This window comes from Sitophilus oryzae, unplaced genomic scaffold (assembly GCF_002938485.1).
Source record: "Sitophilus oryzae breed Bouriz unplaced genomic scaffold, Soryzae_2.0 scaffold_815_pilon_pilon, whole genome shotgun sequence".
Taxonomy (NCBI): domain Eukaryota; kingdom Metazoa; phylum Arthropoda; class Insecta; order Coleoptera; family Curculionidae; genus Sitophilus; species Sitophilus oryzae.
The window spans coordinates 389,140-458,047 of NW_022147434.1; the positions used below are offsets into that span (position 1 = coordinate 389,140).

At 33.0% G+C, this 68,908-nt stretch overlaps 2 protein-coding genes and 1 long non-coding RNA gene across 4 annotated transcripts in view; all 3 read right to left on the bottom strand.

The window, feature by feature from the left end:
- Positions 1-37,753: 37,753 nt before the first annotated feature.
- LOC115889572 (lipase 3-like) lies at positions 37,754-45,931 on the bottom strand. Its single transcript, XM_030909625.1, has 4 exons — positions 45,785-45,931; positions 43,926-44,007; positions 41,054-41,196; positions 37,754-38,776 (listed from the first exon to the last, which is right to left on the bottom strand). Exons 1-4 carry the CDS (start codon positions 45,929-45,931, stop codon positions 38,579-38,581), a joined length of 570 nt encoding a protein of 189 aa, XP_030765485.1. The 3' UTR covers positions 37,754-38,578.
- Positions 45,932-48,022: 2,091 nt separating this feature from the next.
- On the bottom strand, positions 48,023-59,726 carry LOC115889490. 2 transcript variants are annotated; one of them, XR_004051459.1, is made up of 3 exons: positions 59,602-59,726; positions 50,934-51,051; positions 48,023-48,342 (listed from the first exon to the last, which is right to left on the bottom strand). It is a non-coding gene; the product is annotated as an uncharacterized LOC115889490 (long non-coding RNA). The 2 variants fall into 2 exon arrangements; XR_004051460.1 differs by lacking the exon at positions 59,602-59,726 and adding an exon at positions 56,251-56,349.
- A 6,322-nt stretch (positions 59,727-66,048) lies between these two features.
- The window catches only part of LOC115889489 (lipase 3-like), a 37,280-nt gene continuing 34,420 nt past the window's right edge, over positions 66,049-68,908 (bottom strand). Inside the window, exon 7 of the mRNA XM_030909495.1 lies at positions 66,049-66,268. Coding sequence (XP_030765355.1) covers positions 66,077-66,268 — 192 coding nt within the window. The 3' untranslated portion in view covers positions 66,049-66,076. The remainder of the gene's footprint in view (positions 66,269-68,908) is intronic.

Here is a 68,908-nt window from a genome sequence, read left to right on the forward strand (position 1 = left end):
GGAGCCTACCTCCTACCTCTAAACCCAACAGGCGACACAAGCTACCGTTTCGTCTACCCGGCCTGGGTCGTAGCTCCTCGACTGTGAGGGACATGGGTCTGCGTAGGAAGTCCTGGGACTGTATGATGAGTTATAACTCAAGAAAAGGGGACACAATAGATCTCTAAGGTCGCAGAGATTAACCCCCCTCCCACTTATTCTAAATTCTAATTCTACTTCAGAAATTATTTGGCAAAAATCGAAATAAAAATGAAACTTCTACACCCTGTATCTCCGAAACTAAGCATTTTAGGACATACATTTATACGAACATTTTTACTTATAATCATCAAACGTAAATAAAAATTTCGTTATTTTTTATTAAAATATTACCTATAAAAAATGACATTATGTAAAAAAATGCAAGACCGAAAAAATCTTGCCTTGCATGCTGGTCTTCATCATGTTGATAAAAGGTAGTCTTGCCTTGGTTTTGCTTTATGTCCAAAACTATAAGACCAAGACCAGTCTCGGTCATCACTATCTGTGGTGCCTTTATAACTTCTCACCCTCAATTTTTTATTTTGAAAGTTGGCAACCCTAGAGAAAGACGACGATATTTTAATGAATTTATCTAAATCTTCAACAAACCAAGAAAAATCCATTCTCTTCCCCTCTATTTTTTATGTTGTTTTCATCATCGTCGCAGACTTATTTACGCAAACATCGCATTGTTTTAGCCAAACTAAACAAATAAGTGCTTAAAAACACTAACCATACTTTATCTTGTTTACAACTACAACAAAGTACTAGTTATCTCGCGAAATGTTATTCGAAACTACAAAACAAATAGTAAACACCTATTCGGAGAAATAAACAACTTTGATGAAATCACCTGCAATAAATACAGGTTAATTAGTAATCTATACAAACACACACTTGGACCCGTGCAATAATAAAGTATGATTAAAAATATATAGCAAGCAATCAAACAGAATCTTGACCTTTGTCACAGCGAAATACCCTCCGCTATCATCGCTCTCCGTTCTTTCTCAATTGAATCTCGGCTCGTGCAGACGATATTTCAATGATTTGAACAAATATCGAATGGAATACGTCGTTTGGGAAAAGTCAAACAAGTTGTCTGTCGTCCCGACATCGAATGGTTACCGAAAAAAAAACATGTAAAAACTCACCTAGGCAGTTATAATCGGCCCACGTGGATCAATCGAAACGCCACAGTCCTTCGCCGCCTCGCGCTGGATTTGGTCGAGGTCACGGTGCGGAGCTTTTCTCTTTCTCAATATGCGACGTTGCCAGATCGGATCAGTTTTCCTATTCTCTTACGAATTCTGTTCTTTCTCAACTTTTTTTAATTTAATCTTGAAATATTCATTTTTTTTCAATACTGGAATTATTATAATTTTTAGCAAAGAAAACCTTTAATATTACTAACAATATCGTTGGCATTCATATTTTACACCTATCGCGAGACCTATCGTTACAATTTTTTTTTTGAATTTGAACAAATAGTTGACATATACTTACAAAGCTAAAAAAACATTATGATAAACATAAAAATTTAGAAACTTTTGATATTTTTTTATTGTAATCAATTAAAGTAGTTAAGGACTTGAAATAGGTCAAGATCTGATGTCAGTGACAATAATAATATTGAATATATTGACAGCCTGTCGATATATTCAATGCACTGTCAATATATTCAATCATAGATATTAGAAAAGCTGGAACTGAAGTTATATTCCTACGTATTATGTTTTTTATTCGAGATAGATATCGTATGTTCGAATAAAAACGGCGTCAGCGATGGCTCTGAAATGAACATCGATGACATTTCCCATATAAATTTACATATAAAATGACAGCGTTCTTCATTTCACAGCCATCGCTGACGCCGTTTTTATTCGATCATACGATATTTTTTGATGGTTCAGATCAAATCATTTAGTTGATATGATCATGGGCGTAGCTACAATGGAGCAGGGAGGGGTTCTTGCTCAATACCTCAAGAGGAAAATATGTATGTAGAGAGAGAAAATATGTATGTAGAGCCTCGGTTGATTATACTGTTGCGGACCCGTGTGGACTCGACCTAACCGAACTATATGTCCCGCCCTCAGATGTCCTTAACATCGCATTAAAGAATAGACACCGTAATAATTCATTCGAAGTTTCGAGAAGAATCGAGTTCCACTGGAATGGAGTAGTACATACGAGAACGATCGAAACCTTCTTTATGCACCTAACGGTCTATGGACTATTCGAGAAATCTTTAGCTGTGGGTATAAAAGCCGGCGGCTGGGGTCTACAGAGGGCAGACATAAATAGACGAGTACAGTTGGCGCGCTAAAATTCAAAATTAATTCTTTGTAGATAAATATTTATAAATCGTTTGTAAATAGTTCTTTAAGTCTTTTATTGTTATTGTTTTTGTTAATTAGTGTTAAATAAATTGTGTTTAAATAAATTGTGACTTTCTATCCACACGGAACCGGAGTAAAAACGTAACAATACGAAAACTGAAAGATACAGAAACAAAATGTTTTTATGGGGAGGCAATGTGCACAATTTAAAGTTATTTTGAAATATACAGATACAGGATATTTCAGAACTAATATCAATACCAAAGTTATATTTTTTCTCATGGAACACCCGTTATTTTATTTCATTTTTGGATTCTTGGGCCCAAAATGGGGCATTTAATATAAGGGTTAAATATGTTTGAAATCTTTGGTTTTTGGTATATTTAAAGATATTTAAATAGTGCATGGCTACAATAAAATAGATTATTAACACCCTGTACATTACTTTTCGGAATTAATTCTTGTGCTGAGAAATAAACTTTACTGAAAATGTTATTGCATCCTTAAATTTATACAGGGGTACCATAAATTGCTGATCTATTTTAAAGATTTATTTTATATAAAAACTTTGTTATTTTAAATGAAACACGCTGTATTAAACCAAACTCAAAGTCTCTTTCAAACTATATTAGGGTTTTCTATACAGTGCCGGTTTAAGCAACTTTTCCGCCCAGTGCTAACTGTAACGAGCGCCCCATCCCCTATTAACTTATAAAAACAAAATATTGTTGTTTCTATATTTGTACCTAAAAAATTGCTTTAAGAAAATCATAAATTCAAAATTATGATGTTTTTTATTTTACAACATAATAAACAGTAAAAGTGTCAAACATGGAAAAAACTGATGAAATTAAACCATACAAAAATATTAAAAAGTTAACTAACACTGAAGAATAATACTGCCTGATAATACTATATTATCATCTATATATCTATATTATATTGATACTGATTAAAATAAAAATAGCAGCATGTTTGGTAATTTCTACATAAAAACAAAAAAGAGGCATAACGAAGAAACATAACTTATTGTATAAAAACAACATATAAATAAACAATAAATGTGTTAAAAATAGACAAATCTAACGAAAAACAAATGATATACAAAAATAACAAATAGTTAACTATGACTGAACAATAATACTGCCAGTACCAATAATATTGCAAATAGTTACATGTTTGGTAATTCCTAAGTAAAAACTAAAAATTAAAGCATAAAGAAGAAATACAACACATAAAAACATATAAAACTGTAAAAATAGACAAAACTAATGAAAATAAACTATACAATCATATTATATCGTTTATTTTCATTAGTTTTGTCTATTTTTAACATAAACAAAATAACAAAAAGTTATACTGAAAAATAATAGGTACTGCAAATGCCCATAATACTGGAAAATACTCACATGTCATATGTTTAGCAATTCTTATACAGGGTGTCCCAGAAATAAGTGCAAGTATTTTAACTGGTAGTATAGTTCAACCCGAGAAACACGCCTATGAGGTTTTTTTTGCGAAAAAGAAACATTTTTTTTAAATTTTTTTTTAGTTTTTAGTTAAAAACCATCATTTCTTAATAATATGGCAACATAGGTATTAAATTTACAAGAAAGAAAATCCAGAAAAGATCCAGTGGGTCTCATGATTTTAGCAAAAATTTATTTCTTTGGAAGTGTTCAAAGTAAAATAACTCCGTTATTTTGGACTTATTTGAAAAACGATAAAGAGAAAATATGTTTCTTTTATCGAGATCTACCACCCCTTAAAATACTTGCACTTATTTCTGGGACATCCTGTATATAAATAATTTACGCATAACGAAAAAACGTACCTTTTGGTATAAAGATTAAAGATGCAAAAAGAAAGAAAGAAAGAAAGAGAATAATATAGAGTTCTATAAAAGTCGTTTTCTAGCTTTTAAATTTGCAAACGTTAGTATTACCTGATTAGTATCTCTATGGTTTTTAAAAGATCTGAATTAATGGATAAAATAGCTAAAGAATTTAGTTTTTCTTGCGCAATTGAATTGCGAAGATAGGTTTTTACTCGTTTCAGAGTAGGAAAATGAACGCTCTCGAATCCGTCGTAAGTTCGTAATTCCGACTCAGCATTTTCAATTTAGTTGAAATACATACCTGTCTTTAAAATCCGTCAAAAGCAAAAGGCTAGTAAAAAAAATTCCCTAGAAAAGCTTGCGAAAACAAGCAAATTCAAAATTAATCGCTGGAAAAACTGTACACATAACCTTAAATTTTTTTAATGCAACAGGTATGTCTAAAGTCCACATTTTTATATTATACGTTTACGACTTAACCAGAAGCCAGAAGTTTTTTAAAAGAAGACATGACACTCATGACAGGTGCTAAAGGATTTAGGATTAAGGCAAATTTTATTGGTTAAGAATTTGGCGCCATATTTTAAATATATTTTATTATTTCGAAAAAAAATTAAGTAAATACATACTAACATAATTCCCATTACCACAGCTCTTTCAACGTGACACCGCCCTCCTAGGGTTCCCAACTTGAGCATCGGCGATTCCGGGACAATTATTTTTAAGCTTTTAAATAATTGAAACAAAACATTAAATATTAGAAATTAAGATATATTATGTGTGTAGTACACACTTTTTCAGTTTTCAGGTCCCGGCCAAGGCAAAACTTTCGTCGGGACAAACTTTCTGATTCCTGGTTAATCCCGGCTAAACCGGGACGGTTGGGAACCCTACGCCCCACGGTGGGGTATTAGCATGAAAAAGGTGATCGAAATTCGAAAAAGGAAATTGTGTTTAAAATTTCCCAAAAAAAGATAAATGATAAGTTATGTCTGCCATGAATGGCGTTGCTATTGGTGTGTTTAGTTGCATTCATTTGTTTCAACGAAACGTCAAAGTTGTTAAACGTAAATTAAACAAAAGTAAACTGATATAAATTTAAATAAGTCCACAAACTATTTCGATTTTGAAAATAGCTACCAACTATCACTATAAACTTGCCATGGCGAAACTAGCCCTCTTGGTTGCCATTTTATTGAAAAATTACTCTTTATTCAAAATCTGAGCTAGGTAGGTATAAGAAACCCTAATATAGTTTCAAAGAGCATTTGAATTTGCTTCGATTTCGTCAACGAAAAAGACAGTGTGTTGTATTCGAAATAACAAAGTTTTTAATATTTTTTTTCTCTTTTTTTAATAGGACACATTGTATATATTTTTTTTTGTTAGACAAAGTTAAAAAATGAACATTTTATGTATAAAGTATTTTAAAATATTTAACTTTTTTTATAGGAGCTGCAGGTGCCCGAAGGACTGTTGCAGAACTCTATAGGACCCTCTCTATCACATTTCAATTGATATGAATTTCTATATCATGTGATTGTTATAATTTTGGCGATCTAAAGAGAATTCTAAAATTAAAAAAAATTAACTGAGTATATATTTTTAAAATATTTACAGAAATAATACTGGTACAATAAAATAATAAATAAATACGGAATTTCGCAAATTGACGTCATAGTGTATAATACGATAGTTAACTTATTTTTATATAAAAAAAACGACGTGTGTCAGCGGTTAATTATAATAGTTGAATATTTACATATTCAATTTTTTTTGGTTTAATAATTAAAACGTACGAATATTTCTATATCTCAGGTAACAATTTAGGAGCCACTTTTTGACCACAGCTTATTTAGTACCAGCTAGGTCATTTTCGCTTTATATTTTTTATGCGCGTTTTTTAAACGAAGTTTTAATGGTTTGGTTCGAATACAATTTGGACCACCCTGTATTGTAATAGTAAATTATTTATCTTTAATTTGTAAAATCTTCGTAAATTTGGTAAGTTAAAAAAATGCATACATCTAAACTTCAAAAAGTTGAAAATACAGAGGATTTTAATATGTACATAAAAAACGATAACAACTCAACTGGACTTGTTTTGCCATATTCATAATCGTAATCTGCATATTTTCTTCCCGATATCAGCTACACGTGCCTCGTCTTTTTTACTTAAAATAGCTCAAAATTACTTAATTTGGCATAAATTTTACGTGACTGAAAATATCAGCAGTCGCATGCTTTAATGGGATAAACGTGGGTCGTAAATGTCAACGAGTTCTCGAAATGAATACGTTTGTAGAGAGCTGGGTTGGGTATAGGTAGAAAATTTTAAGCAAATGTCACATATAATTTTTGAAACAATTTTTAAAGTTGCAAATAATATAAAAAAATAAAAGTAATGCCGTGTAAGTAATTATATATCGAGAAATATGATGGTTACACTCGTTGAATTTGACACTTTATGTCAGTTTAATGATATTCTTTCGGACTTTTGTGCCTATGTGTTAAAATGCTTTACTTTTATACCTATAGGCGTTAAAAGGACTTTTTCTATATTGCAATCACGTCGCAATAATTAATACTTTTGTAACGTCTGAAAAAAAAAACATTTATTTATAAGTTTTATAACATGTCTAATTAAATTTGATGAAAGGAATATTGCTGATTGTTGTAGATAATTTTCTCAAGGAAAATACGTAAATAAAAAGGACTTTTTAGGTCAAAAAAAGTCAAAAGGACAATTTGTTCCAAAAAAGGACTGTCCTTTTTAAAAAAAGACAGGTGGCAACCCTAGACCTACTGACTATGACTATACTATGGAGGGCTTAAAAAAGGAGGTTTATCGGTAATGTGCATATTTGAAATTTCTGTCCCCACTTTTAAGCAGGTTCCTCGGTTTGACAGCAGAGGCACTGCGATCGATAGGGATACTATATTTTCATTATTATACGGTTTAAGTTTGTTTTTGCTAAAATTATAGTTAATTTGTTGAATTTTTAGCAGTATAACAATGAGCATTGTGAAAAAAAAACTATACAGTAGAAATAGCTCGGTATCTGGCTGTAGAAGTGGATATTTCAATGAAAAAAGAAAATAGCTACCAACTATCACTATAAATTTGCCATGGCGAAACTAGCCTTCTTGGTTGCCATTTTATTGAAAAATTACTCTTTATTCAAAATCTGAGCTAGATAGGTATAAGAAACCCTAATACAGTTTCAAACAGCATTTGAATTTGCTTCGATTTATTTAAAAAAAGACAATGTGTTGTATTCGAAATAACAAAGTTTTTAATATTTTTTTTCTCTTTTTTTAATGGAACACATTGTATATATATTTTTTTGTTAGACAAAGTTAAAAAATGAGCATTTTATGTATAAAGTATTTTAAAATATTTAACTTTTTTTTATAGGAGCTACAGGTGCCCGAAGGACTGTTGCAGAACTCTGTAGGACCCTCTCTATCACATTTCAATTGATATAAATTTCTATATCATGTGGTTGTTATAATTTTGGAGACCTAAAGAAAATTCTAAAATTAAAAAAATAAATTAACTGAATATATATTTTTAAAATATTTACAGAAATAACACTGGTACAATAAAACAATAAATAAATACGGAATTTCGCAAATTGACGTCATAGTGTATAATACGATAGTTAACTTATTTTTATATAAAAAAACGACGTGTGTTAGCGGTTAATTATAATAGTTGAATATTTACATATTCAATTTTTTTACGAATATTTCTATATCTCAGGTAACAATTTAGGATCCACTTTTTGACCACAGCTTATTTAGTACCAGCTAGGTCATTTTCGCTTTATATTTTTTATGCGCGTTTTTTAAACGAAGTTTTAATGGTTTGGTTCGAATACAATTTGGACCACCCTGTATAGTAATAGTAAATTATTTATTTATCTTTAATTTGTAAAATATTCGTAAATTTGGTAAGTTAGAAAAATACGTACATCTAAACTTCAAAAAGTTGAAAATACAGAGGATTTTAATATGTACATAAAAAACGATAACAACTCAACTGGACTTGTTTTGCCATATTCATAATCGTAATCTGCATATTTTCTTCCCGATATCAGCTACACGTGCCTCGTCTTTTTTACTTAAAATAGCTCAAAATTACTTAATTTGACATAAATTTTACGTGACTGAAAATATCAGCAGTCGCATGCTTTAATGGGATAAACATTAAGGTGGTAAATGTCAACAAGTTCTCGAAATGAATACGTTTGTAGAGAGCTGGGTTGGGTATAGGTAGAAAATTTTAAGCAAATGTCACATATAATTTTTGAAACAATTTTGAAAGTTGCAAATAATATAAAAAAAATAAAAGTAAGTAGCCGTGTAAGTAATTATATATCGAGAAATATGATGGTTACACTCTTTGAATTTGACACTTTATGTCAGTTTAATGATATTCTTTCGGATTTTGTGCCTATGTGTTAAAATGCTTTACTTTTATACCTATAGGCGTTAAAGGACTTTTTCTATATTGCAATCACGTCGCAATAAATAATACTTTTGTAACGTTTGAAAAAAAAAAAAAACGTAAAAGTTTTTATAACATGTCTAATTAAATTTGATGAAAGGAATATTGCTGGTTGTAGATAATTTTCTCAAGGAAAATAAGTAAATAAAAAGGACTTTTAGGTCAAAAAGTAAAAAGGACAATTTGTTCCAAAAGGACTGTCCTTTTCAAAAAGGACAGGAGGCAACCCTAGACCTACTGACTATGACTATACTATGGAGGGCTTAAAAAGGAGGGTTTATCGGCAATGGGCATATTTGAAATTTCTGTCCCCACTTTTAAGCAGGTTCCTCGGTTTGACAGCAGAGGCACTGCGATCGATAGAGATACTATATTTTCATTATTATACAGTTTAAGTTTGTTTTTGCTAAAATTATAGTTAATTTGTTAAATTTTTAGCAGTATAACAATGAGCATTGTGAAAAAAAAAAACTATACAGTAAAAATAGCTCGGTATCTGGCTGTAGAAGTGGATATTTCAATGAAAAAAAAAAAGCGAAGAAAGAAAAAGTAACCCAAAAACTTTTCAAAGCTCTTAATGTAAGTAATATGATTATTGATTTAAAAAAATTATGATAGATGTTAAGAAAAACATTAAAATTATATATAAGCAGTGTACAGATTTACTTAAAAATCATATTAATAGAGAATATAGCCCAAAATCGAACATCTGCATGACATAACCTAGAGAGCCTAAAATAATAATAATTTAATACTTTAATACCTACTAACATGTTATTATATATGTGCTACTAAGTGTTTAAATTACCTGTTATTAAATAAGTAGGTATTAATAATATATATTAACAACCATTGCTATTAAATATTATTTGAATATTATAGAAAGTGAATATTAAACATTATTTACACTTCAAAAATGTAGTTTCAAAATAACAGCTACCTCGAATAGTGAAAAAATATTTTTTTAAATTTATTTAATAATTAGGTATATATCTTTTACTAGGATGACTAGGATCCTAGCATCGACAAGAAGAAAGACATCCTAACTTGCTACAGCATTGGCAAAGGGCAGTTCCCCAGACAAAATACTTCGCAGTAATGATGTGTTTTATGCACTTATTTAGACAAAATTAGTTGACGGAACCAAAACGGAACTATCAGTAGATAAGGGTAGATAATTTATTTTACTATTAGTAGATAATTTCTTTATTGTATATTCAGGTTTATATTACATTTATTAAATTTAGCTATTTGGAGTTAGTCAATTAATCAAAATAAAAGTTATGTATTTATATTCCTAAATAAATAAATTTAATGTTTCAATGCTTTCAATGTTTCCTGTAACCCTATTTTTTAATGTAGTTTTTAGAGAAGGTTTTTTTACCACGTTGAGTAAGTTCTTGCTACTTGACGACTTTTATAGCCTTTTTTCTGTAACATATATTTCCATTTCAGTGTCCTGAGGATGGAATAAATAAATTCCGAAAGATTGATCATTAACAAAGTGTATTAATTCTAGTCCAAACCCTTCCGACTGCAACCTCACTAGTTCTTATATTTTCTTTCTCACTAGTCAGTCGATAGTACTCATAGATACTACTGTCTGCCTAAATAAATATATGAAGGAATACATACAATATGATCGAAAAAACGGCGTCAGCGATCATTTTATATATAAAATTATATGGGGAATGTCAAAGATGTTCATTTCCCAGCCAACTGGACGCCGTTTTCTTCGATCATACGTTAGTCATTATTATTTTATTTACAAACCTACCTCATACTTGTATTAATAGTAAAGTGGATATCAACAGAAGGAACTTTAATTACAGATCAAATCAAATGTATACATATGTATTTATAACACCATTGTTAGGTGACATTGAAATAATACATCTTCAATTTAAATGTCTGTGAAACAGTCATAATTGGCAAAACTTTGCTGATGACATTAAAACTTACAATTTTGAAAAGCTAAAAAAAAGTAAAAATTTACGAGATACACAACACCAATCAAACAAGTACAATGTTTATATTATATAATTCCTGATTAATTTTCGTCATTCATTTGCTGTAATTTGTCATAAAACCACTACTAGTTTAAAAGTTTTTAATGTTTATTATTAGCAGAGTAGTATCACAATGAACTGCACGTAAACATGTCCATTCCAAGTGTTTTCATGAAAAATTATGAAACTTTAAACTGCATCAGCAAAATTATTAATAAATCACTAACACACTCACATCATAAACTATTTAATTCACATTTCTCATCAAGGAACAATTACTGTTTACATCAAATCAAAGGTTGAACTGGTGATACGTTTGTTGCTGGAACTTCTATATTTTTTGTACACCAGTTGAAGGAAACATTTACTTTAGCAGCTTATATTTTTCTTCGGCCATGTATGCACTAAATAGAACCCCATAATAAAACATGTTTATAATAACAACTTAGGAAAAGAATACCGTAAACCGGCATCTGTTTAACCTAACTAACTTTTCAAACTCAAATTGAAGGTATTGTATTCACAATTTTAGCCACGCACATTGCTCAATTCGAAAAAAACACGTTTCTAAAAGCTAGCTCTGGTAAAAATATGCCCAAATATTAACTTGGCTCTAGAATTTATAACAAAATAGTTATTCTTGCCATAAGAAGCTGTGTATTTTTAGTATCCCTATCATCACAAGCGCCCCTAACGGCGATCTTCGAACTTCATTTAGATCATGAAATTTGGGCCCAAAATTTTTGCGTTCGATTCGCCTCCTCCTTTTAGACTCCATAGACTATACATACATATAAAACTTTGTCAAAATCGGTCAAGCCGATTCGGAGGAGTTTGGTAACTAAAACTATGACACAAATTATTGCATTACTAATATCGCTATTCAAAAGTAGGGGTTGATGGTAGAAGGGTGAAAATTTAGGGTTGTAGGTATTTTTAATGCCACATCATAAAAAAATAAAAATAAAAAGTTTTGTTCAAAAAATAAATAAAATGGAGTGGGCCACCCTTATCACGGGTATAAAAAATAGATAACCTATTTTCAGACCTACTGAATATCATACATATAAATTTTCATCAAAATCGATCAAGCCGTTTCTGAGGAGTATGGTAACTAAAACTAAAACCAAAGTTTACAAAATATGTGTAATTTGTATTTTTACAAAAATATATTATTACAACAGCTAACAACAACATTATTGTAAACAATGTCTGCACCACACAATAGTTATTTCTGATTTTGTGGCTATATGTCTTTGTGGCGGGTTTATTTCTTGAAACTTTCCTGCTTGGGTATAAAGTTATGAAAAACTGATCTCTGAGAAGTTATATTTGCCTATTTTAAATAATTAATAACGTTTTTTTTTTACTTCTGAAGCATTTTTTGTTGGTTTTCTGTTTGTATACTATGCAGTGAAATTTGACAAAAATATTACTTTATTATTTTTTTCATTACATATAATAATTCGATCTATAATGCTTTGATAAAAGGTCTTTATTTCTGTAATTTTTTTGTGCCCAAAATGTGATCAATGGCCACATCATGGACTTCCACTTCAAACTCAGAAATGGGCGTAATTGGATGTGTGTCATCTATTCTTTTTCCTCTTTTTAATTATATCAATATTACATAAAAAACATTAAATTTAATTTCGTTCGCCAAACTATTTTTTAGGTATAGCTACACATTTAAAGCTTCATTCAGAACTTCGCATTTAGTGGAATAAATTAGTGGTTTCAATTACACTTTTATACTTTTTAGTTTTCGATTATTCGCAATGTCTAAAAAACACAATTAAAATAATAGAATATCGTAGCAATAGCTTACAGTAGTCAGTTGTATTCATAGAGAAAGCCTAATATTTAGCTTATAAAAAGTTTATTGTTTTATAAACTAAATAGTATACTTTCTCTATGGATACAACTGACTATCGCAAGCACCTGTTGCTAAGATTTTTTATTAATTTTAATTGTATTTTTTAAGCCGCGTCTCACTGGCGAACTGCAACTGTAACTGCAACCGTTGCTGTAACAAAATCGTCACGAAGGTATGCACTTTTCTCTTCTCGCGAACCTCTCGATCCGCAGTGTTTGTACAGAGCTCGCGAGCACAGTGTGCCATTAAAGAACCAATTTCTGTCCAAGCATCTTCTTTTAAATGTAATAGTCTTTATTTTTTGGATCGCATATTATAGGCATGTTTTTGTACGTATTAATTAGCGCCAAAACATTTTCTTCGTCCCACGTACTCATATTTTTGTTGGTTGCGAGACAATCGGACGCACACACTGGCGAACGTCCCAAATCGACGTCCACGAACCAACCGAGAATCTCTTTGTGTTCGTCCTGAAAACCGACAACTGGCGGCTCGCTGCGAGCTGTTCGAAGCTGGCTCGCGAACCTGGTTCACAACGCGTCCACACTATAGAATTTGGTTACAGCAACGGTTGCAGTTACAGTTGCAGTTCACCAGTGAGTACGCGGCCTTAGGCAGAATTGAATTCTGAAATATAATATACAGGGTGGTCCGAACTGTATTCCGGAAACTTCGGCAGCATATTCTGCAGATTAAAATAAGTAAAAATGTTCCTATAAATATATATGTCCTAAAATGCTTAGTTTCGAGATACAGGGTGTAAAAGTTTCATTTTTATTTCGATTTTTTCCAAATAATTTCTGAAGTAACGTCAATATTTAGATAAAAATTGGTATCTGGGTTTTTTTTGACATGATAAATTTGGGGGATTTAAATGTTAATATGACTCCTCTTTATAGGGGGCGTCACCTACATGTGTTGTAACTGTTTTTAAGAGTAATAACTTTCCGTCCGTACCTGTGTAAAAATACTGGGTGAAAAAATATACATTTCCGTGATTTTTTACGTAAAAAACATCTCTTAAAAAATGGCTAATACGAGCAACCATTCTCGAGATATTAAGAATGGAAATAGTCAAACCATGTCATTAGTGACAAAAAATAAACATGTTGAGTAGATAGTTATTTGAGTGAAATAGTAAATTTGGGAACTTTTAATTTTTCTAAATTAATCATAATCTTTTCTTTGAAAAAATGATGATAAAAAAGTTTCTGTTGAACTTTTGACACAAAAACATTTGAAATTTATGATTTCAGTTTAATAACTATTTAGTCAACATGTTTAATTTATGTCAGTGACGACAGGTATTGATAATTTCGATTCAAAATATCTCGAGAACCATTACTCGTAGCGATTTTTACCAAGAGATATTTTTTATGTAAAAAATCACGGATATGTATATTTTTTCAGCCAGTAGTTTTATACAGGTACGGACGAAAAGTTATTACTCTTCAACCCAGTCAAAAAAAACATGTAGGTGGCGCCCTCTACAAGTAGGAGCCCTATGGACATCATTTTCATGTCAAAAAACTCCCTAACATCATTTTTCGTCCAAATATTGACGTTACTTTAGAAATTATTTGGAAAAAATGAAAATAAAAATGAAACTTCTACACCCTGTATCTCCGAAACTAAGCATTTTAGGATATACATTTATACGAACTTTTTTACTTATTTTTATCTGCAGAATATGCTGCCGAAGTTTCCGGAATACAGTTCGGACTACCCTTACACTTTTATACTTTTTAGTTTTCGATTATTCGTAATCTTCGAACACACAATTAAAATAATAGAATATCGTAGTAATAGTTATTAGTAGTCAGTTGTATTCAAGTAGAGAAAGCCCAATATTTAGCTTATAAAAGTTTATTGTTTTATAAACTAAATAGTATACTTCTCTCTAGCGATACAACTGACTATCGCAAGCACCTGTTGCTAAGATCTTTTTATTAATTTTACCTTGTATTTTTAAGCCGCGTCTCACTGGCGAACTGGGTAACCGTAACTGCAACCGTTGCTGTAACAAAACGTCACGAAGGTATATGTAACTTTTCTTCTCGCGAACCTCTCGATCCGCAGTGTTTGTACAGAGCTCGCGAGCACAGTGCCAGCTAAAGAACCAATTTCTGTCCAAGCATCTTCTTTAAAATGTAATAGTCTTCGCATTTTTCATCGCATATTATAGGCATGTTTTTGGCACGTATTAATTAGCGCCAAAACATTTTTCTTCGTCCCACGTAACTTCATATTTTGTTGGTACGGTGACAATCGGACGCACACACTGGCGAACGTCCCAAATCGACGTCCACGAACCAACCGAGAATCTCTTTGTGTTCGTCCTGAAAACCGACAACTGGCGGCTCGCTGCGAGCTGTTCGAAGCTGGCTCGCGAACCTGGTTCACAACGCGTCCACACTATAGAATTTGGTTACAGCAACGTTGCAGTTACAGTTGCAGTCCGCCAGTGCGAGTACGCGGCTTTAGCCATTGTGAATGATCATAAACTAAAAAGTATCAAGTGCAATTGAAACCACTAATTTATTCTACTAATTGCGAGGTTCTGAATGAAGCTTTAGTGGGATAAATTAGTGGTTTCAATTACACTTTATATTTTTTAGTTTTTGATTATTCACAATGTCTAAAAAACATAATTAAAATTAATAGAATATCCTAGCAACAGCTTGCGATAGTCTATTGTATCCATAGAGAAAAGCACAATATTTAGCATATAAAACAATAAACTTTTGATTTCTAACCATATTTCTCTTGACGGATGATAATCAAATGCCAAAATGGCCTCGCAAATTTTGAAGTATGAGTAGTGGAAAAGTGTATTTTTATTATTTAGTTTAATTATTAGTTTATTTAGATTTTATTTTTATTAACTTTTTCAACTAATTGAAAGTTACTACTACTTAAGAACAATCTTCGGATTGTCACGGGGTTTTTAACAGGACACTGTCTCCTCAATGAACACCTCAGTAGATTGAAACTAAGAAGAAACGGCGAATGTAGATTCTGTGGGGAAGATGGTGAAACACCAGTACACCTCATCACTGAGTGCGCCGAGACGACAACCATTCGTGCCATGAATTTTGGTACGACTGATATTGGAGATGGAGAACTACCCTCTATAAAACCGTCCAAGATACTGGCTTTTGTCAAAGCCCTGGGACTGTATGATGAGTTATGATTCAAGAAAGGGGGACACAATGGATCTGTAAGGTCGAAGTGATTAACCCCCCTCCCACTCATTCAAAAAAAAAATTCTACTACTACTAATTTTAACGTTCTGAATGCTTACATTGAAATTGGAGGAACAAACTTCTACGCTAATTGAAGCTACTAATGTATTCCACCAATTTCTGAGGTTCTGAATGAAGCTTTAAGCTTCATTCTTCTAAGGCTAAGAACTACAAAATATCTAGCTAGCGTAGTTAGATATTCTGTGCTAAGAACATAGTGGAGCGACGATAGCGGCGAGCAAGCAGCGCGATACCGCGTCGAGCAAGCCTCGAGGTGCTGAAACATAGTAGAGCGGCGAGGAAGAGCGAGGTCTTCTGCAAATTTATTATTTTCATTTGCTTATTGATTTAAAATATTAAAAGTGGCTAAAATTCTGGACAGTAGTGTCGCAAACATTTAATTAGATGAAATTTTCAAAAACCGGAGAAAGTGTGGTAAGTTTTATAACCTTTACGAAAATTTGTTGCCCCTTCATCTCCTAACTTAACTAAAATGTACCAGTTATGGTGATTACTATCTTTCTGGTCCCATAAAATCTCTCTTACAATTAGCAAATCTATTAATTTTTGGGAATTCATCATTTTCTACAGCGCGACAGAGCAACGAAAACAAAATTATTTGAATCGATCTCGCCGCTTGATCTAACCACTCGTGCTCGAGCAGATCGCTTTACTATGTTCGCACGTACTTGTCTTCACAGGTTTGTTTTGGACGCGATGTCGCGCTGCTTGCTCGCCGCTAGCCTCGTCGCTCCACTATGTTCTTAGCCTAAAGCAAAGAATATTATAGTTAACACACAGTAGGAGAATTATCTTTGCCTAAAGGCACAAACATAGTGAGGCATCTCGATGCGATGTTCGCCAAGATGCTGGCCGCGCTGATCGCCAGGATAGTAGCCGCGATTTAATTTTTAATTTGCGCGCTGTTTTAAAACGGCGAATAGGTGCGCGTAGGCATACTGAAACATTTACCATCGCCGTTTTATTAAGCACCAGTTTATGTAATAGTAGTTATTAATTAGTATAGGCTTGGTGCATTTCAGTTGACTTCAACAAATTCCTACCGAAAATTGCCGAAAAAATGTTAACGCATAAAGGAGTACAATTACCATTCAATAACTCAACTTTCCCGGATATTTTACTCTCCCGAAACAAAATTTTATAGCTTCATAGTTTCTCACACCGATTTGATCAAAAGCAAAAATGGTTTCAAGCAGTTCGACGAAACAAGTGAGTAAACAAATTGCTCGTTACATAATCAAAAAATTAAAAAGGCATATACTATGAGAGGATAAAATATAATTTGCAATATTAATGTTATACTTTTTTTAATCAACTAGTGATTAAAGTACTTGCTATAAATAAATAGAGTCCGAATTCGATTTTGAAAATAGCTACTGTCACTAGAAACTTGCCATGACGACATCAGCCCTCTTTGTTGCCATTTTGTTGAAAAATTGCTCTTTATTCAAAATCTGAGCTAAATAGGTATAGGACACCCTAATATATGTAGTTTGAAAGAGCATTTGAATCTGTTTCGATTTATTTAAAAAAATAGATTGTCGTATTTGAAATAACAAAGTTTTTATGTAAAATAAATATTTAAAATAAATCATCAATTTTTGGTACCCCGGTATAAATTTAAGGCAGCAATACTTTTTTCAGTAAAGTTAATTTCTCTATCTTTAAACTCAGCACAAGAATTAATTCTAAAAAGTAATGTACAGGGTGTTGATAATATATTCCATTGTAGCATGCATATTTAAATATCTTTAAATATCTCAAAAACCAAAGCTTGTAAACATATTAATATATAATAACCCTTATAATACATGCCTTATTTTGTGTCCAAGGATCCAAATATGAAATAAAATACCGGGTGTTCCATAAGAAAAAATATAATTTTGGTGTAAATCTTAGTTCTGACATACCCTGTACATTTCAAAATAATTTTAAATTATGCACATGGTCTTCCCACATATGCCCATAAAATATTTTGTTTCTACATATTTCCGTTTTCATATAATCAACCGAGGCGAATGAATTGCGCCACCCCGTATATAGGTGTTCCTTTTAAAAAAATATTCGCGATTCACTCACACTTTTTTGAGCCACCCTTTAGAAGTTCAAATATTTTCCTCAAATACATACTTTATGTCTGGACTACAAAATTCATAAGTTTTTTATTATTAGAACTGCAGATGCCCGACGCACTATTGGCGGACCCTGTAGAATAAAGGTTATTACATTGTTGGTGATAAATTAAATATTAGTATTGTGAACATTTTATTCCACCCGACTCTAGTTCGACATATGCTCAACGAATTGTGATCCTAAACCGACCAATCAAATGTAAAGTTTCAGGCATCCGCGTCCGCTTCTCGCAAAAAACAAAAATTTTGTTTCCTAGGAAGCATCGCGCTGAACATCTAGGTGCGTGGCGAGGTGCAAGGCTCCAGTATGTTTTGACGCATAAATTTTTACATGTTTGATTCAGCATCGCTGGATGGCGAGGTGAATGGCGCGCATCGCATCTAGATGAAATGCCCCGCACTATGTTTGTACGATAGTCGCGTGCATCCTACGCGCACTTACTCGCCGCGGCCGTTTTAAAACAGTGCGCGTAGGATGCATCGCGGCTACCATCCTGGCGAGCAGCGCGGCCAGCATCTTGGCGAGCATCGCATCGAGATGCCTCACTATGTTTGTGCCCTAAGTTTCAATTAGCGCAAAATGTACATTAACAACAACATATGTAATGTCATTCACAACGTGAAAATTAGTGGTAGTAGTCTTCAATTAGTGGAAAAAGTTAACAAACTTTTAACTTTTTCACTAATTATACATCAAAATTTGGGAGAAATATCATTTTGACCTTTGATTATCATCCGTCAAGAGAAATTGTGGTTAGAAATCAAAAGTTTACTATTTTATTTTATAAGCTAAATATTAGGCTTTTTTATGGATACAACTGACTACCGCAAGCTGTTGTTAGGCTATTCTATTAATTTTAATTGAGTTTAAAAAGTATAAAATGTAATTGAAACCACTAATTTATTCCACTAATTGCGAGGTTCCGAATGAAGCTTAAACGTTTTTAATGCTCTGGATATGCTTTGGAGGTCCTGAATGAACATTAAAACAAAGTGAGATAAGAACAAATTTATTTAATTACGTAGCTATAAAATACGTTCTATCTAACAAAAAAGCTGCATAACTTTACCCAAATATGTATACAATACACAACACGTGTATATTATTTGTTGTAATAATCGTGAAAAAATCTTGAAACCATTGTTATGACACTGGGAGCGAATAAAAGTAACAAAGTCATCAATCGTCTGTAGTAAATTTCCATCAATTTATTTAAAATAGCAGCTGGAATGAGCCGAAATTTTCTAATTGAGACGATGTCAATGAACAGAACGGGCTGATGATATTAATACCTTGACCAATCTTAATACAGTTTCGACTCTAATAAAATTTCCATTGTTATTAATCGTAGTTTTTCAATGTTATTTTCGAATAATAGAAAAAACTTGTTATTTTCTTTAGTAACATTACAACCAAATCTTTTATATTACAACAATATGATTTCGTACTTTCCAAATTAGCCAACTGTTAATATGTTGATACATATATCTAATAGCATTCCTATTATAGAAAACAAAAAATATTTATTTTTTATTTTTGCATCAAAAAAAGAGTATCGTCGTGAAGAACTGACTGCCGTTTCGTGAAGCATTCTCTGTTGGTAGTTAACAGGTCTTCCTAGAGAAGGATATGTGCTTCCGAAACATATTTGGTCAGAGACGTGGTTGGATTTTGTTGATTTGTATGGACCGCCGACCAATTTCCGCAATGGGATTAAAATAGCCAAATTTTCCGATCGATATTCCGATTCCACGTGCCCAAGAAGTCCCCGAGAGTTCCAAGGTATGCTATAATTCTTCTGCCTATTCTCAATGCTCAACTGACTTTTATTCGTATTGTTGACTGGTTTTCGACTTTTCCACGCCCACGTGGTGTAGAGAGATTAGTTGAGTGTTATCTTTCTTAAATCCTATTTGGTTGTTCGTAATTGTAGAGCAAGAAGACCGATCAGACCGTAGCACAGAACAGTCCAGAATTCCATCCGTTCCTGTTGTCCGTGTAGAGGTACCGTTGGACATCATAAACCCTCGTTGAGGTAAAGTTCAGATTTGATTAGTCGTTCTTTATTACTTTTATTAACTCCTACACGTTGTGCTAGTCCTTGTTCTATAATTGAGGCTCTTTTCTAAGACAATCAATATTATTTAGGGTTTTTATGTTCACCGATTGAAACCTCAACAACTTGCTTTTCCTCTGCACGTCTGCTGTCAATTGTGGGCTCTAGTGACATAGTTGTGGGCTCTAGTGACAAGTATATTATAGACTGTACAATTTTAGTTTAGGTTTAGATTAGTTATTTGTATTCCGCCCTTAGAGTATACTTTAGTTTAAGTTAAGGGGGATGACGTTTTAGATTTAGTATAGCTTAGACCATTTTCATTTTTCATTTATTCTTATCGATTTAAACTTTACTTCATTTCACATACATTTCATCATTCTCTTTATACATTTAACCTTTTTCATATTTCAATAAATTGCTTAAATATTTTTAGTAGTATTATTTGCAGTCTGGTCTCATAGTTAAGTTAGAGTCACTTAAGTTCAAGTAATTATAGTAATATTTGGAGTTCATGGTAGTTACACTGAAAAGTTCGAGGTTAGTGTTGAAGTCTACTTAATAGTTTTTAATAATCTTTTATGCCGAGTTCATAGAGTATAATCTCGTGGCGCCCTTTTATTAAGATCTTTGAACCCCGACCACCCGGCTGTTAAAATTAAAAGCTAGTGGCTTCTATGCAACTCATCCAGATTAAGTAAACTTGTGTTTTATTGAACTTCGAATTAGAAAAGGACGCGGCACCAACTGTAGTAAATACCGAGAGTTGATTTGATTTCAAGATGTCAAATGTCATTTTTAATTATTTTGTTACGAAATTGTGCAAATTAGATTTTTTATTTATTAATTTACTAGCTGACTTCGTACCACCTAGTGTAGTGAACTGAGGATTTTTTGGCTCTTCTGGTACGGATGGCTGATTGACTGAATGATCTGAAATGATTGAGGCCAACAGATTTTACAGTTATTATTTGTTCCTTATATTTTTATTTACTTTCTGTTTCAAGTATTTTCTATACCGTGTGTTGCATGGCCGACCTGGACATTCCAGGAAATTCCATGTAAATTTAAAAATTGATTAGTAAGTTTCCCCATTTTATTTTACAGAAAAATTTTTGAAACTTTTTAAAGAACTCCTTAAAATGAAGCAAATTGTTCATTTTGAATGGTTTATACAAATTCGTTCTTGAGTTATGAGTTCTACAAGCAGAGGTTTACGCCATAAAGGAAGCGGCTAGTGTTATACGAGAGAAAATTGCTGATAGACCAATAGGGGATATAGTAGTGATATACTCTGACAACTTGGCCGCTTTAAGAAGCATCACCATGCAATCAGTGAGATCGAAAACTGTGATGGAATGCCGAGAAGCACTGTACTGGCTGCGTCAGGGCGGTCGGTGCTACTCTGTGCTGGGTGCCAGGCCACAGCAATGTGGTGGGCAATCAGGAAGCAGACAGACTCGCCAAAGACGGGGCCAGGGGAGAGGCCGTGGCAGATGACCCACCACTTGTGACGATCAACACACTGAAGGAAGTTATAGGAACTGCCATCAAGGCCAAGCAGCAAGAGACGTGGCAACACCGTGAGGACTGCGCTACAGCTCGAAGACTATGGCCAGTGGTAGATAGCAAAAAGACGAAACAACTACTAGAGCACAAAAAGGACCTAGTACGCATAATTGTAGGTGTCGTCACTGGAAACTGTTCCACGGGAGTAAACCTCGTGAGATGGAAAGTTTCCAACGACGACTACTGCAGAGAATGCGGAGAGGAAGAAGAAACCATAGAGCACTTGCTGTATCACTGTCCGGCACTGGAATACCGATGCTTTAAAACATTATAGCAAGGTTTTTTGGAGGGACTAGAGGTAGCAGCAGAAGCCAACATCAGCGACATCAGGAACTTTGCAAAGAGCTGAAAGTGCTTTACCGCAAAGAAAGAACAAGAGGAAGGTTTGGTAAAACAATAACAGGGGTATCGCAATTAGTGTTGCACAAGAGTCTTGAAAAAGTCTTGCAAGACCAAGACTCTTGCAAGAAATTCAAGACAAGACTGTCAAAATTTCTTGTCTTGAATTTCAAGACAAGACAAGACTTCAATATGCAAGAAATTTCAAGAGTCTTGCAAGATTTCTTGAATTCAAGATTTCTTGAAAGTTAGAAATGATACATTTTTTTAAGTGATAATTAGGTTTTTGCGCAAGTTATGCCGGGTTTATACAACATTTACATAGTCATAATCACAATCATAGTTATCATAAAAGTTAAACTATCTACTTCTTATAAACCTGTTGACATCTACCATGAACTTAGCCTTTAATTATATTACCCAACTTCACTGAGATATAAAAAATTATGATTATAAAAATGTTCTATAAAGGCATATTAAAATTGCGTTGTGATTATGACGATGATTAAGACTGTTATTATGATTACGACTTATGAAAATGTTGTATAAACCCGGCATTGACCAGTGTTCAGTTTTTTTCTATCATTTGTTTTAGATTTGACAATGAAATAAAATAAAGTCTAGGCAACAAACCGTATATTGGTAATTGGTATTATACAGAAAATTATATTGGTATAATGGTATTATAAACAAAACTAGCGGTAGTTGAAACTAATGGTGGGTGGGGCGAGTTGACGTAGTTCGCTTGCGGTCCGTTAAGATTTTTTTTGCTAAAATTAGCATCGTTGTTGTTCATTTTTCCGTACTATATTTTGTATACGACGCTTTCTATGAAATAAAATAGTAGTTTGTAGAGATATTATTACCTTTTTGTTAGAATGTAAAATTTTTCAAGACAAGAAATTTCAAGAGTCTTGTAAGACAAGACAAGACTTTGCCATTCAAGAAATCTGCAAGACAAGACTTTGAAAATTTCTTGTCTTGAATTTGAAGACAAGACAAGAAATTTATTTTCAAGACAAGAATTCTTGTCTTGTGCAACACTAATCGCAATGGACCCAAGGCCTCCGAGTGAGGGATCAAACATGATCCCAAACCCCAGCAACCTAACCTAACCTATGAGAAATACAAAAATACTAAATTAGGCGAAAATTTATAATAATCCGGTCCTGGTCAAACAAACATAACAATCACAAATTATGTCACAATATGACAAACCTATTTTGATTCTTTTCTACAGAGATTTGTCAAAAATATTTTCAGTTATATTTTCTATGAAATGTTATATTAAAAAATATAAATATACCTGTAAACATACGAGAATTTTTTAAAATCTTTTAAAAATTAAGTACTTGATAATAATTAAAAAATGGATAAAGTTTGCCCTACTTTCTTGACAACCGTCCAATATTTCTTGTGTTAGGAATATTTACTGACTTAATGACTTAAAAGTATGCTTCTTCAAATTATGACTTATTAATGAACTAAAACTATGCTTCTTCAAATTCGCCAAGCAATGGTACGATGTTTTTCGACTATTTCTTCAAGTATTCTGGTACTTTTAACAGAACATTTAATTCATTTTAATTTATTATTTCTCCATGATATTCATCATCAATATTAACTGTTTTTATATTTAGAGCTCGATTTAGAGTCTTTAATAACTGTTTATGTTGGAATTCTTCTCTTACATTTATAGTCTTCAATAACTACTCTGGCATATTTGGAAAATGTACAGGAAATAAATCATTTACAGCTTGTAGACCTTTTCCTCCATAAATATCACTAAACAATTTTTAACATTGAAAATGTTTCTGTTATCCTATATAAGGGAGCCCAAATCGAATTAAAATGCTACATTTGCCACACCATGACGTCATATATACAAGGGTATAGGAAATCTCGGCGCAGCGGCGGCAGTCGGCCAGCGCGCGCAAAAACCATTACATCGCTAATTGTTTATTGATATAGCTTATTAGTTTAAAAGCAAAAAATATGGGGTTTGCTTTGATACCTTGTCAAGACATGAGCGAAACTTTTAAATTGTTTCTTTTTTTCATTTAGGCCTTCGTTTTTCGTTAAATGAAAGTTATATTAAAAAAAAATCTCTATTTTTAAACCAAATTTTCGCATGATTGAAATGATTATTCATGTTTAAAGTTTTTTTTTGGTCATAAGCGCTAATGGAAATGTTTTTTTGTAAATAATTATAAAAAATTACTCCCTACGAAGACTTTATTCTGTACTGGATCAAAAAATAAGTATTTGTTTTCTCTATACGGTGGTATTAATATATCGATTTTTGATGATAGTGCCTTTTTACCCTGTTTAATTTTGTACTACTTTCGGAATAAGGGTCCCCATATCATGTACTGTGATGTACTGTACTTCCATCCCTGAAAAATTCAGCTTGTGACACCGAAGTGAGAGGTAACGTCAAAATAAGCTTTAATCTACCTACATCATCATAGGTAGGTGTAGGTACTCTAGGTAAATTCTACCTAGACAGTAGCTGAACTAGCTGACAGTAGTAATTAATTTGTTATCCGATAAGTAGTTGTCATTATATAAGTTTAATCGTCTTATACCTCCTATAACGGTAGGTTTTGGATTTTTCCTGATTGGTTTGTTAAACAAAAATATACTGGGCATATAAATGTCTGTTACAGGTTAATTCGTTAAAGAAATATGTTACACACATATTATTTTAATAATAATAGTATAATAGTAATGGCTATATTATGTTATAACACATTATTGAATTAACAATTGAAAACAGTATTGAATGTACTTATTTTAACCAATGCATTGTTTTGTTTTTTTAATCTCACAAATAAGAAATATTTTATAGTTTTTATTATAAAAAACAGTGATTATACAATTTATTTACACCCCTTACACTGTTTTCTGTAAGGGGTGTAACCAGGAGTATATTTCGTAACCTTTTACGATATAAGAGGGCACAAAGTGTTTTATTACTTAATGCTTAAAATTTAATAATATATTTGTACATAAAATAAAATAGACTAGAAAGTCAATTAATTAATATTGACGTAATTACTAAATAAGTACAAGATTTTTTTTCTAATTATTTTAGTGTATTTTTAGTCACCGAATTATAAAGGAGAGATATCCAACCATTGCATTATTTTACTCACAAATAAATGTTTTATGGTTTTTATTATAAAACAACGATTAATTTATTATACACCCCTTAACCCAAACACTCCAAGGAGGATATTTCGTGACCCCGTATTTAAAGTGGACAAGGTTTATTAGTCAATGTTTTAATTACCCAGCGTCTTTAATAAAAATCTAATGTAATTTTTCATAGAAATGATCTGACATGAAAAGCAAATTTTATCAAAAAACTTTTTGATTATCTACAAGGAGTAAACCGCTGACAAATGTCTGTATACTAATGCCAAAGTAATGCCAAAAATACAAATTAAATACCAAAATTTCTCATATAATGCCCCACTAATGCCAAGCTGATTCCAATATAATACCACTAATACCACGAATAATATGTAACACATTTGTTTCACGAATTAACCTGTAACAATACTGGTAGGTACGTGCACAGATTTTTTCCTAGGTAACTTAAAAGTCGTTAAAAAGTCTAATTATATTTAAAGAAGATATAATTCCAACAAATTACATTATAAGGCCAATAATGCACAAGTAATACCATTAAAATTTTAGCGTTTTTAACTTGTGTAACATATTTCTTTAACGAATTAACCTGTAACAATAGTGGTAGGTACGCGCACAGATTTTTTCGCTAGGTAACTTATTAAGTCGTTAAACAGGCCTATAAAAGCTATAACAACATAGGTAACTAATATTTATAATTTAATTCGAGTTTTAATCTCAAATAATAAATGTTTTTACTGGTGTATTTCTGAAGTGTTCATTATTAAAAGTAGATATTCTTCAAGTTATGCGAAGTAATAAGTAATGTTTCCGGTGAGACCGCGTATATGTCACCGGATTCTGGTTAGTATAAAGACTTTTTCTATAGAAAGAGTTTTTTCTATATTTTCCTTTCAAAATAAGACTAATTTCTTCTTATTCTTTTAAATATTACAGTGTTTCTTTTTCCTAAAATGTTATACTTAATTTTCGCTTAAAATTAAAAAATCACAAATGGAGGAAAATATACGTTATTGAATAAAGTTTATACAAATCACTTTACCATAACAAAAAAGTAAAAACATGTCATGGCGGAAGATATTCAGGTGGCATTTCACACATTTATCTATTAAAATCGAGATTAAAATAATAAACTTGCGAACATGTTATACACGAGATAGAAAATTTCAGAATCGATTAATACGCAATACGCTACGCAGTCAACTTATTCCTATGCGCGGATGAGCGTCTTCAAGACTCTTCCTTCGGCCAGGGTCACGACGCCGTCGAAGAGGAATCGGCCTACGTTTGGCTAAACAGGCTGGACACGGAGTACGATATTGGCGAGTCTGACTATTTATAAAAATTTGCAAAGTAAAATATGTTGGAAAAATAATTAATCCATACATATATAAAAGCTCAAAGGGTTTTTTTGTTGCATCCATCCCGCCGAAACCGCTTTACCAATCTTGATGATTCTTTTTTTAAATGAAAAGTATATATGTGTAGATTTGTTATGAAGTATTTTTATAGTGCTTAATGGCTATTTCTTTGTATAAAACGACTAAATACTAAAACATACCTGAAAAACACCTACACACAATACCTCCAGAAATAAATTATTTGTCATTGTCAGTGGTGTGTCAGTTAGATTATATATAACGTTTTTAGATATTTTAGAGTGAGTTCATGCCGCCAGCTTTACATACATAAATATTAGCACAAAGGTTCGTTTAAACGACATTAGTGAATTAGCTACACAAAGCGATTTTAGGAAATTCATCCTCTTAGAGAGTAAAATTATTCGGAACAGTTTGTTGTATGAAAATTCCTTACTATTTGGTCTAGAAGAATGAAATCCTACAAAAAGAATTAGAAGAAATTTTTGAAATTCATCAACCAAATGGGTAAAGTTAGTAAAAATTTATATAAAACTTGGTGACCTCTGGATTATACACATAAAAATTGGCACAAAGATAAAGCAAATTTATGAAATGTATACACTTAGGGAGTAGAATAGGGAATGAAAGTTTGCTGTACGAAAATGCAATACTATAACATTATAAACCAGACAGTATAAAATTATATACAAGGGTTTATTTAGTGACATCATAACGAAATATATCTTCCTCAATTATCCTTCAAAGAATAAAAAATAACCTATAAAGAGAGTATTAGTGCTCTTAATAAATAAAAAAAGATGAAAAATAAAAAAACATCTATGCTCACTAGCTCTCTATAAAGAAGTAGAAAATCATTTAAATCAATGCATGAACGATTCGAGGTGTAACGCGAACGTAGAACGTAGTCGCGGGAAAAAGCTAGTAATTTATTAAATTATTTTATGTAACTGATTAATTTTCATTGAAAAGGAATTTTTGTAATTCGCCACTATATTAGTTAAAAACTAAGAAACTCATCAATTTTAAGTTTTGCGATTTTGACTTATACTTTTTACAAAATCTGAACACATTTTATAAGAAAAAAAGCTTTTGATAATATTTGTGTAGATTGACTACAAGTTGTATAACATAAATTTCTCTACCTAGTGGTCTGCAGCATCGCCTTGTGGTGCAAACGTGGGCCTGTTAATCTGTGACGTGACGCACAACAGCCAAGAAAAACAGAAGCGTGGCTAAGAATTTAGTAATTTAAAAAAAATGTCTTTTAGATACAGTAGTAGGTGTTAAAAAGTTTTGTGTTTAAATGGGGTTTGCCTTTAACAGTTAAAAAATTATATCGTAAAATGTAACTTTCCGTAAGAATTCTATATCTGTCATCGATCATGATCTGTCATCATGTTAACCTGATGTTTTGTATGTTATTTTGTTTTTTTCGAGGTTTTTTTGCTTGCTTGTTTTACGGATAGGTGCGATCGCATAATTATTATTGATAATGTTTTATTTAATGTTAACACTACTACTTTTTCAGTGAATCTTTAAATCTGTTGTTTTTTGTTAAGTTCGTTATTTAAACATATGTATGTAATACACTCATATTAACACTAATCATATTTTGACGTTTTTATTCATCATTTTCAATGCCCCCCCGGTTGCATCTTTGTAAAGGACTGTGCATTTTTTCCTTAGTTGTGTAATTCATATTTACAAATTATATTTAGCATGTATATAGTCAATATGATGAATGAATATGATTTTTCTCAACATTAAAGTCAATTTGATATTAAAATATTGAATTTGAAGGTGGCATGTTAGTTATTCTAATCAGGACCGTATTATATTTTTTTGATTAATTTAGTATTTTTATTTTTATATTTTATATATTTATCTCTCATAACTCAAGAACGGAATTCCTATAAATCATTCAAAATGAACAATTTGCTTCATTTTAAGAAGTTCTTTAAAAGGTATCAAATAAATTTTCTGTAAAATAAAATGGGACAAAACTTATTTATTATTTTTAAAATTTACATGGGATGTAAATTTAGCATATGTCCAGGTCGGCGATGAAACAAACTGTAGATGTATTTCAATATCTTTCTGTATTTGAATATAACATGATGCACATAATATGATCCTACACTCTTTTAAGTTAGTTATATAGTTATCTCTAGTATTGTACTAATTTGTAGTGAACATCAACTAATACAAATAAGCTATAGTGTGCGTGATGTAAGCCGTCAATTGGCGGAAGATGACGGAGTTCCAAACCTAATTTATTTAAAAACTAATCTTCTGTATAATTCTTTTTCAGTAAAATTTTCCGATATGTTAAGAGTTAATCTGCATACAAAAGAATACGAATTTCCACTAGCCACAGATAGCATTTATAGACTTTGAGAAGGCCTTCGACTCGATATATCCCAAGGCAATAATAGAAGCCCTAGTGAAACAAGATATTGACAGGCCACAGGCCTTATATAGAAACTCACCAATATGTACAAAGAAGCCAAATCAAGAGTAATGATATATAAAACAACCCTAGAGTCCCCAACTGGCAAAGGAGTTGTACGACAGGGAGACGCGATTCCCATAGCTGTTTACAGCAACACTAGAAGAAATCTTCATTCAACTGGACTGGACCAACAAAGGATTAAAATAGATGGATAATATCTTAACCATCTAAGATTCGCTGGTGATATAGTCCTAAGTTCTAATTGTCAATAGCCCTGAAGAACTACAAGCACCAATTAACGAACAGAATACATCCAGCAATAAAGTGGGTCTCAAAATGAATTTAGCAAAAACTAAAGTAACGTATAACGAACTAGTAGACAGAAAAGATATTCTAATAAATAACACAACACTGGAAATAGTAGAAGAAAATATATATTTGGGATAACTAATACACAGCTCGAGATCTCCACTACCAGAAATCAACAGAAAAAATAAGTTAGTGTGGAGTACTTATGGAAGAAACTCAATCACATTCAAGTCTAGAATGCCATTTGATCTAAAGAAGAAAACATTCAACCAATGTGTACTACCACCAAAGTAGCATCTATGTGACTTCGAACTAAATGTGACCTGAAGCGACGTCAGACTTTGTGCAAATTTAGGTCGGGTGCTGGTGATACGACCGGTGACGTCGCTTTCCTATTAAAAGCGACGTCGTTGGATCCGAGTCGGTAAATCCAACGATCTGTCGACGTACAAAATAACAACGTACCATTTTTATTAATTTCCCAACATCGTTCCCACGTTGTCTTGCACGACGTACATGTACTTAGAACTAGCCCGACGTCTACCCGTTGTCCGAATATGATACGTCTCACTGATAATCCCTAAAGTAACGTCCAATTATATTTTGTTGTATTTTATGTTCATATTTATAACCTAATTTACATATCTGTATTTACGTCGGTAAATACAACCCATTAAGTAGCATTTGCGGCCTAATGAACATCATGAACATAACCTAATAAAAAGTTTTTGTAAACAAACTTAATTTTTTTATTATGCTTAAAGAAACACTAAAAAGGCATTTAGACATTCATCTACATTTTACAGAAATAGCCTTTTTATTCGTCAATACTATAGTAAGTTGTTTCTCGAAGTTGTGCATTTTCGGTATGTCATCCACTGAGAGTTGTAGAAGAGCAATTTTGAGTGTGTTCCAAGCTCATGAATCAGTGATACGTTTGACAGGAAAGTAATCCGAAAGTTAAAATAAATAAAGACTATAGAAATCCAAGATTCTTTCAGCATCAACTCAATAAATGAAGAGTCAGTGTAAGCAGGTAAGTCAATATCTTTCCAAACTGAGAAAAGCGCAATATAATGTTCAAAAAGTTACAAAAATAGACTATACAGGAACTTATAAAATTAGCGTAATAGAGATTTATCAGAACTGGGTAAAGATATTTGTTTAGAAAGGAAATAAAGAAATGATTGTAATATACTCGAGAAAATAGAAATTCCTGCTAAAATAAAACACGTGGTACGAGGTCGGCTTACCTTGGAGGGTTGTAGTCTTCCCCTGGGTGGCCACCCTGTATCTGGATCAGGAACAACTACTCGCACGAGTAAACGGTACCGAATTGGTAAGACCTTTTGAAGATTTAAAATAAAGTTATTTGCGGCGGCGGCGGTTAGCACGTTGTATCGATCTCTCGATAGATGCGGTTCTTGCGGGATCTTTCGATCAAGTGTATTGTGGTCCAAGGTTAATTGACGCAGGCGTCTTTCAGCCCTTTGGAATAACCTCCCTAGTACCACATATGCGTATACAATAAATAATAGAATAAATTAATATTGAATTTAAAATTAAAAGAGATAAAATTAAATATATTTTGAGAGTTTCCTAAACAATATTTTTTATTATACCGGGTGCGCCTCAAAAGTGGCTCACACTTTTTTATTTTTTTAGATAGAAAAACGATATTTGGTATGTTAGTATATGACATAAATTAGAATTGATTGACGTATTCAATTGTTTTCGGTTACTTCCGGTTTCATCGGAAATGGCTACAACTTTTGGTTTTTAAATGGCATCCTCGGTATTTTTTTACTTTATTCGACAGAAAATGACACTCTGAATCGAATTACATATCATATGTCAATTTTTGACATGTTCGCTCATGGATGTGTTAAGAACACTAATTTGATCGTATTTTCAGACTTCAAAAGAGAGCAGTTCGATATTTATTGGGACCGAACAGTAGAACTCACTGCCAGAATTTCTTTAAAAATTTCAAAATACTGACTCTTCCTTCTTTATTCATTTTTGAATCCGTTTGTTTAATCCGCAAGCACATATATTCTAGCTATTCCCGAAAGGCCATCTCATATCTATCCACTTAGGAATGCGGAGCACGATCTTTATCTGCCAACCCCGAGCTCAGAACTAGTTAAAGGTTCAATATTGTACAATGCCAAAAAAATGTACAATCATCTGCCTTTGAATATCAAGTCGCTTTCATTCTTGGCTGTACTTAAACTGCCGTTAAACGGTAGCTTACTAAAATGCCGTTAATAGGTATGACGTCGTTGATGTGATGCACTTGACGGCTTTATGAAATATAGGAATTTTATAAGGACTAACCAACGCTATCCACACCACCAAATAGCCAACTTAACCAACGCAACTAACTTCGATACTGATAAAAAATATAAAAAACAAATATAAATTAGTAAAAATCAACCAACCCCACCAAATAACCAACTAACCAATGTTAACACCCTCCAAATAACCACGCTAACCAACCCGCCAAATAACTAAACCAATCCAATCAAAAAGTGTGAAACCAATGCAATAAGATCACGCTATAAGCAAAAAAATATAAAAAAGTCTTGGTCGGCGTGAGATTTGAACTACAGACCATCCGCTTACGAAGCGATAGCCTCAGCCACTGACCCACAGGTGCTCTTGCAAAAAGCTTAAGGCTAAGCATTACTTTCAGCCGACATGAACGACGTCACAATATCTATTAACGGCATTCTAGTAGGCTACCGTTTAACGGCTGTTTAAGTACGTCGTTCATTCTTTCCCGCATTTCGCAAAGCTCTAAAATCATACTTACTGGAGAGAGCCCTATATACGGTAAACGAATTTTTTGTTGATGTTTAATTATGAACAATTTTGAATTTTAAAATTTTGATCATCTCACACACTGGTCAAAAGTCAAGTATTTAATATTTTATATTATTTATTAATCAATCAATTCACCAGTCATGACCTATGAATGCGAAACCTGGACACTCAAAACGGACATCATAAGGAAACTGCAGGTCACACAACGCTCAACGGAACGAAATATGCTGGAAATAACCAAGAGAGACCGCAAAAGAATATATAGAGTGGATACGACAAAAGACCCAGGTGATAGATGTCATCCACAGAGTCAAATCGCTCAAATGGCAATGGGCAGGACATCTGGCAAGAAGAACGACTAATGGAAGATGGACAACAAGAATTACACCTTGGAGGGTACCCACGAGGAATTAAGAGACGTAATACCGAACCTGAGATGGGACCATGATATTAGGAAATTACAACAATAACAACAATGGATTAGAGAACAACTACAGAGAGAGTATATTTATGAGGGAGAAATGGTTGAATAAGCTGAAAATGATGATGATGACATTTAAAGTTTATCTAGGATAGGGTTTCTGAATATAGGGTTTGCCAATTATAAAAACATTAGATTTAATATTCAAAATTCAATTTATTTGCGATAAAATTCATATATTTTTTTAATTTTCTAGACATATCCTTTTTTAATCCGATCAATAACAGAAATATTTTAGTGTGAGCATCCCAGTGTGAGCCATAAACATTATTCCTATATTCAAAATCCTTTAAAAAGAACTTTTATTTTTATAATCACGTTGATATTTTTAATATTTATAATATAATTAAAGTATATTATAGAGTTTAGAGCGAAACCAAGTGAGATATTTTCAATAACGATACCGCAGTCTATTCTTACTCTATACTTACAGTGAATAGTGAGCATATCTACTATTGTGTACCTAGATTATTCTATCTAACAAGTCTTGGTCTGACCTCTAATGCCACTTCGTTTTTAAGAACGATCGAGTCTGACTGCTCGCAATACTCGTATATGTACAGGGTGGCTGGAATTCGACGGTCATCATTGGGATTTTGGAAACCGTAAGAGAGATACAGGATCGGTTAAATGGAGGCAAAGTTGCGCAATTTGATGCTCAATAAAATGCCGTATTGCATTTTGAAAAATTCCGAATATATTCGAAAAAAAACGGAATTTTCAATTTTGTTTTCTATTGTTTCCTGGCTTTATTTGTTAAGATAACTTAAAAAAAAACATTTTCATGACCACTTTTTCTGCTTTATAACTCTGTGTGATTAAATATTGACTCTGACGTTTTAGCTTCTGGCGACCATCATCAACTTAATTTTTTAAATACGGACCTGATTTTTTTTTTCAATTTAATTAAATCGTTTCATCACTCTTAAAACACTATATTATAGTCACTTTTATATTTGCCGACGTTTCGTACAGAAAATTCCATCACCAGAATATTTTATGCAAAAAAAACAAAATAAAAAATAAAAATGCAATACGGCATTTTATTGAGCATCAAATTGCGCAACTTTGCCTCCATTTAACCGATCCTGTATCTCTTACGGTTTCCGAAATCCCAATGATCAGCGTCGAATTCGAGCCATCCTGTACAAGAGTAGCGTGGCCAAGCGTGGCAGATGAAACGCAAAACAAACGAAGATGCTCACCCAAGTAGCATCTATCTGACTTCGAACTAAATCTGACCTAAAGCGACGTCAGACTTAGGGCAAATTTAGGTCGCGTGCTGGTGATACGACCGGTGACGTCGCTTTCCTATTAAAAGCGACGTCATTGGATCCGAGTCAGTAAATCCAACGATCTGTCAACGTACAAAATAACAACGTACCATTTTTATTAATTTCCCAACGTCGTTCTCACGTTGGCTTGCACGACGTACATATACTTGAACTAGCCCGACGTCTACCTGTTGTCCGAATAGGATACGTCTCACTGATGAATCCCTAAAGTAACGTCCAAATATATTATGTAGCATTTTATGTTCATATTTATATTTATGTTCATATTCCTAATTTACGTATCTCTATTTACGTCCGTAAATACAACCCATTAAGTAGCATTTGCGGCCTAATGAACATCATGAACATAACCTAATAAAAAGTTTTTGTAAACAAACTTAGTTTTTTTTATTATGCCTAAAAAACACTAAAAAGGAATTTAGAGATTCATCCACATTTTACAGAAAGAGGTCGAGGCTTTTACAAAATAATAATAGTAGTAGTGATGTCTTGCCTCCACCCACGAATGCTTTTTATCCGGAAGAGATGCTGCATTACACTGGTGCATCTTAATTTCATTTTTTAGCTGAGGAAACCAGCAGACCCCATCCTCCTCCCACATGTGAGGTACTGGTTCCAATTCTTTGAAATTTTGTATATATACTATCTTAAAAAAGTGGCTGTCCTTTTTTTTTAAGGAGAAAACAAAAACTAAAATATAGTTGCACAAATCCACAAATCACTGATACGCAAAGTGAGGTTACGTGGCGTACGTTGGAATTATATACGTCATAATACGATTGCCGGTCGTCCGGTTTGATGACTTCGGTCATGTGAGACGACTAATGTTGGAGACCCGGTCGGAATTGGTATATTGGTAGTTCATATTAAGTCGGACACAGAAATCCGCCATTCTTAACAAGTATCCGATTGTCAGCCATTTTAAAATAGTTTTTTGTTTTTAAAATTTATATTCACATTCCGATTTCTAGTAGAATAATATTGATAAGGTTGAGTTTGTGTGAACCACAGTACAGTTTGATTAAACCAGCTAGAAAATAAAAAAAATATTTTGCGAGTTACTTTTTTATAGATATTTTTATTTCATAAATCTACCTAATTTTGAACGCGCTCGTTGTTTTCAGGAGTATTTTAATCAGATATTTAAAAAAAGTGACTTCCGTTGACAAAACTGATGTCTGGATTAATGATTCAGAATTATTATAATATGAAATTAGGTAGGCACTTATAGTTATATTCCAGGATTGATTATGAATCCATTTGTAATTAGGTAGTTTGGTTAGGTTTTTATGTATTCTTGGTAGCGAATATGAAACCAAACGTAACGTAAGTGCTTAGCGACGAATTTTAAGTGACTAAAATCCAACGTAATATGACGTTGGTAATTGGTAGAATTACATTCCCTATTATATCAGATACCGACGTCGAGGCGACTCGAATCTGTATTCTCCATTTAGGTGCAAATAAGGGTCGTCAGGCGGTCGAACCGACGTTGGTACCCGACGTCGGGTTTATTGAACGCGACGTATACCTGACGTTAGATAACGTTCAGATGCTACTTGGGCAGCTGGTACTAAATAAGCTGTGACGAGAAGATAAAAATACTTATAATAATTTACAATTAATAGAAGCATAACATTAATAATCTTACTAATTTTCCGGTTAATACTAGAATATTAGTTAGATAAAAAAAATACTAGAATATTTATATTTAGAATTCTAGTCCCCTGTTGACAGCCTAAAATTTAAATAATTTACATAATTAAATACAATAATTTAATTATTCAAAATAAACATAAAACTTGATTATGGCAATAGTTATCCATATATTTATATAAAAACTTAAAAAAGTTTTTTTTGTCCCATCACGTGGCCACCGCTTTGCACCAATTTTGATGTTTTTTTTTAAATTAAAGCTATATGTTTGCAGATTGTTTATGAAGCATTTTTACATTGTATAATCTCTATTTCTGTACAAATGATTTTGAGGCCAAAATTCTTTGGTGAAATACTTTGATTTTGATAACTTTCAGAATTATTAAAATTGTTTATTTCAGGAAGGCATAAAAAAGGGTAACTAAAAGTTAAATTTTTGGTATACATAGTTTCTAATACCGTGCTGGCAACTGTTACTTTTAGGTCGGTATTTACATGTGTGTGGAAGGAAATCGCATAGGGATCTTAATAAGTCGGAGTGAGAGAAATGCGACGGTGTGCTGTTGCGTTGTTGGCGGTATACCTTTACCTATCAAGTAAAGTAAAATCACGATCGCAAATCGCTTATTTTTAAGACTTTTTTTCGAAAAGGGAACTAGATAAAATCATTAGATATGTTTCTGAGTATCTGAAATGTAATTATAAGGATTTCGTTAGGATGTCCCTTTTTTTCATAGCGAGAAAACGTCAGCAATCGCGATAATTTAAAAACTCAGCTTTTTAACACATAGGTAACACGCCATAACTTAAGAACCACTTTAAATATTGAAGCTTTTTTTTATTTTGAAGATCGGATCATTTACAATATGTTTACATAAGAAAAATCGGATAAGGTTGTTTTTTCCATTCTAAAATTTTAAACAACGCAAAAGATTTTTACATATTGTTTGCGAAGAAAGTTTTTGAAAAACTGCTATAGTCTGTGAAACGAATAACTTTGAATTTGACAGTTCCCGCGGGCTTTTCTAGTGTTAATTTTATTAGGTTAGCAACTTGCAGCCATGCTGACGCAATGCCGTCTCTAATAGAACAGCCTCGGAACGAGATTTACGACGTTTAAAATATATTTTACATGTTACCCATTATCTTATGTACCTATTCATTATTTGTATATTGTAAAACATTTGCTGCATTTGTATGGTTCATAGTTTATTTGCCAAAGTATTTATTACTATAAATAGGTATATAATATATTGTATTTATTAACTGTATATTATGTATATTTCATGTAAACTATATCATTTTTAAAATACAAACCAAAAACACGAGGAATAATTATGTTTTCCATGTATTCTACAACATATTTATTAATCCGTAGTATCTAACTAGCGTGATGTCATAAATCTCGCTCCGTGGCTGTTCTATTAGAGACGGCATTGGTCTGATATTTAGAAATGCCAAAAGCTGATGACATTTGACTTTTGACAATTATGCCATTTCGTGTTGATTTTTGCAAGAAGAGGCAGAACTGTGACTTGTTTTATAATTTTCCTTTTCTATTTCACGAAAGTAAAAAGAGTTACCTATCTGATTCGTTCAGTCACTCAATTGAAAGAATATCAGTAACTTTATTGACAGAGGTATTTTATATTTGCCATGTTGGTAAAAAATAACGGTCAAAATTCAAAGTTATTCATTTTATAGACTATATCAATTATTTCTAATAGATTTCAAGATATCGATTTTTGAATTTAGAGTTCTAATAGCGCGACCACTGTCGAACACCAACTTAATTCTACTTATTTCGAGACTTATTTTTACCAAAAATGCAAGTGTTTTTAACTTGCACTTAAAAATGTTCAAGCTATAGGAAAAATTACAACAACTCGTTAATAAATAAACAAATAAATTATCACAAGACGTAATTAAATCGTGAAGCTGAACGCATGATGTACACCTTTCCCTAGAACTTTATATCCCTTTTCACGTCTCTTAGCGTAGCAATGTGCAATGTGCACAGTTTCTCGGCTTATTTCACACGTTTGGCAGCGTGTTTACTGTTCTCTCTTTGTTCACTACATTATAAAACGCATTGTACTCTTCTTACATAATGAATTCTCGACCCAAGACTAAAGCTTGATTTCCATGCATCCGTTGTCCGCAATTTTATTGGTTGAATTGAAAGACTTTGATTGGTTAAAAACGGTTAACCAATCTAAGTCTTTAAAATCAACCAATAAAATTAATATCGTACCATCGTATCGTCGGATAACGGATGCATGAAAATCAAGCTTAACCTTTGCCAGCCCTTAGTATAAGACTATGTAGAGGATTTATATGATATAGAGACTTCTATGTAGAGAATAAAAAATAAACACGGTGTTTAAATTTTCCGATTTTTTTAAATTCATAATACCCTACAAAGATGATAAAAATAAAATTGTTATATTAGAGGCTTTTACAAATTTTAAGTAAAAAAATGTGTAAAAAATTGAAAAATAAAAAAATTAATTGTTTTTAAAGGTTATACAATTCCCAAAAAATCGAGAGTTGAAATCTTCCATTAGGAATAGCTAGCTCTAAAACTATTAATTTTCGAAACATAGTTTAAAGAGTGTAATTGTAAGCTTATTAGCTCTATCTATATAGGGGTAAACGATCATTTAAATTTGTACATGTAAAAAAAAAGATAAAGAAAATGCACGGATGATTGTGTAACGCGGGCCGAATCGCGGGAAAAAACTTGTTTTAATAATTATTAAAGTTATACTACACATTCTTTCATGTACCTAATGTTAGAAATATTTCCAATTCAGTTATTTAACATTTAAAATCTCCGCAGCCCTTCTCTTATAAATTATCACAGATTAAACATACCTAAGATTGAAAAACTGCTCTCTACACTCAAAAGTGTTGAGATTAATCCATTGAAAAATGGGCTAATCGTAATGTTATTTAGTCAGTCAATTAAATAAATTATATCTAATTAAGAACAACAAAAACACCTATTTGCTCACACTAAAATACTAGAGATATACACATTTTCTTGCTGTAAATTTAAATATAATTGTCGGGAACCTTAACTCTTGGAGGCACTATTCCATCATCGTAGTCTTTGAAAAGTTTGTAAGTGGGTTCGTAGGCCAATTCCGTCGAGTTCCTAGCCAAAATAAAGTCAGAATGCGTGTAGCGGTCGTACGAAATTCTGTGAATAAGGACCACATTCGGAAGGAGTTCAGCTGATTCATAATAATCCTAAAAACAAAATTATTTATTTAAGAGTACAGGGGGTCCCATTTTCTTGTGTTTTATAGGGTTTCTCGTTTATGAGTATAGAGATACAAAAATGCGGTTTCCACGTTACTTTGCTACTTTTTTATGAAACTAAAGATGCTACACACAGATTTGCCCAGCCCCTTTGGCTTTTGAAATACAGGGAAAATGTTGCATTTTGTGACCCCCTTAGTATCTTGGTAATATAGATGTCTTTGTGTCTTCCAGAGGCGAACTAGTTTTTCTCTGAGATCTATTATTTCTGAAATATGACTCAAACCTTTGAATAAAAACACATGAAAATGGGACAAAAATATGTGAAAACCGCATCTTTGTAGCTCTACTTATAAACGAGAAACCCTGCAAAACATACGAAAATGGGACAACCTGTATTTAAGTAACGAAACAAAGTTTGAAAAGGAAAAATAAGACCAGAGAAACAAATTTTGAATTTTGTTGGTAAAGCAAATCAGCCCCGGATCTACAATTATTTTGAATCGGGGCAAAAAATCGATAGTAGCGCCCCCTCTCTCCAGCGTTTGCAATAAATTAATTTAAAAAACTTACAAATATCCAGATATAGGTTGGTATTTTTCGTAAACGGGACAGAATGAGCCCTTAAATTTCATTCAGAACGTCTAAATTAGTGGTAGGCATTTTCAATTAGTAGAAAAAGTAAACAAACTTTTGACTTTTCTACTAATTATACTTCAAATTTTGCGGGAAATGTCATTTTCGCCATCGATTAGCATCCATCAAGAGAAATCGTGGTTAGAAATTCGTGGTTAGTTTATTGTTTTATAAGCTAAATATTTGGCTTTCTTTATGGATACAACTGACTACCGCAAGCTGTTGCTAGGATATTCTATTAATTTTAATTGTGTTTTTTATACATTGTGAATGATCGTAAACTAAAAAGCAAAAACTGTAATTAATTGAAACCGCTAATTTATTCCACTAATTGCGAGGTTCTGAATGAAACTTTAGAATGTGAACTTTAGAAGCATTTTTTTTTATTTTCAACCATATTATATTATGATTTTGGCGCCCCCTGACACTGGCGCCCGGGGCAGATGCCCCGGTTTGTCCCCCCCTTAGATCTGGGGCTGAAGCAAATTTGATTAGAAGTAAATAACCACTGAGAAATTGGTTTTTCTTTTAGAGCATAACCTAAAATAGCTATACAGGGTGGTCCGAACTGTATTCCGGAAACTTCAGCAGCATATTCTGCAGATAAAAATAAGTAAAAAAGTTCGTATAAATGTAAGTTCTAAGATGCTTAGCTTCAGAGATACAGGGTGCAGAAGTTATATTTTTATTTCGATTTTTTCTAAATAATATCTAAAGTAACGTCAATATTTGGATGAAAATTGGGATCTGGAAGTTTTTTGACATGAGAAATTTGATTTTGATGTCAATATGACTCATACTAGTAAAAGGCGCCACCTACTTGTGTTTTAACTGTTTTGAAGCGTAATAACTTTTTGTCCGTACCTGTATGAAACTACAGAGTGAAAAAATATACATCTCTGTGACTTTTTATGTAAAAAATATCTCTTTGTAAAAATCTCTACGAGCAACCGTTCTTAAGATATTTAGAATTGAAATAGTCAATACATGTCATTATTGACGAAAAATAAACACTTTGAGTCGATCGCCACAAAAACATTTCAAATTTATGATTTCAGTCTAATAACTATTTAGTCAACATGTTTAGTTTATGTCAATGATCACAGGTATTGATAATTTCGATTCCAAATATCTCTAAGACCATTACTCGTAGCGATTTATACCAAGAGACCTTTTTCACGTAAAAAACGTCGTAAATGTATATTTTTTTACTCAGTAGTTTTATACAGGTACGGACAAAAAATTATTACTCTTTAAACTAGTTAAAAAAACATGTAGGTGGCACCCTCTACTAGTAGGAGTCATATTGACATAAAAATCAAATTTCTCATGTCAAAAAACTCCCAGACACCAATTTTCATCCAAATATTGACGTTACTTCAGAAATTATTTGGAAAAAATCGAAATAAAAATGAAACTTCTACACCCTGTATCTCCGAAACGAAGCATTTTAGGACATACATGTTATACGAACTTTTTTACTTATTTTTATCGGCAGAATATGCTGCCGAAGTTTCCGGAATACAGTTCGGACCACCCTGTATATTTCCTAAAATCACCGTTTTTATGTTTTAGTGGCAAAATGCCCAGTCGTTTGCAAGGAATAAAATAATTTTAAGAAATTCTTACCCCGTCAACAAAGAAACTGTCCTGTTGTCCATAGAAGAAGGCTATTGGAGCGGTAACAGCTGACAGGTTATAGAGGGGAGGAATTTTTTGACCGTAGAGTTTCATGTTCTCTTTTGGGCCAAAGTCGAACTTTTGAAATCGCCCTAAAAATAATTAGATGTTAATTGAGTTTAGTTGACAATCTCCTTGGGCTTGTCATTCGTAGGCCCAGAACACTTCTAAAGGCTCTGCAAAAGGAAATGGCCATAAAACGGTGGGTGGCCAACATATCTCTGGAATGGTGGAAAATTCATTCATGCTATCATTAGCTAACTACATTCATGTTCACATTAGCTAACAAGGTTAATTAAGCTTGGTTATTAAGAGTCTATTACGCTCTACTTTCGAGTTGCTCTCAGCAGTCGGGTAAAGCGGGTGTATGGCCGAAGGAAATATATATTTTATTTCAGAAATCTGCCTAAGGCTTAGCCTGATCCTGTCGTGTTAAGCCACACCCAAAATTCACGTGCTTTGGTTAAGGCTTGCTTAAGGTCTGCAGAGCTTCAGCATTTGCCATACAATAGCGAGCAATTTTTTATAAAACGATATATCACCGTAATAAAAAAACTTCAATCTATTTCCGTATTGTAACGGAAATTTTAAATTAAGTCTTTATATTCCAGAAAATTTAGTCCAAACATAAGGGATATTTTGTTGATGTTTGACCATCAAAATCTTAAAAATAAAGAAGTTGTCTAAAAATGTGCTACAATACGGATATAGTATAATCCTTTATCTTTAATTTCCTTCTTCATTTGTGTAAAAATACCTAGCTGGTTTTATATAAAACGTTAAAGGCCAAACGCTTATTTTGCTACTTTTTCCGACTAGATAGAGGGTTCAGTCTCCAAGTTGCTACACTTTGTAAAAATGATAGGAGTGGAGACTGTAACCTAAAGATAAAAGGAAGACCACATTACATCCGAAACAGTAAAATGGGCCTATACTTTCTATTCTCCTATATACTCCTAAATTTTAAGGAAATTTCTCGTCTATAGCACCCCAACTTATGTAACTCTTATAACATGGCATATATGCAAACTCCCTAAATCTACTGAGTTTCATCTGGCAAAGCAGCATTTGCAGTACCCTCCTGCTTACCCTTAAAATCCTACCCTCACCCACCCCCAACAATTACATTAAGGCCCTTTTCAACAGCCTCTGGTAAATTTACAAGAACTACCCACACAAGAATTATTTCTTTAGAAATAACCTTCAAATTAATCAAGGTCAATACTTCTTGGGCTCATGGATCGATGCTGATGGAAAACATGCCATCGAGCAAAAAGTGGTCTAGTATCCCGCTAGCTATACTACTGACACCTCGAAAAATCTAATCTAATCTTAATCTTGAACTGACATTGTCTTTAATGCTAAACTTTTATAAAAAATGACTTCTACGAAATGGATATCCCACAAATATAATTGAAGTAACTGTTAAGAGAATTGGAAACCATAGAACATCAACCAAGCTTTGCATTAATTACCTACTAAATAGGAGTCAATTATAAAATAAAGGTTGTATTGAAAAAAAACTAAACCTGAGAATACTACAATCTGAGAATACTACAATCTGCAACTGAATTTCAATATTCAAAGAAACTCTTAACAATAAGAGTCAAATAACATCAGAAGAATGTATCAGGAGAAGATATTACAAAACCCGGTATCGCAGAGAGCAATCAGCACAGAATACAGTGGTTAGAAGTTAAAATAATCAATAGGGAACACAGGAGGCAAAACTGGTTTAGGACTGGAGTCGGTTCTATATGCACAACAATCTGAAGACCTTGCAGCCCACGGGAATAGAAATATTTTATTGAATTTCGGGAATGTATGGGAATCTAACTCTATGAACCTGGAACAAAAAATTGTATCCCCCATTTAAGAGTACGGTTTTAATTAAGAGTACGGTTTTAACTGTACTAAGCCTTATCTCAGTTACAGAAATTGGTTTGGTTTGGAATATATGAAAGTCGTATGGTTTTGGGATAAGATTATGCTCTTGATTTAAGAAAATATTTTTATAGATGCAACAATTACATCAAGAATATTTGGAAGCGACTTACCAATGAAAGGAGTTATTCTCTAATCACCAATTCTCTAATTGAGCTCAACTATTATTTAAATGACTAATTTTACTTGACAGTGAGTAAAGATACATACAAGTCGTAAATGTAGTACTAAAAGACGTAAATGTTGCACTTATCAATCTTCCGGTATATTATTTGTATTAACGCAGCTGGTAGGAACTTTGTTTGTTGCCAACTTAGTCTTTTATTAAATGACCTGTTGATGTTTATAAATAATCGATGATTATTGTCAATTGAGCTCAGTTTTTTGTTAAAAAAAACACCTTTCGCACGAAATCGGCACACGTTCGAGTTGCCATTAAAATGAAGGAAATATTAAAAATAAGTTGAAAAAGCACAACTAGCGTTACTTCCACCTAAAAGTCAATTCATTTACCAAAAGGAATATAAAAAATACCTTCAGTGGCTGGGATAGAAAAACATTGTAGAAGAGGATGTCGATGAAACTGTGTGTGTGTGTGTGTTCTCTTGTAAATTTATTATATTATGTGACATTCATGATGTAAATAAATTATGAGAATAGTTAGATGAGTGTCCATTTTCATTTTATATTATTACCCAAAATCTCTATTGTATTTCATGGTTGTTACCTACAAAAGTTGGAAGGAATTATGGCATCTTAAATTCCAGTTAATAATGTCTCAAAGGAGTTATAATTCTGTTTATGGATAGCGTAAACAAGACGATATCAGCTTATTAATATTAATTCGGTAAAAAATACAAATTTTATTATTACTTACCCGAATTAAAATTATCCATATAATGCATTGCCTGATTGACTGCTACACGAGGTGGTGCCAAAGAAATAATTAGTCCTATATCCTGTATTAAAATAAATTAATTGTATGAAAATAATTATTTCTATATCCAAGTTTATTTTTACTATAAAACTAAAATTACAGCTGAGGTTTGGAATATTTGGTGCTAAACAGCAAAATAGAACACCAATTCACCACAATGCACCAAAACACTTTACTTTTGCCCTAGACACGCGCTTAGCTAACCATGTTAGCACCAAATGTTAGTTTTAAACCAGTTTTAATTATTTGCTGATGATGCAAAAGTAAAGTGTTTTGGTGTATTGTGGTGAATTAGTATTTTATTTTGATAAAACTAAATTAATAAAAATGCAGATTAGAGCATTAGAAAGACCGTAAAAAAATAGAGCGAATACTAGAAATGAGTAGGTTCAAGACTTCTCTCCGGTGCCGATAGTGATCCATCCACGGAACTGCATTACTGACAGTCAACCGGCCAAATTGTCGGCAGATATCGAAAGCATAACGCAGCGCAATAAATCAGTATTGAAGAGTATTGGAATAAAGAGCGAATGCTACTGAGTTGTATTTACTATTTTGTAAGTTTACTTTCGCCAAACCGTAACCGTATTCGAAATTCTTTTCTATTATTTGAAATTTGTGTCTGAGTGTTGTTACTCTATTGCGTTCTGTGTTTGAGTGTTGTTACTCTATTGGGAAATTCAGGAAATTATGGAATATGTTACGATTGTACACCCAAGTAGCAAAATAGTTGTTCAACGTAATTACAACGTCGCCAGGAGCAACCCAACGTTGCCGGACAACGTCGAAGCGACGTCTAAGTGACCTATATAGGCACCAAAATGGTGGATGTTTTTAGGGTCGCTACAACGTCGCCAACGTTGGCGACGTTGTTTGAGGCGACGTAGTACGTCGTGTGCTAAAAGTTGTTTTTCATGCCGATTCGCGATATTTTGAGGTTAGAGTTAAAAATATTCGTCGTCAAATATTACTATATTCAACCATGGGGAAACCAAAACATTGATTTCGACTAACTTGGTGATGGCTGATGATGTATGAATTAGAAATGGAATATATTATGCTCTATTAAGAAATAACTAGGTGAATTTAACTTCGACAAATCTGCAGTTTTGAGATATCGGCAATCGAAATTCATCAACGAAGATTAGTTTACTGTTGAAAGTGACCATGATACTTCGAAATATGGCAAACCCCCTTTTTTATTGCCTAGTTTTAATTTTAAAATTATAGTTTACTTGGTTAATCTAACTTCTTTTTTTTTTAATTTTGAGACAAATATACGAAATATATCAGGAAAATTAGCTTACAACCCTAACAGATACAGTTTTTTAACGAAATTCGCAGTATTTTGTGGTTTCTGATATTTTATTCGATTCGTCCACAACGCACGAACAGATAAATCGTATTAAAATGGCGGAGTTGCCTAAGGCTACCTTTAAAATACCAATATAGTGCATAAGGTGCGGTAACTGACCTTTGGGTCACCTATGACAACCTATGGTTCAAAAATTGACATCTGCTTTGACGAAATAGGACCTCTGAACCCTACCGACATCTAGGAGGTAATTAAGAAAATTTCTTCTTACAGTGCTCTTTTTACCGAGGAACAATAAAATAAAGAAGAAAGCTGGGATTCTTTGGTGGTGGTGGTCACATACTCGTTAATAGGATCGCTGACATTAGATCAGTATTTCTATTTATTTATTGTTAAAAAAAGCCATATAGGAAGCATTGATGATTTTACCACTCATTTGAAAATTAAAATCTAATATTCTCTTGAATTTATGCTGAAACTGAACTTCAGTTGACTGCTCGTCTGTAGGATCATTATTCTCACAGTATTCCTCTGTTGTATGGGCTTCAGGTGTACTGTTATCATTATTCTCACAGTATTCCTCTGTTGTATGGGCTTCAGGTGTACTGTTATTTATTTCTACAGTATCCATTCATGATAATCTACCACTAGTAGCACTATTACTTTTCAAAATTGAAGTGGACGTTCCTTCGATACATCATTGCGAGGATATGGATGACGAACCTAACTCGTTATTTCCACTTCATTTTTCGGACACTGACTTGCTCGCTGACTTTCTTCTAAATACTTTTCCTTTTTCTATAAAAAGTTGTGTATTTATATACTTTTTTCCTATACATCTTCCTTTTACTTTACACAGTAAGTACAACAGAAAAAATACCTATCCAATTGCTATGTGACAGTACAGTACAGAATTTTTTGAGGTTAGGTGTAGATAGTTCCGCTTCCACAACAAAAATCGACATCGTCGCGCTCGTCGCCTTAATCCAACGTAGTAATTGGTTATAATTTTGAAGTTGCTTTGGGTCGTTTAATGAAACGTCGCACAACGTTGTACTGCGTTTGATATTCTGTAGTACAATAAACATGCCTTCTGGCGACGTAATGACAACGGTATAAAACCCAACTTCTAACAACGTTGTGGCCTACAACGTTTGCCAACGTTGTTAAGGGTTAAAATATACAACTGTTTAAGTGCAACGTCGTAGCGACGTTTTGGCTACGTAATTTGAAGTTTGGGTATGCACAGGGTAGGGAAAAGTACCAATTTCAACGTTGCGAGTACTCAAAACTAGTCGGAAGTCGGAATTTTGTTACTTGGGCAGGGTTTACCAAAGATGCCAAAGAAATCAGTAGACAAGGACTAATTTCAAATTTAGTTTTAGTTTTTTTTGTAAAATAAGATGCCATTTTATTTCTTAACCCGGCGTTAGTCGCTATATGACCATTTTGCTCACGCTTCTGGTAAAACGCGGATATTTCATACAGTAGTGGAAATGATGACGCGAGGTGACGTCTAGTCTCCTAAAATACCTTTACATTTAGGATGGTAGAAGGTGTAATGGGAAGTGCATATCGTTAGAGTTCTACATTATAATATTCTCGATTGTTCTCGCGCTTGTGATCGTGGCTCTCCATAAGGATATATTGGTTACAAATATGCAACTAAATAGTCGGCCGATTAAAATTTGCTTGTTAACATATATTGCGTATAGCCTAAAGCTACGCAATGCAATCAAATAGTGGGCCGTAGAATATATTTCTTTCACTTTTGCAACTAAATAGTCGGCCGACAAAAATAATATGGCAGTGTGTATACCCTAATTATTATAAGAAAATTCACCAGGGACAGGCAGAAAAATGCATGCTTCATTTAGAAATATGTAATAATTACTTTTATTCAAATATGCGATAATTGTTTTGAGTAGTGTATTATTTTGAAGTAACCATTCGTCACTAAAATTTTAAAGCTTCATTGAGAACCTCCCAATTAGTGGAATAAATTAGTGGTTTCAATTACACTTTATACTTTTTAGTTTACGATCATTCACAATGTCTAAAAAACATAATTAAAATTAATAAAATATCCTAGCAACAGCTTGCGTTATAGTCTGTTGTATCCATATAGAGAAAGCATAATATTTAGCTTATAAAACAATACACTTTTGATTTCTAACCAAAATTTTTCTTGATGGGTGATAATCAAAGGCCAAAATGACATTCCTCGCAAATTTTGAAGTATAATTAGTGGAAAAGTCAAAAGTTTGTTAACTTTTTCCACTGATTGAAAATTACTACCGCTAATTATAACGTTCAAATGAATGGAATGCATTACATTAAAATTAGGTGAACAAACTTCTACGAAAAATTGAAACTACTAATTTATTCCACTGATTTTGAGGTTCTGAATGAAGCTTAAGAAATATTAATTTCCCGCTATGCGTTCCGATTGTACCACCTTATGTCTTTGTAAAATAAAATAAACTACTTTGAAATTAAAATGACAGACACATCTATCACTGTCAAGGATTTTGTCGTTGGACAGACTATAGTATTAGTATTTTAAATATTGCGGTGTTGGCGACGTCATTAAAATTACTCTATATAAGCGTATAAGATAATGTATAATTTTGGAGATCCAATTTTTTCCAATTTCCAAATCCAATTTTGGAGATCTAATTTGGATGCGTTAATTTGTATTACCCTGTTTACATACCTATATACCCAGTAGTCTAGGTCTTCATTCCAATCCCACCTCTTATGGTTTCTTTTGAAAGGGCTGGGTGTACCCCTCGATGAAAACAGGAACACATCAAAATCTCTTTCGGCAAAAAAATACGGCAGAGAATCTCTTCCAAAAAGAAGATAGTTGTCCGGACATCCTCCCATCCCATGGAGTAAAACGACCACACTTTTGTTTTTGTTGTCGCGATTTTTGTTATATATTCCATGGGGTACACGGTAGAGAGGCAACAGATAATCGTCTTGCGTGGTAATTTGGTATACTTCGATCGGGTAACCGTGTCTTTTAACTTTTTGTTCCTAAAATTGGCATATTAGAAAAAAATTAAAAAATATTACGGATCTACTAAAATGCCCGAAAACAATTTACCGAAAAGAAATTTCACAGATATGAATAAAAATTCCCCAAAATGTCAATTTTTCTGTCAATATTGCTATGGCATTTAAAGACGAATACCAAACCAAACCAACAACATATCAAAAGTTTAACATTCACTAGCATCAGTAATATGGTAATGTGTGTTACTCTCCTATATAATATTTTTCCCTCGAATTATTATATGAGCATTGAATAACTTAAATTGGTTGTAATATTCCCACTTCTAATAAATTGTTTCTTCACTCTTGTCTTTTTGACTCCAACTGTGGAGTAACAGTTTCTGTTCCCCCTTTACATTGACTACAAATTCGACTACCATTCTACTTGTTTATTATTAATGCGCATTCTCACGACTCGTGTACCGGGTGGCCGGTATAATGATTTATTTTCTAAATATCTCCCGTTAGAAAGAAGATATGAAGTTGCGGTTTGCGCTAATATTTTGGAAATTTTGTGCTCAACTGTGAAAATAGAAATATAGCCTCCTATTTAAATTTTTTATGCAAAAGCGCAATATCTGTTATGATGTCAAACAGCGCCCTCTAGCTACCGCAAAAAAAAAATCTGGAAACAAAATTTATTCTGGAGATCATTAAGGAAGAAAAGCTCTTTGAAACGAGCCCTAGTTTGTTTAAATCGGCTAACCCAAACCAGAGTTATCCTTATTGCATTAAAAGCAAGTTTAACCTTCCCCCACCACTTTATTTTATGAGATAGAGCAAAATACTCAATTTTAATAATATTAAATAAATTTTCAATAAAAATTGCAAATTTCTCGATGATTGCAATAGTAATATTTAAAATACCTGTTCACCTGCATATTTTTGAGAAAAACCGTATTTTCTGATTGGCTATCAGAGAAACGCCCACTAGCGGGCATTTTTCGAACTTTAAAATAATTTCCAGCGATTTGTCTTGGTCGATTTACTTATTAGAATTTTTTTCCCAAAGTTATACGATAAGTAGTTTTTGAGATACAGCCGGCGTCCATTCTTAGTTGGCCACCCGGTACTTGACAAACATTTGTTATTGGAATATACTTGCCATGTCGTGAGAACGGTTTCCTTGTGCAATTATTTGTCACTCGTCGCGTTCATACTCTCTGTCGGTAAACATAGCCCGAGTCAAAGGATCACAATTATTCGTACACTTGCCAAGTATAGCCTCGGCCAGCCTTGTCTATACTTGCCGAGGCGCTCAAACGACTGCGCAAATAATAATTGTACTATTATAGCGTATGTCCCGTTTATTTGCGGATCGTAGTGTTTTTCGAGTTAATTGCGGATAATTTAAAACGTTAAAACAATATTATATTTTATAATATCAAATTTACATTAATAACTTCAATATTGGCGACATACATAAATCGTTCCTTCAGTAATAAATGGAGTGGACAAATGAAGACTACACAGGAAAAACCAGATATGTCTCATTTTCATAGAAATTAAGTTAGCGATACAACTTTATAGGCAACTGTTAGCGTCATTAGAGAAAAAGAAAGCAATAATACGCTTAGTCCCAGAGATATTACAGCTTGTTTATTTTGCCGTACAAGCGAAAAACCAGAGTAGTCCACGCGTAAATGAAAAGCAAACCGTAAATGGCAAAAACCAGAGGTGCCCTTACGCATGGGCGACAAGCATGCATCTTGCAATTAGTATTACTTGTAGTAAATTTATGTATTCTAATAAAAACCTACTAAATATTAGTTTTCTTCCTACAACAAATAAAATAATATTTTAAATTTAGGTTTTATACAACCTTTAATTGGACATCTCTTGTTTTCCCCTGTTTTGTTTTGCATTTTGACATTTTTATTTCGGTATTTCAGAATATGGCGATAATTAACAATATTAATAATTCAGAATTGGTATTTTTGCTCGAATTATTGTATTCTATTTTGCTAATTATTCAACCGAAAATAACACATTTAATTTAAAAACACTAAATTGCATTTTTTTCGGCTCCAATTAAAATGCACAAAGCTGGTTTTACCCGTGTAGTTTTCAAATGATGTTGTTTACTTACTTATACTGTTTACTTGCCAAGGATTTAAACAATGTTTGCGATGCATGGTGTACTTGTTGAAATGGACACACGTCGCGTTGTGTGAGCTCCACACTTGCCAATGTTGTTTACAAACTGGCGATACTTTCCAAGTACGCAAATATTGACGTACTTGCCAAGTAGACGAGTCGTGACAGTCCGCCTTTAGAAATTGGCAGCCAAAACCCCTTTTTAACGTTTTTTTATTAAGTTATCGAAAAAAACCTCACATACTTTTTTGGACAAATAAACAACTAATTTATTTGTAATTTCTAATTAAACAGTTAATGGTAATTTGTTTATACTTCTATATCGTCGATAATTAATTGTTTTCAAGAAATTGTAGAAAAATATATTTACTTAAACCATAATAATTAAGGAATTTACCATTTTTTGTTAGACTAGATCAAAAAATCGAATTGTATAATCTTTATTATTTCAAAATTATTGTCCGTTGCGTACTTACCGTTGTCAGTAAAGCCTCGGGGTGATATTTACTTGCCCCAACTAGAGGAAATATCCATAATATGGCGATTACACTAGACAAGATGCAACTGATTCGCCATAATAGTTTCATAATTTAACTGAAAGGAAAAGAAGGCTGTTATAATTACATCAGTGACTACATGTCACAGATAAAGTCCTTATCGTATTACATATCTTTGAAGTGAAACTTTTTTGGTAACATGATTTTCATGATATTTTGACGGCGTTTCGTGCACTATGAAACACCATCATCATCAATATATCAAAAAATCGTCCAATTTAATGGGAGCATTGTAACTCGGGGCCAAAACTCAAAACGTAGAGGGGGCTCGAGGAGCCCCATCTTTTCGTGATATTTTGATGACGTTTTGTGCACTACGAAACCCCATCATCAATGAATGAAATAAAAAAATCGTCCGATTTAAATAAAATTTGGTATGTCGAGAAATTGGACCAAGGCCAACTCGACCGTGTATGACACGTGTCACTGTGACAGTTAGTTTTGACGTAAGAAATGTCAAAAGTTCCGCGATGACGCCCTCGATGTTTCGAACCGATGCCTCTAAATATACGAAATCATCAGTATTTTTCTTAATTATGGGTCGATTGGAACCAAAATCTCCACGTGTATAGAGGTACCCGAATGGAGTCCTCAAACGGACAGACGAGCAGACAGACAAACAGACGGAAGTAAGAAGAAGTGTCACTTCAAATATGCGCATATAGTGCACCCACAATTTTTTATTAATTGAGTGTCGAAATTTATAGTATAATGTTACATTTTACATTAAAATATATGCAAAAAAAATCGTGGGTGTTTAGGAAGGCTTGAAAGGAAAGAAGGAAGCAGTTTTTTCTATTCGATTCGTCTGTATGTGTCTTAGTGTTGGCGGTTGGAATCGCCATGAATGTTTGTAGGCATAATATGGATTAATATGTTTTGGGTAAGTGCAAACAACAAATGTGTTACAAGTTGTTTGATATTTTTAAAAAAACTGCTTCTCGTATAGTGCCTGAAGAAGCGACAATAAAGTCGCGAAACGTCGCAAAAACATTGTTTCCTTTCAAGCCTTCCCAAACACCCACGATTTTTTTTCTGCGTACTAACTACTGGGAACTAACAATAATCATAATTAAAATATATCATGTCATAATTAAAGTATATCAAGTCACATAGTAAAATAAATAATAATATATAATATATAAAATAATAAAATTTAACCAGTTGCTTTCGGGTATCTACTAAATTTGACATTTAGCAAAAAATGACCTTAAAGTTAGTGAAGTGCTTTACATAGAAGTAAAAATTTGAACCTAATACACCACTCGAAGAAGCTATTCTAGACCACTAGAAGCGATTTTTTGGGGGAATATTCAACCTATAAAGCTTCATTCAACCCCTCTAAATTACTGGAATAAAGTGGTTTCAATAACCTACACTTTATACTTAATGTATGATCATTCGCAAGGTCTAAAAATCCAATTAAAATTAATAGAATATACTAGCATAGCAACATCTTGCGGTAGACAGTTGTATCCACAGAAAAATCTTAATAAGTCGCTTATAAAACAATAAACTTTTTGATTTCTAACCAAAATTTCTCTTGACGGATTATATTAGCTGCCCATACACCAGCCTTTGGACTCGGCTTTCGGATGAAATATTTGCGTTTGTGGGCCAAACCAAGTTTTTGGCAGGCCAAGCTTCTGGTGGACTAAGACTGTCAGAAGCCAAGTCCGCGGACTTGGCCTGTGAGATTAGATTGGTCTAAACAAACGAATGAAAGATAAAGTCCACGGATTTTACCTTTTGGACGCTTTTTCTCTCTAAGCGAAAATACGGCAGTTTTTATTCGGATAAACATTTATCTGTATGGGAACTAAAACAGTTCTTAAATATCTTGAATTAAAGACGGAATACAACAATTTTAGAGAAATATTTAACTATTTACGCCAGCATTAATTTATTTTAAATTTAATAAATTAGTAATTCTAATCGGTTACGGAGTCCAATAAAAAAACAATTAATAATTTACCTCAAGCCTATTTAAGTAAATAATTATATGGGAAATTAAAATAACTTTGGTTGCACATCATAATACGACCACCAGCAAACTCCATAAGACGACGCATGGTGTCATTGATGACGTGCACCCAATGAATAAAAAAATAACTCTTATTTATATACAGTTTGTCTCTCAAAGCAACAAATGTGTTACAAGTTGTTTATTATATCAAGCAAGGTACTACCTACACCTACATACGTCATAACACAAGCTAAAATGCGTTTTCGGTTGTTGTTCATCCTTAAAAAATACATATGAATGCCGAATCTGTTAAATATGAGTTATTTAAACTTTCCGAAATTTCGAAAGATCACGAGCCAGTCCAAAACTGCTATAAAACGTCGAAAGATCTGATCGGTAGGCGAAATCCGCAGGCCGGGTCGCAAGGCTGAGTCCGCACGCCGGGTCCGGTGCTAATCATTGGCCTCTGATTAATGACATTACTGACAAATTTTAGGCCTTTGATCCGTCAAAAAGAAATTGTTGTTAGAAATCAGAAGTTTATTGTTTCTTAACTTTTTATAAGTATTATAGGCTTTCTTTATGGATACAATTGACTACGGGAAGGTGTTGCTAGGATATTTTATTAAATTTATTTTTTTTAAAGCTTGTGAATGATCATAAATGTTTAAGTAGAAATGGTAGGTAATTAACACCACAAATTTATTCCACTAATTTTTACGTTCTGAATGAGGAATGGGGCTTTAGGGGTGAAATTAGGGATGAGGAATTGCATAAATATTTGTTAAAATCTATTCTAGGAGTATCAAATTTTATCCAGAGATTCTCTAGATGACATAATTAAGCACTAAAAGGCGATTTTTGAAAATCACCTCAAGACATTAATAACATACTTTTGGAACAACCGATGCTTATAAATAGTTACAACATGAGATCGGAGTTAGAAGGAATAATCACACGCACGAACACCTACGAAGAATAGCTTTGTCGTGGACGGCATTCGGTAAACGAAAGCGTATACTGAGATCTAATCTTCCAATATGTTTAAAAAGAAAGGTCTTTAACCAGTGTATCTTGCCTGTCCTCACGTACGAAGCTTATCTTCGAAAGTTCAAAAAAACTCATTCTACACTATTCCAAAAATTTGCCCAAAATTTAAGATTATCGCTTAGTACTAATTTCTTTGTAACCTTCTCATCGACGTGGCCTCTAGAAAGTGCAGACCTGGTGCTTTTTTTGCTTGTCTTTAAATGGACACAAATTGAAATAGAACTTTAAAAGCTAAAAATGCATTTATACTTAACGCTAAACATATTTATGTCGCACTAATCGCGTTCTGTGTGGCCGTATAAGACATTCAAATTTGTAACTAAATTAGTTTCCTCAAGGTGGCTAACGGCCTGTTCCAATGCGACCTTTTCAGATCTTCTGTGATCTTTTTCTGATCCTTAATATACATTTTCCAGCTCTATCCTTTTCAAAATGTCTAGCAACTTGGAGACTATGAACCCTTCATATAGTTCATTGTTAGTGGCCTATCACTGCCTATCACAAAGGACCGCATATTTGCCAGGCTATCGCACCGACGTAAAATTTGTTGTCATTTCTTCTTCTGATTCACAGAACCTGTACATGGCTTTGTCCGTCAATCCCTTCAGCTTTAGATGCGTATTCAGTTTATAAAATGTCCTGTTAGACCCACTAGAGATGTGTCTGTTTTTCTGTTTTTGCTTATTAGTTCTGTCGTGAATTTTGGCAATTGTTCTACTATGAACTTTTTCGCCTGTGTCTTAGTCCAAGAGCTGGGAGTAAAAGGGCCTGATAAGTTACCAGAGGCCTACTAATAAGAATATGAATATGACTTTTAAATATTGCAGTAAATAGTGAAAATACATATAGAGTGATATATATTTTTGAGAAACACAAAGCAAGCCAGATCAAATGAGTTTTAAATATACAGGCCGGGTGTTCTATTTAGGAAAACGTAACTTTAGTTCATATTGTCAAAAATAATTTTTACGTAGAAAAACAGACTACGCCACTGTATTCTACGTAAAATGTTCTACAAAAAACAGTTTTCACCTTCTCGATACCTTCTGCAGTAACAGAGATACGGGGTGGGTGTCCCAAATAGCAAAATTTCGAAAAAAAAACTGTAGCTAAAGAACAAAGAGAGCTATGAAAATTTTGTTCGCAGCATTTTCCATTTGACAAAGAAGTGGAACAGGTTTATACAAACCGCATTTTCTATGTTCACTAATAACGGAGATACTGTATGATATCAACCATAATGGGACACCCTGTATATGGCAACAGTGATAGCGAACACTCAGCAGCTGAGCAGTTATATACTAGCTAATGCTCCGCATTGCAATTCCAGTATTAAACCTATCAGGCAGTTCATTTAACTCCCAGTTCTTGGACTATCTGCCTTGGTGAATTTCTCCACCATTCTAGAAATGTTTTGGCTACCTACCATTTTGTGACCATTTTCGTGATTACTTTTGCAACTCTGCTATTGATGAGTCTTGTTTGGCCATTTCATCTGCCTTTTTGTTACTCTTGTAACTCCCGCCGTGCTTTGATGCCCATGCTATTGGGCACCCAACATGTTTACAGCACCACATACAATCGCACTCTAGTCTAAAACTTATCTCCATGGAACCGAGTGCATTTAGCACCCCTTAGATGTCTGTGAAGATGGTTACATTGGCTACTGCGAACGATGTATTCTTTGCTGCCATGTTACTTGTTCTTCGCAATATTGGATTACCGTTATTTCTGGCCAGAGAATTCTGATATCATTAGATAGACTTACGGAGAAGCTATTTCTTGTTTCGGCCCTACTATTTTTGCTACCTAGGTTTGGGGTTATTAACAGCTATTTGGAACTATTTCAGCTTCTAGTCTTGACGACATTCTTGAGTCGTCTGTATATAATGTTGCCTCAACTTGAATGGGTACATCATTAATCCAGTTTACTCTTCCTAGTATAGTTTTCATAAATTTGCTTTTCGATTAACTTCTAGTTTTCAGCAAACTTAGTTTGGCTTATGTGCTGCTGATCGTGAATTAACTTCTACATGAAAAATTTGTATCTAATTGCAAATACGATCTTCAAAAAGTTTAAAGAATTGTACATACAGGCTGAAAAACTGCTTTATTGTTTATAATATATATCAATCATCCTGCATTATATTAAATTAAAATTAATTAACGATATCTTTAGTCGATGAATTAATGAGAAATTAATAAAATTAACAAAATTACCAGCTGATTATATCGCCAAACTCAAACCACACTTTGCTGATATTTTTTTCGGCTAAAAAGGACCGAACTTAGCTTTATTTAACTAGGACATGACTAATGTTCTACTGCCTCAACTTAAATAAAAATATTCTATAGATTATTTGCTTTCACGTGCCTTATACATGACAATTAACTAATTGCTAAACGTCGGCAACAATTGAAATTTGGTATTAATGAACAGTCAATTATTAATACTTAATTATTAAGGTCGTATTAAAATAGCACAAGATATTTTTAAATATATTGTGTGCTACAAATTCGGGGTACGAGCACTGGTATCTCGGAAACCGCAATAGATGTAGAATATAGAATGTTTAGGAGGTGACTCCCCTCCTGGTTTTTGAGTTTTTTGAAAATAAAGCTAAATTTTCAAATTAGCTGATAGTTTGCGAGATACAGAGACCAACTTGTTTTTTGGTTCATCTCAATAGCTTTATTTTTGTTGGAGATATTCGCTTTTGAAGAAGACATATTTTATGTAATTTTTACATTAAAGCCGTGCATCATGCATTTGCTTTTGTCCTTGTCATTTTAATTAAGATACTAAAAAGTCAAATAAATGAGCTACAAATTTCTCAAATAATCATCAAAATCCTAAAACTTTAAAATACATCAAAATCTTAAGGGGCCCATTTTTCGTACCGGTGAATGTATACCGGGTGCGTATCAAAAGTGGCTCACCCGAGGGCTCACCCCTATAACTTTGTTATTTTTTCACATAAAAATCTAGAATTGGTATGTTAGTATATGACATGAATTAGGCTAGATTGACGTATTCAATTGTTTTCAGCCACTTCCTGTTTAACCGGAAATGATTGTAACTTGATTTTTAAATAGTACTCTCGGTATTTTTGTTACTTTATTCGACAGGAAACGACACTGATTAGAATGACATATCATCTGTCAACTTTTGACATTTTCGAATATGGTTTATTTGAAATTGCAACATGCGATTCATAACGATCATTTTTAACGACAAAAAAATACTTTTTTCAAATGTAAGCCACCCTCGTTCCACTTGAAAAAAAGATGAGAAATGATTAAAAATACGATTTGGGCATCTTTAACTAGCCAGGATAAGATACTAAAAACATTAGACGATCAAATATATTTTTCCAAGGCTCCCTGATTACAAATTAGTGTTTTTAACACAGCCATGGCACTCTAGATTGAAATTTAAAATACAATTTTGTTTTAAACGAAAATGTCAAAAGCTGACATATGATATGTCATTCTATTCAGAGTGTAATGCTCTATCAAATGAAGTAAAAAAATACCGACGGACGCGGACGGTGCCATTTAAAAATCAGTAATAATCATTTGCGGTGAAACAAAAAGTGGCCGAAAAGAAGTGAATCAATACTAATTTATGTCATATTCTAACATACTAAGACTTGTTTTTTATCTGAAAAAAATAAAAAAGTTATAGGAGTGAGCCACTTTTGAGACGCACCCGGTATAGGGTGATTCAATTTTGGCGCCTGAAGATATTACTAGAAAAATGGAAAATATGCAATATTGGAAGGATCGAAAACCTGACCTTATATCAGAATTTGACGGTTATTTTTATGATATAACATATGGTATAATAAAAAATACCTGTTTCAGTTAAACGTAATATTTAATTTGGAATTTTCAGTTTAATTTAATAGTTATTGTACAGGGTGTCCCATTTTGGTTGAAATCATACGGTATCTACGTTATTAGTGAATAGAAGATAGAAAGATAGAAGGGTGAGTTTTGCACAAACCTGTCCTACTTTTACGTCGAAGATGCCGTAAACAAAATTTTAATAGCCCTCTTCGTTTCTAAGCTACAGGGTCTTTTTGAAAATTTTGAAATTTGGGACACCCTCTGTATCTCTGTTATTGATAAAGGTATCGAGAAGGTGAACACTTTTTATTGTAGAATTTTTTACGTGGAATAAAGTGGCGTAGTAACGAACGTTTCAACATATGAACTAAAGTTATGCTTTCTTAAAAATATTTCTATAAACACCCTATATATTTATAAACTATATGATCTGGCTTGTCATAAGCTTCTGAAAAAAAAATATCATATATATATATATATATATATATATATATATATATATATATATATATATATATATATATATATATATATATATATATATATATATCACTCTATATTTATTTTCACTATTTACTGCAATATTTAAAAGTTTTTATTAAAAGATCATTATTACTAGTAGGACGCCATGATTGATAATAAAAGAAACTAAAGAATTATTAGAAGTATACTGCCATCTGTCTCTTGTTTTATTTTGGGAGCCACTAATAAATTCTTTATATTTTATTAGGGAAACTCTTTAACCGCTATTTGTAAATCTTGGAAGCTATCGTACCGGAACTTTTAGATATTCCTTTAGCTAATTTACGTGAAATATACTTTCAGCAAGATGGGGTTTCCCCTCACAACTTTAACAATATTAAAATTTTGTTTTGTTAAATTATTATTTCTCAAATCAATGAATTGGAACCAATGGACCCATATGATACCCCCCCCTAATTCCCGGATTTTTGATTTGATATGAAATATATCGTAGCAACTACAACAATGTCAAACACCTGGAAAATGCTTTAATAATGCAAGCTTTTAGATGTTTGCAAACCCATCCCGTTAAAATAAATTCCGTTATAAAAAACATATATATTCAGAAATTCAGTGGTAACAGTTCAAAAGTAAAATATATCAATCCCAAATAAAATTTTAATATGTGTATGACTATTTTAGTAAATACCATTTTGATTTTTTTGTTATTTATCACGGCCTACTAATAAGAAAATGATATAATTTTAAATATTGCAGTAAATAGTGAAAATACATATAAAGTGATATATATATTTTTGAGCATAGCAAGACGGATTATACATACACAGGGTGTTCCATATGAAAAAAACATAACTTTAGTTCATATTTTCAAAAATATTTTTTTCGTAGAAAAACAGACTACGCCACTGTATTTTAAGTACAAAGCTCTATAACAATCAGTTTTCACCTTCTTGATATCATCCAGAATGACAAAGATACGGGGTCGGTACCAAATTGCTAAATTTTCAAAAAAAATGTAGCTCAGAAACGAAGAGGCCTATGAAAATTTTTTGAGGTTTGTGGACAGGTCTGTGCAAACCGCATCCTCCTATCTTTACTAATTATAATTAGAGATACCGTATGATTTCAACTAAAATGGGACACCCTGTACGTTTTCCAATTTCAAAATTTAATATAAAGTTGACAAGAAATAACAAAATTACAGTAAAATACTAATTTGTTAATACTTTTACTTACCTGTGTTAATAAATAAGTGACACTAAAATTACGTTAAATTTTCTAATATTATTACGACTTCTTAGTTTTAATAGGGCATTTAAAAACACCTGGAACGTGGTAAAAAACGTGTAAAATGTTAACAAATAAAAGCAGAATAGTACATCACCAAATTTGTTTTCTAGAATAATTGCATAAAAAATAGCGTACTATTATGTTATTGGCGTCAACTCTTGTAGTCATTAAATGCTTAAGTGTGTAGTAAAATCCAAACAAATTTGTTTTTACGTCATAAGCGCTTGAAAACATAATCTATCAGAAAAAAACTGGGGTTTTCGCTTACTCGAAAAAAAATATACAAAATAAAAGAGTACCGTAAACTGGGGTATCTTTCAGATCGGGGAAGTTAGCAACTCATTGAAAGCAGGAACTATAAAATACGATCCTGCTTGGGCTGCTACAATTCTGCTTTATCCTGCTTCAAATCCCAACCCAGCCACACCTACCAATTTTGAGCTATAGTTACTTTTATTTTGGTTGCGGACTTCCCAGTTGGCAACACATGAGAAGCAGGATCGCCAAAGCTGGTTCCTGCTTGCGCTGCTATACTCCTGCTGCATCCCGCTCTAAATTTCATCCCAGCAACACTTGCTGTTTTTAAGATACAGCAAGTTTAAGTCTGATTGGTGACGTCACACATAGCAACACAATTAAAGCAAGATGGCTGAAACAAGTTCCTGCTTTGGCTGCTATAATCCTGCCTTATCCTGCTTCAAACCCCATACCAGCCACTCTTGTCGTTTTTAAAATAGAACGAATCGATTTCTGGTAATCAGTCGCACATTAAGATTATAGGAATTATTTTTTTTTAACTTGATAAGTTTCACTTTAGGCTGCTATTTTTTTGCTTTATTTGCCTAAAATATGTATAAGCTTCCAAGCCATAAATAATTATTCCGAACAGTTGAACAAAATAAGGCAGGTTCAGTGTTCTCAGGACTCAGGAGTAACTTTAGAGTTTTTAGTGTGACATCCGAAAACGCCTTTACGTACCCGCGAACTATAACCTCAAATTTTCCAGTTTTCTATTATGAATTTGAATTCATATTTCTCACAAGTGTGATTTGTGTTATTTTGTATTTTTTTTAAAGACACCTAAGTATTTTTGACGGCCAATCTATCCTTAAACTTTTGTTTTTTTACGTTTCGTTCCGTGCCCTAGCGGACAAGTCAGCAACAAGCTTTTATATCATATAAATTGTGTAATGAGATTACAAGTTGATAGTAAAAGTGTCCCAGAAAATTATTTTCCTCTTTTTAGATAAAAGCTTGTTTTTAAAAATATTTTTAAAAGCTTTTATTTAATTTGCAATGTATGTATGTATGTATGTATTTCCCGCCGCTTTTGGATTGCTTGTTTTTGTCTCTGCCTAACTACTACTACTACTACTACTACTGCCATTACTCGCTGATGAGTATTCGACACGCATCAAAAAATGGTCACGCAAGGCGTTTTCTTTCATGAGCTTTTCTGTCACTGAAAAGCCCGATACGTGATGTTATTTTCCTACCGCACTCCGGACATTCAAAAATCTCATTGCTTTGTTGCCTCTTTACTTTTTGGTTGTCGCTGTTAACTGAGTTTACAATTCTTCTCCATTGAGTTCTTTTTTTTGTGAACTGCTTCTTCCCAGTGATTCTGCATGTTAATCCCCTTTAAGTTTTCGTGGAAAATGTCATTGTACCTTTTGAATTGTCCACCCGGCCTCCTCTTACCGTCTACAAGCTCACCGTAAAGCAGATATTTTGGTATGCGGTTTTCTTGCATTCTGCATACGTGACCAGCCCATCTTAAGCGGGATTTTGTAACCATGACTTTAATACTCTCGCAGTTAGCTTTTTCAAGGACCGATACGTTTGAGACATGATGGAACCACCGGATTCTTAAGAGTTGTCTAAGGTGTCTCTGTTGCAACTTGTTTAATGCCTTCATGTGTCGGCGGTACGGCAACCAGGTTTCGCTCCTATATAACATGGTGGGGATTATAATTGCTCGGTACACTGCCAGTTTCGTTTTTGTACTCAAGTCATGATTGTAGAAAACCCTCTCTTTTAATTTCCAGAATGCTCTTGAGGCGGTGCTAATTCTGTGCTGAATTTCAGAGTTGATATTGGCCTTTTCCGAAATCAAACTGCCGAGGTAATTAAATTCCGCTACATATTCCAATAGTTCCTCTCCGATTTTTACAGCATTGTTATGATCTTCCGGGGGAGTGCACATGATTTTGGTTTTGTCGATGTTTAGCTTAAGGCCCAAAGCCTCGTATGCCCAGGTATATGTGCTCAATATTTCTTGTAATTGTTGTAACGTGTTTGCAACTAGAGCGCAGTCATCAGCGTATTGAAGTTCTGTGATAAATTTTGTACGTGTTTTTGCCCTCAGTCTTTTTATGTTGAACAGACGGCCGTCATATCTGTATCTAATGCCCAATCCTCTCTCCTGCAGTTTGCTGTCCACTATAGTGGAGAGCGCTGCCATGAATATGTTGAATAGAAGAGGCGCTAAGACACATTCCTGCCTAACTCCATTTATCTCTGTCTAACACATTTGAATTGGCGGTATCAATTGTTTTTGATAAACAGTGATGGTCATCTTTCATAGTGATGGTCATCTTTCGTGATTTATAGTTTTTTTAGTTTTTTGTTTAATAAAAATTTAATTTTTCATAGATATTTGTTCAATGTTTTTTTCCAGTTCACATCCCCAATGAGCCCATGGGTATTCTTACGTAATTTACTGGTAGTCTCGTTGTGAAAGGAATCATTAGAAGCATTTTATATTTGATCTTTTACAGGTTACATGATTGGAAAACTCCAATTTCCGATTTCCAGTAGTCAAAACGAAATTTGCTGTATTTCAAAAACGGCAAGAGTGGCTGGTATAGGGTTTGAAGGCAAGGATGAGGCAGGATTATAGCAGCAAAAGCAGGAACTTGTTTCAGCCATCCTGCTTTTATTCTGTTGCTCTGTGTGACGTCACCAATCAGACTTAAACTTGCTGTATCTTAAAAACAGCAAGTGTTGCTGGGATGAAATTTAGAGCAGGAAGCAACAGGGGTATGGCAGCGCAAGCGGGAACCAGCTTTGGCGATCCTGCTTCTCATGTGTTGCCAACTGGGAAGTCAGCAACCAAAATAAAAGTAACTATAGCTCAAAATTGATAGGTGTGGCTGGGTTGAGATTTGCAGCAAGATAAAGCAGGATTGTAGCAGCCCAAGCAGGATCGTATTTTATAATTTCTGCTTTCAATGAGTTGCTAACTTTCCCGATCTGTATCTTTCTGACTGCAGCATACTACATTCCTCACATTTTCAGATTGTGTAATGTATGATTCGTCATTTTCAAAAATAAAGTTATCTTTACTACTATTAAAGGGCTATTAAAGTCTGGACATACTGCATTGAGCACTGCATGTTTATTAACATTTCAAAAAGTCAACTACAAATAGGCGTATATTTTACGAATTATGTAAACTTTTTACGCTACAAACAAAACTGTGAAGTTCTGTGAAAAACTAGTTAGTATATCTAACACTTTTATCATATTTTACCTAGAAAAACGTTTTTTTATTCTCACTGGGAGAAAAATATATTTGCTTCTAAAAAATTATCTTTCCGGGACAATTTTGGCACTATCTCAAAGTTCCCCTATGAATTATTTAGTATGTATCGCTTAGCCTAATTAATATCATTTTGTACTAAAGTTGGTCATGGTAATTGCAGTGTTCTTTTTAAAGCAGTTATTTAGTCTACTGTATGTATGAATTTTAATTATTAAGGAGGGAGCTAGGGAGCTAAGCAAAGATAGACCTAATGTCAGTAACAGGATGTTTTTTAGAAAACAAATATGTCTCGTAAACATCGGCGTTAACCCAGACCACGGAATTACAAGAGATGAAAATAGGAAAAAAGGGTATGTTTGATGGAGTTCTTGGATCCCCAAAATTAAGGTGCACATACATATATCTACATTGGCCTTTTTACCTTTTATTATTGACCATTATCTTTAAAAGAAGAATTTTCTTGGTAAAATACCATAAAAAAAGCCGTGAGCCATCGCTATAAAATGAAGATCGCTATCATTTTATAATATGTACAATTATGGAGATTGTCATTGCCAAGCCAACTGAACGTCGTTTTTTTTTTCAATTATACGGTATTAACACTGGAGAAGGCAGTAGTCTTAATCTGTAAAGGTTAGTAATATATCGGCTATTTTTTCTTTGATTTTAATAAACATAATAATATAATAAATCTACAACTTAAAATAGGTAAAAATTAATTTTACCTATTAATTAAAACCCTTTATAATTATTTTTCTGTAAAATCCAATACTACAACCATGTCAAAGCATAGCTTAACGACTTTCCAACCTTACTTCACAGTGGCGGATACAGAGGGGAGGCCCATGGGGCCAAGGGCTATCCCCTAGAATCTAGAAATCGGGTTAAAAACTAGGCTTCTGGGTTAAAAATGACGCTCTAAAAAGCATATTCTACATTACCTTTTATTTGGACCCCCTAAAATGTATTCCGGGCCCCCCTAAGATAAATTCCTGTATCCGCCCCTATATACTTTATACCTTTTTTGCTTCACACTTTATAACAAATAATAACTTTGTAACAAATAAACAACAAACTTGTTTACAATTAAATCACTAACAGTCTTTCGAAAAGATATAAAGCAATAGTTATTGAATGAACAATAATGTAAAGTTTTAGTTGTATAGTACTTTTGTTTTATTGGAGCAACTATTCAACAACTTTCTTTGACTTTGTTATAAATTGTTATCTAATCAATTACCCATCAACATTTATATTGAGTGTATCAATATTAACTTTTGTACCGCTTCCGAAAAAAACATCAGCTCGACATCTCAGTGACTACAGACTTATTAGTTTAATGAGTCACGAACTGAAAGTATTACTTAAAATAATACATAACAGAATTTATAAGAAGTGTGAGCAAGAAAGCGGCTATGAACAGTTTGGGTTTAAGAGTGGATTGGGAACACGAGAGGCGTTATTCTGTTTACAATTGATGGCGCAGAAGTGTACAGACCAACAAAAACCAATGTATGTGTGTTTCGTAGATTTCGAAAAGGCATTCGATAGAGTCAAACATACGAGACTTATCGAAATGTATGAGTTGGGAGTTGACAGCAAAGATGTAACACTTCTGAAAAATATATATTGGTAACAAACAGCCCACATGAAAGTTGAAAATGACAATTCCAATCCAGGCAATATACAGAGAGGAGTAAGACAGGGATGTGTGCTGTCTCCTTCGTTATGTAATGTTTATTCTGAGGCGATTTTTCGGGAAGCTTTCTCTTCAACAGATTGCGGTATTAAAGTCAACGGCGAAGTCATTAACAACATTAGATTTGCCGATAATACAGTTCTTATTGCCGATTCTGATACTGGTCTCCAGAGTTTAGTGGAACGACTTGAAGGCTCCTGTAGGAAATACGGGATGAAGATCAATTCTTCTAAAACTAAAGTCATAGTATTTGGAAAGAACCAAAATGTACCAATTCCTATTAAAATAGAGGGCAATACCTTAGAACAGGTCTACAAGTTTAAATATTTGGGGTCCTGGATAGTTAACACCTTGAACAACGACGTGGAAGTAAAAACCAGAATAGAACAAGCGAGAAATGCATTTTTAAAAATGAAGAACGTCTTCCAGAACCCCAGATTGGATCTTGAGTTGAAAACTAGGCTCGTTCAGCGTTATGTTTGGTCAATCCTATTATACGGAGCAGAGATATGGACACTGAAAGTTCAAGAGATGAATCGCCTCGAATCGTTCGAAACATGGATATATCGAAGAATGCTTAAAATTCCATGGACTGATATATCACAAATACCGAAGTCTACAACAGAATAGGCAGAGAAAGAGAATTGCTCAATATAATAAAAATAAGAAAAATATCATACTTAGGGCATATATTGAGAAATGAAAAATACCACGTCTTACAATTGATAGTTAAGGGTAAGATTGAAGGAAAGAGAAGTCTCGGCAGGAAGAAACTATCTTGGTTGAGAAACATCAGAAACTGGACTCACCTAACTTTTGAAGAACTCATAAGGAATGCCGAGAATCGTGAAGATTTTGCCAAAGTGATCGCCAACCTCCACGAAAGAGACGGCACGTAAAAAAAAAGAAGAAATATCCATATTAAACATCTTTATTTTTGAATTCTTTTATTATTATTATTTAGGTATGGTAATTATAATAATTATAGTATACTTTTTTTTTCTTTCTCTTTGTAATTCTATACTTAATTATTGTAATACAATAATTCTTAATAAAGGCATTTAATATTATCATTATTATTTTTTTTTCTCAATGATATGCAATAAATCAAGCATAACTTGTACCGCAAGGTGTAATAAAAAACTCATTTTGTTTAATAAAATTTATTAGGAAATCTAAACATTTCTTTTGCGTAATATTCTGGGTGGGATTTTTCCAGCATCGAAATCTTTAAAAAGTTTCAGGGTGGGTTCGTAAAGCAAGAACGTGGCGTTTTTAGCAAAAATAAAATCCAAGTGGACGAAGCTGGGGCCGACTTCATAATCCAGTATGGTATTGCTCAGCAGTTCTTGCGTTTTCCACATTTCCTGAAACCAATAAGCATTATTAATATTTTTGAAGCAGTAGCGTTGGCAAGATAATATCTAATAAAGGCAGACAGTTATTTGTTGTAACAAATTGTTTACTAAAGACTTACATGTCACTTAACACACTCCTTGTATTTATACAGTAGCAGTGACATTCAAGTATATGTTACAGTAAAAGCCAAAAATCAGTGAATGTTAACAATTACTAGTAAAAGCTAACATTTACTGGGAAAGTAAAAGTTCAACAATTAATTTTGAAACAAACTTTTACTAGTAAATGTTAGCATCACTTGTGAATATTAGTGAATTATAGCATTCAAAATTGCTTCCTTTTTTAAATTCCTTTTAGCAGCTGCCCATAGCTTACTATCCACAATTCAATATCAGATTCGATCCATACAATACCCACCAAGCAAAAAACCTTACATTACATTTGCAACATTGCAGTCAATCCCCAAACAGTTTACTTTGTAATGTTAATGAAACCTTGCTATATACAGAAACATTGTTTTTGAATGGTGATTAAAACGTTTTTTCTGCAACATTGCAACAAAGATTCAAATGAAAGATTCGCGCAAGTTAATAATAATTAATAACATAAGATCGAAAAATATTAAATACATAAGATCGAAAAAAACGGCGTCTAGTTGGCTTTGAAATGAATATCGATGATTTTCTTTTCATAGCCATCGCTGACGCATTTTTTTTTTGATCATACGGTATAAGCTAGAAGTTAGGTTAGGTTAACCCACTTGTTTTTTACATTTTTGCATCGTTTTTGATATCACGTTTTATGCTTTTCGAATGAGATTTTAATGAAAGTAAATGTAAGTATAATTTTATTATCATGTGTGTTTTAACAATGTTTAGCCATGAATAAGTATAAGAAATTTTGTTTAGTTTGTTTATGAGCTAAATTTTGTTTTAGGTTAGCTTTTAACCAACTGATAATTGAAGTAGACAAAACCAGGATACGAGTATATCAATCTAATGATAAAATCACAAATAATATTCAGTATTAATTATTCTCAATAATATTTTTTAATGATGTTTTAATCATTTGAGATTTTTAAAATAAGGATATAAAGGGGCTTCAAAGATTACTGTCACAAGAGGTAAAGCCGGGTCCACATATGTAGCATCTTCGTGTATCATATCTCCGTCGCGTTGCACCAACATGTTTCATGATTGCTAGTTTGGGCCGGGTCCACATATGTAGCATCTTGGTGTATCATATCTCCGTCGCGTTGCACCAACATGTATCATGATCGCTAGTTTGGACGCCGAATAAACGCGATCATATGGTACACCTTTGTGATACCGTATCTGATACATGCCAATCCGAATTTTGGCGCGTATCTTAACACTGCGTATCGGATACACGTATCACGATCTGTCATTTGGACGTGTTTTGATACAGTATAACGATAAAATTGACTTGATACGCCGTGACCCGTCTTGAGGCGGTTTTTCTCCGATCATCAAAGGGGAATCGAGGGTTCCGTCCTGATAATATAAATGAGAATTGATGAACATGATACGACGATACAAGGTGATTTGTTGTACCGTCCACATACACTGATACGCACGCTTGTACACTGATACGTATGAATTTTATAAGTATGGACGCTTACTTTGGCACGATATGCATATTCAGTCAACACAGCCTAAACAAACGTCTATATTTACGATACAAGCTCTTGATACGTGATACATGATCCTGATACAATAGAGTGCTACATATGTGGACCCGGCTTAATATGTACAAGTTACTGATTGTTTTTATTTTTACTACTTTAGAAATGATTGGATATAGATTACAAAACTTTACCGAAGAGGAATTTGAAACCATGAATAAGACAATTCAACATGCGAAGACAAAATGTGAAAGATCCAAAAAATCAATTAAAATATAAGTTTGCCTTTCCTTGTACATATATTTAATGTTATACTTTCCTTTTGTATTTTTGAATAAGAAATATTTAATAATGTTTATACTGTACCTATATATTTTGTATTATTTCAGACATTCAACTTGTTTCGACGTTCAACTTCAGAGGTTGGAGTTGTGTAATTCCTTATTTAATGAGCAGCCGAAAAGATCAGTAAGTTCTCAGTACTTGACAGTATTTTTGATATTTTTGAAACAAGTAAGTGATAAATTTCTAATTTTTATTTGTTTTTTTCAATTTGTTTGAGAAATTCTTGGTAGGGCTATATTTATACCGAGCATTTTTAATTTTTCTAAGTCAATGGATATAGAGATATGCATATTTTTATCAATATTGTTTGTTTTTCGTCAATACAATATTAGTAAGAGTATATTATACCTATCTGAAAGTCTACAATTTAATACCCATTAATGTTTCTGTTGATTATAACCTATTACTGATATATTATTGTTAACCTAAAACTGCTAATGTTCGTAAGGAAAAAACTTTTTCATTAATTGATAAGTAAATATTAAAAAATCATTTCTATGTATACTCTCCGATGAATGAAATGGTTTTTTATTGCGAACATTATCTATTTTTTGCTATATTATTTTGGCAATAAGTCAGTTAATAAGTTATAACAAAATAGAAAGTTTAATGGACAATAAGTTTTGAAACATAGGTACAATATAATTTTACCAATATT

Bases quoted from the DNA above. Each gene is read 5' to 3' on its own strand.
- LOC115889572 (XM_030909625.1), bottom strand. From the start codon at position 45,931: ATGGATACTGTAGAAATAAATAACAGTACACCTGAAGCCCATACAACA. The intron at 41,197-43,925 runs GTAAGTAATAAT...AATTATTTTTAG, and splicing joins TATGGATAATTTTAATTCGG to GGCGATTTCAAAAGTTCGAC. The intron at 38,777-41,053 runs GTAAGAATTTCT...TTTTGTTTTTAG, and splicing joins ACAGTTTCTTTGTTGACGGG to GATTATTATGAATCAGCTGA.